The sequence below is a fragment of the Bombina bombina genome, chromosome 2 (assembly GCF_027579735.1).
Source record: "Bombina bombina isolate aBomBom1 chromosome 2, aBomBom1.pri, whole genome shotgun sequence".
Lineage (NCBI taxonomy): Eukaryota > Metazoa > Chordata > Amphibia > Anura > Bombinatoridae > Bombina > Bombina bombina.
In genome coordinates, this window is record NC_069500.1 from 984,094,301 (window position 1) to 984,166,389 (window position 72,089).

The following is a 72,089-nucleotide window of genomic DNA, read 5'->3' on the forward strand; positions in this document are numbered from 1 at the left end:
AATGTAGATCATGGGAACATTGTGAAAACACTGTGGATTGGTATTTAGATGTTATAGCTCTATCTCTACCTAAACATTTTTGTATGAGCTCTTCTGTAACTGAAGGATAATTGTTGGCTCAATAGTTTATATTCATGTCATAAAAGTTAACTTTTGTTAAAATCTTACTTTTTTCCTATGAATAAAGAATATTAACCCCGTCCCGTTTTTGACATCTCAATGTCCCGTTTTTGTCTCAAGGAAATATAGTCAGCCTACTTACAGGGTCCTTCTGATCTACAGTTAGAAATTGCAGCAGACAAAAAAATGACTTTTTCCAAAGATTATAACACTTAGTGGACTAGTAACTTTTTCCATCTGGGCTAGTAATGTTGAACCCCTGACTAGTGGCTATATATTGAATATAGTGTTATTTTAAAAAGTATAGAAGGAGATGGCACTCAGGATCTGGGTAAAACGTGTAATTTATTTAGGCCTTAAAAAAGCAACACTCAACAAAATAGCACGGACGGCGGGGAGGGTCCTGACGCGTTTTGTGTTGTGTGGCACTTAGTCATAGGATGACACTGCAAGCATCCTCTCTGCTCTTAAAGGTAAACCTGACTAATCACTGGTTACACAATTCATAACCATGGTAACAGCCACCCCCACGGCAAAGACAGATATAATTAAAAGACAAAGTAACAGTGTCAATTTAAAACACAATATAACAAAACTTACAATAGCTATATTCAGTGGCGTATTTAGGTAGTCTAAGCAGTGCACATACGTATCCAGTCTTTTATTTACTAAGACCTGCAATAAGCACTGCACTCACAGACCCATTGCAGCATATCGGCACAAGGTCTTCTCCTCCAGCCTCACCTTGTAAGCATATCCCCGGGCAAGTTTCTCACCAAGAATGCTTCCTCTGCAAAAATGCCAGCGGCTCTAAATGGAGCAACAGTTTAAAGGAACACTGCCTGTGAAGAGGGACCTTATTAAGCACATGTGCCTTGTCTTCTCTGTAAAAGCCTGCACTTTATCGCTCACTGTACTGTGTGCTGGCTTTTAGAGAGAGAGTAGGGCAGATGTGCTGCCCCTCCCAAATACATGTAAAGTAAATAACTCCATTGATTATCAATAGTTAGTTGTTAAATAGGAATAAATTAGGTTACAATTTTTCACTACCAGAGCTCATAAACACACAAGCTTAATACGAGCTAAAATGTAGGGACAAGATTATAAATTTACATATCGATACAAAGACACAAGACTCAAAAAATTAGAGGTTAATATATATATATATATATATATACACACGTAGGTACCATGGTACCAGTATAGGTATAAATATACATGTAAACAACCAAAAGCATTGCTCATACACATGCATACACATAGATCCCTAAAGACATATGCTCCAAATATGTATGGGCATGTATGTCCATATGCATGCATATCGGCGCAGGAAATAAAATAGCATATAACCCAGACTGAAAATATATTCATGCAGATATATTTCCAAAAGATTCTAATCTTTAGAATCTTATTCTACAAAGTAACTGATGTCCTATTCTTTATTGAGACCTAATGGTACCCTTGTTCCCAGTTTCCATATCAACTATAGGTCCTTTTTTTGTCAAAATTGTATATCTGTTACCACCCCTAATGGGGATCTTGCAATATCTATAACCTTGACCCTAAACTTTGACTCATTAATGAAATAAATACTATTAAAGTGTCTCGCCACACTCAAATCCTTATTATAGTTCTTAATATCCCTCTTATGCTAGATCTCAAACAACGGGACGTTTGACCTACATATTGGTCCTTACAGAAATCACACTCCAAAAGGTATATCACAAAGCTAGTTCCACAGTTGGCATAATAGTTAATCTCAAAACTAGCATTTGTGGAAGTGCTCGTAAAGCTAGTCCCCTTGGAGATCACCTCGCATGTACCACAATTTCTAGATAAACATTTGAAAGTGCCCTTTCTGTATAACCAATTCTTCTGTTTGGTGTCACAATTACTGGTAACCATACTAGGGGATAAGGTATTTGCTAATGTTGGAGCCTTCCTAGATACAAATTTGACATTGTCAATGATAGGTGACAATAACTCATCATCCTTAAGAAAATATAAATTTCTTCTTATATATAGCAAATGTCATTGTACTGTAATGATAACTCCATTGAAAAGACTACAGTATCATTATTAAAACCAATACCTTTTTTAGCTTGACAATTTAAACTCCTTATTTGCTGTAATGATTCTTCCTTCACTGCACTGAGTGTTTGTTTTAAAACCTGCAAGTCATACCACCCAACTGTCAATCTATCTATGAGTTTCTCCGCATGGATGTCAAATAACTCCTCTCAATTAATGTTCCTCCTTAATCTGAGGAACTGACTTTTTTTATATAGAATTAATCAGATGCCTAGGGTGGCATGACTTGGCATGAAGGATCGTATTTCCCAAAGTTGATTTTCTGTAAGTGTCAGTGATTATTTTATTGGTATCAGTAGAGCCAATTAAAGTTAAATCGAGAAACTGAGTTCTTATTTCTTGTATTTCTCCTGTAAACCTCAATCCAATATTATTGCCATTGACAAAGCCTAAGAATTTTTCAAAATCAAAGGAGCCTCTGACAACAAAAATCAAATTGTCTATAAATCTTCTGAATAGACAAATGTTATAAAACAAAGGACCAGTTTCAGAATAGAATGTTGAGTTCCCACCATCCCAGAAATAAATTGGCAAATGATTGGCAAATTGTGCCCCCATTGCCGTTCCACAAATCTGAAGGTAAAATTTTCCATCAAACATAAAGTAATTTTGGAATAGTAGGAACTCAACAACCTCACACAGAAATAGCTTGATTTCGCTCAAGTAATTGGTACTCCTATTTAGAAACAAATGCCAATGCCCTTATGCCTAACTGATGAGGGATACTTGAATATAATGAAACCGCATCGATCATCACCCACCTAGAATCACCATACCATCTCATATTTTGGAGAACAAAAATTAAATGTGCTGAATCTCTGAAATAGCTACTCAAGCTTTGTACCAAAGGCTGAAGGACTGAGTCAACCCACTCAGACAAAAGTTCAAATAATAAACCAATCCCAGAAATAATGGGACGTCCCGATGGGTTGACTGGTCCTTATGTGTCTTTGGTAGGTGGTGAAAGACTGGGGTCAGTGGGTGCTTTGGTACAAGCGCCACAACCTCCTCTCCATTCATAATTCCTAGAGCTATTGCCTCATCCAAGAGGTTTTCCAATTTCTTCTTAAATTCTTTTTCTGGATTACAACTTAATTTTCTGTAAGTGATACCATCATTAAGCTGCATGGAAGCTTCCATCAAATATTTAGACTTGTTCATTACTACATTGCCCCCTTTGTCTGATGTTCTAATCACAATATCCTTATTGTTCTTTAGTTGTTCAATAGCTAACCTTTGCTTAATGGACAAGTTATTGTTAAAATCTCTCAGATTGATCACTTCACCTAGTTCCATAATCTCTTTTTCCACTCTTTTTTGGAAGAGATTAAGATGTATACCCCTAGATTGAGTTGGTTAGAAATCTGATTTCCTTTTCCTGAGTTTTAGGTATATTACTATGAGCTGGTTTATCATCGCCCTGGTCAAGGTCCCTTAATTGCTCCAAGGTACAAATATCAATAAAATTTAAACTTGGATCTAAAAAGCCAAAACCTGTACCAGGTTGATGTATATTCAATTCATCCACTTCCAGCACTTCACCAATACCACCCAATTCCACAGCTATTTCAGGATAAGGAAAATGCCTCTTTAAGGCTAGTTTATGCACAAATTTATTAAGATCTAACAACGTTTTAAATGTTGAAAAGACATATGTTGGTGAGAATCCTAAACCTTTTGAGAGAACATTAATGTGTTCAGAATTAAGACAAAATTATGATAGGTTAATAACAGTAAGTTTCAGTCCTTCTTGAGACCTTTCTTTCCTCTTTTTCCCCTGGCTCTGCGTGTCCTTTTCCTTTTCCTAAAGGGACATCTTTACTTTTGACTTTTGGGCGTACCACTTGTTCACTTTCATCTGAGTTCACATTTAAGGGACCCTGAAATGAAAAAGAGGGGTGGGGGAGAGAGAAGAAGAGGAGGACGATGTCCCAGTATCACTGTCATCAGATTCCTGATCAGATGTATCTCTGTTGATGAGAAGGCCACTTTTCTTTCTTTTTTCTTAAAAATGGATTTAGGCTCCAAAGAAATTGCAGCAGACAAAAAAATTACTTTTTCCAAAGTTTATAACATTTAGTGGACTAGTAACTTTTTCCATCTGGGCTAGTAACGTTGAACCCCTGACTAGTGTCTATATATTGAATATAGTGTTATTTTACCATTTATATATGAATAACATTTGTAAGGGTCTAATTATGAGAGCACTGTCTTTAGTTACTCAGTAGACAAGATACAACTGGTTGATTCTAGTACCATGATCATTTATTCAAACAGAAATTATGTCAAGAACATATTAGGCACTTTTGTAATCATTTAGTTAAATCAGTTTGGTTTTGTATAACTGTGAAACACAAGCCTCGGGAGTAAACATGCCATGGCTTGTTTTCCTTTAAACCACAATGTTAACGGCACTGGAAAGTCTACAATATTGTGGCTTAAAAGTCACATGTACTGTAAAAAGCAGAAGCAGCCCTTTGTCAACTTACTTTTTTTTCCCTCTTGTTTGACCAGATCAACAGGAACATTATTTGCGGTCTCATCAAAATATTTGCCTAAGGAGACTCTCATATAGAATTGCAAAGTTAAATAAAAAGAGATGAGAGGCTGAGAGTGCAAATAAATATATACATATATACAGTACTGTGCAAAATGGCCATATATAATTATTTCTTAGTCTCTTTATTAGAATACAACCAGAAAATACAAGATATTTGTATGCAGTATTAAAAAACAGAAAACAATCAGAAAAAACAGCTTCTATAGGTAAGTATTTGGTATGACCTTCTCTTACACTTAAGCAATAGCAGGAACCTGGCTCTCATAAACCTAAATGGAATGGAACCCTAATTAATATAATTGCTAACACCTGTATTTGTCCTACTATTTCATGTCAAAATAACTGCTGTGAAAAAAGTATATTGTACCAGGTTTGTGGAAGACATGCTTGATCATAACATACACATGTTGAATGAGTTAAATTAATTGGAAGCTTGCTAATAAGACCAACTTTTAATCACATCATTCTATTCAAAATGCCAAAGATCACAGAATTTGACAGACAAAAAAAATCATACTTTTGCATCAGCAAGGCCACTCTCAAAGGGAAATAGGCAAAAAAGGACTGGAAGGTCAAGAAAACTTTCAAAATCTGATGAGAAGTTTTTATTATTATTATCGATTATTTGTAGAGCGCCAACAGATTCTGCAGCAGAGTTTCTTCTTTGAGAGACCGGAAGAAGTCCAGCAAGGACCTGGCTCAGCATTTGGTAGCTTCATTAGGATGCCAAGTTGTCTCTTCTACAGTCCGAAGAAGCTTGATCAGGAATGGTCTTTGTGGAAGGGTAGCAGCCAAGAAACCACTTTTTCAGAAGGGGAACAGGGTGAAAAGGTAAGATATGCTAAAGCTCACAAAGATTGGAATAAAGATCAATGGAAAAGAGTATTATGAAGTGACAAATCCAAGTTTTAAATGTTTGGGTCCAATTGTTGACAATATTTGAGAGTTGGAGAGAGATGGAAGAATAAGTGCTTGTGGCCTTCAATGTAACATGGTGGAGGGTATGTCCTGGTTTATGGATGCATTTTGCCAGTGGTGTTGGCAATATTGTCAAAATTGATGAGATCATTAAAGCTGAAAAGTACAGGCAGGTTTTAATTCATCATGCCATTCCCTCTGGAAAGCGCCAGATTGGGAATGGTTTAATTTTTCAGCATGATAACGATCTCAAGAACGCTGCTAATATAGTGAAATCATATTTGGAGAGAAAAACAGCTGATAAAACACTGACAGTCATGGACTGGGATTCACAGACTCCAGACCTGAATATTATAAAGGCAGTATGGGATCACCTGGACAGAGAAAGAACTAAAAGACAACCTAAATCTAAAGAAGAACTCTGGGAAGTGCTGAAAGAAGCCTGGTATAATATACCAGAAGATTACTTCAGAAAACTTCAGGACAGTCTCCCCAAAAGAGGTCAAGATGTACTTAGTGCCAAGGGAGGTCCCACTAAATACTGACTTTTTTTTGAAGAAGCCATTTTGGTCTGAAAATTGTGGGGGGGTTTTATATTTTGTGTATATATCTCCTGTATTTTCTGTTTGTATCTTAATAAAGAGACTGACAAATAAATATGTATGGTCATTAAAATTTTGCTAAAACAACAAATCTAATGGTGGCCTAAGACTTTTTCACAGAACTGTATAAATATAACACATAGGGCTAGATTACAAGTGGTGCGCTAACATTTGCAATCAAGTGATATAAGAAAATCGCAAGTATTTTAATTTAAAAGTAAACGTGTTTGCTTGAGCGCAATCAAATTTAATGCATATCGGGTTAGCACAACCAAAGACCTTGTGTAAAGGGTTAGGAATAAAATAAAATTTACACTTAACACATCATAAATACATATAAATATATTCAAGGCCCATATACAGGGATGGCGAAGCTCTGTTTATTGCAAGATAAATTGTTTGTGACAAGATTTAATTTCCAGCATCGTAAACGTATTTTCACTGTAAGGGCAATTAAATTATGGAACTCATTAACTAAGGAGGTAGTAAATGTCAATACCTTAGATACATTTAAAAAATGTTTAGATACATTTCTGGCTAGAAACAGAATTCAGGGATATGATTGCTGGTGTTAAATGGGTCTCCTTTTTAATGGGATTAATTAAAGATCAACTGGAGCTTTTATTGTAGATAAATTAAGATTTGTATAGGTTGAACTTGATGGACTTCTGTCTATTTTTAACCTCATCTGCTATATTACTATGTTACATTAAAATATACGGCTACACTCATATAAACACTATCTGATTCCGATAAGAATCATTCATATAAATATATGCTGTATATATAAAAAGTTATAATGTTCCAAGGTATATGGTATATGACCATGTATTTGACTCCAAAGGGCTATAATGTATGTGTGTGTGTGTGTGTCTATGGGTGTGTGTGTGCGAGTAATGGGTAGGATAGGTCACTGGAGAGGAAAAAAGCATAGGTGAGGGAGTGCCCTAAAAATGTAACCTAAGAACAAAATGTATATGAAAAAAAGTATCACTAGAGCACAGTCATGGACAGAGGTCAAACCCCAGAGTTAGGATTCAAGCACCTACACATCCTGATACACATGAGCAGGCCCAGACTGGCCATATGGCATACAGGGCATTTGTCCAGTGAGCCGGGGCCAGTTGTGGGCTGGGCCTGGTTACTTTAGCACTGCCCTGTCAGCAGCATTATTATTTGTGCATAATGCAGGGTTAGCCCTGCCTTGCCTCTCACTGCCTTGCTGTGTCTGTCAGCCAGTCAAAGTGAAGCAACTCCTTTTAATGATGTATTTTGATGCCTGTGGGTGCCTGATATTGTGTGATTGTGGATGTTTAGGGGGATTTGTCAAGTGGGTGCTGACTACCTGTGGATGTGAATGACATGTGTTCAGGTGGCTACTATTTTGAGAGATTGTGACTACACAGGATAATGAGCAATAAGCGCTTATTCTATGTTTTTTTATTACATTTCCCTTTTTTACTATTTAATGACAACCAATTTAAAACATACAGTGACAGAACGGTGTTACATACTTTTAAAGTTTTTGTAAATCAAACTAGTACCTTATACTTGTAAATTTTGGGATATGGTTAAATACCAAAATGGGGAGGGGAGTAGGCTGCTCTGCCTTAAAATGCCTGGGCCTATTTTTGGTAACAGTCTGTCCCTGCACATGGGAGTTCAATATTTAATAAGGATAAAATATTTAAGGGTGATATTAAAAGCTCATAAATTGTATTTGAGATGAGAGTGAGAACTACAGTAACACATGAATTGTGGGATTACAATTAGAAATATTGTTTCTAGTGTCAGCTCAATGAAAATGATCATTTAATGTGTCAGATTAATATTTTATTATTGAAAAGTTGATTTTAGGCTATGAAAATGAGTGGGGGTTATCTGGTTGACAATGCATGGGAAATAGATCTGAAAAACAGCATATAAGAAGAGTGGGGATGACAGATGTAGTAGCTATCAGGAAAGCCAGTTAGTTCAATAAAAATATTACCTTTTATTTTATGTTTGCTGTCGCATGTGCAAGCTGCAAATAATGACATATTAAACATACCTTATTTTTCATGATTTGCAGATAAAGTACTGTGCATCCTATACAAGCGTTCTGTGAGACAGAAACAAATAGTGCATCTAGATCAAATGCATCACAAAACTCATGCAAATTAATCAGAGAAAGAGGATGATGCTTCAATGTCATCCAAAAACACAGGACTAGATTGTGAGTGGAGCACTATTTGAGGCTTTTTGTGCGCGTCAGGTTGCACTCATCTGACAAGTTGAAAATAAAAAGTTTGTGCATGAGCAAAACCTGACGAGTGCAAAGAGTTTAACTTCGATTATTGCAACCGTGTTAACGTATTCTTTCATAGGCTTCAATGGAGCATGAAAACTGCAAAAAAAAAAATAACACCCATATGGGATATACATTCCTACCAGGAGGGGCAAAGTTTCCCAAACCTTAAAATGCCTATAAATACACCCCTCACCACACCCACAATTCAGTTTTACAAACTTTGCCTCCCATGGAGGTGGTGAAGTAAGTTTGTGCTAGATTCTACGTTGATATGCGCTTCGCAGCAGGCTGAAGCTCGGTTTTCCTCTCAGAGTGCAGTGAATGTCAGAGGGATGTGAAGAGAGTATTGCCTATTTGAATACAATGGTCTTCCTCTAGGGGATCTATTTCATAGGTTCTCTGTTATCGGTCGTAGAGATTTCTTCTCCTACCTCCCTTTTCAGATCGACGATATACTCTTATATACCATTACCTCTACTGATTCTCGTTTCAGTACTGGTTTGGCTATCTACTATATGTGAGTGTCCTGGGGTAAGTAAGTCTTATTATTTGTGACACTTTAAGCTATGGTTGGGCACTTTATATGTTCAGTTCTAAATATATTTGCCATGATTCAGGATAATCAGTATTCCTTCATTCAGACTGTCAGTTTCATTATTTGGGATAATGCATATGAATAAATATTTTTGTCTTACCTTGAAAATTTTCAATTGACTATTTTTCCCTGTGGGCTGAAAATGCTTCATTTTATTGCGTCATTCTTGGCGCAAACTTTTTTGGCGCAAAATTTAGTCATTTCCTGCGTCGTAGTTGATGCCGGAAGTTGTTTGTAGTTACTTCATTTTTTTTGACGCATGTGTATTCAGACGTTTTTTTGCGCCAAAAAAATGTGGGCGTCGGTTTCAGCATCAGAGGATGTGGCATCATACTTGGCGCCAAAAAATATGGGCATTGTACTTAGCGCCAATAATGTGGGCGTCATACTTGGCGCCAAAAAATGTGGGCGTCATACTTGTTCCACTTTTTTCTCACATTATTTAAGTCTCACTTTTTTGTTGCTTCTGGTTGCTAGAGGCTTGTTTATTTTGCATTTTTTCCCATTCCTGAAACTGTCATTTAAGGAATTTGATAATTTTGCTTTATATGTTGTTTTTTTTCTATTACATATTGCAAGATATTCAATACACTGTTCCTGTATCAAGAAATGCTGAAGGATTCCTGTTGACTGATATCAGTCCTACCAAAGCTAAGTTCATTTATTTTAATGTTATGAATGTTTATCTTTAGCTATGGTTTGTAAAAATTTATCATGATAAACTTTTACATGCAGAATCCATTAGTATTTATGCTTTATATATTGCTATTCTTTTTATATCTTATGTACAAGATATACTTAGAAATTTATAAGAATATTTTTCTGATTCTATTTTAAAGGCTTTGTCTGACATCCCGCCTTCTAATAAAATTTTTAGGTCTTTTTCAAACTTCTTTTTTTGGTTTCAAATGACCAACAACATAATGAATTATCCTTCTCTGATGGTGCTTTTTTTCTCATTCAGAATTTTTCTTCATCAGATATTGACACTAACAAATCTACTTTTTTATTTTTTAATAAAGTACATTTGTTCTTTGTGTTGATTATTTTGGATATTGAAATATCTAGTTCTTTTGATTTTAAGGACTAGCTAACATTTAAATTCTGCTTATTTATCTTCTGTGGTTTCTTCAGAGGTTTTTTTCCAGTTCCTGATACTAGGGAATGGAATAGGCTGAGAATTTTCTTTAAGGTTTTTAAATTGTATTCTTTGCCGGCAGTTAGTTTTCAGTTTTGAGGAAAGATTCCCCAAGTTAATGGGGCTATCTCTACTCCTGCTAAATATACTATTATTCTTATAGCAAATAGTATTTATTTTTTTCCTTCAGATGGTCGTATCTTATTTAAGGAAAATTATTTTCAGGTACTTTTCTTAGACCTGTAATTTATTTGGCTGATGTTGCAATTGCTGCATCTTTCTGGTTGGATACTTTAAGATCAAGTATCGGATTATGATTTGTTTAGCATTGTTAAAAGGACAAAATCTTCTACTTATTTGAAGTTCAGACTAAGTGCTATTGCATTGTCTTGTTATCTTGCATTTGTTGATTGTGCAAGTCCAGTGTGTTGTCTGATGCTTTAACTTGTTTAACATGCTAATAATTTCATTTGTGTTGTCATTTTATTAAATATTTTCGCAAATAAGGTTTAATCTATGTCTTTATCTATTTTAGCTAGAAGAATTTTGTGATTTCAATCTTGGAATGCTAATTTGATTTCTAAAATCCATATTTCTTTTTTTCCAAGATAATCAATTATTTGGTTCATAATTGGATTCAATGATTTAACTGTTACTCTGGGCTTCAAGGGGTCCATCCGATAAAAATCGTCGCCCGCAAAAGCCGGCGACGCCAATATTTGCGCGGGTTTGGTATCACATACACGGCGTAACCTAGAAGTTACGCGCGTATATTTCTGCCGTCGCCCGTAGTTTTTTGGGCTATAGGCAGGTATACCAAACCCGCGCAGTTTGGTATCCAATATGCAGCGTAAGGACTTCCGTGGCGAAAATGGAGAAAACTTACTCCATTTTCACCTCGCCACAAAAAGCAGCCGTAAGAAGCCTTACGCTGACTATTGGAGCCCCGTAACTCCCTAAACTGGCTGCTAAAATAAACCTAACACCTAACGCATGCGCAATGTCTATCTACCTGTCAACCGCGATCTGCTAAAATAAACCTAACACCTAACGCATGCGCAATGTCTATCTACCTGTCAACCGCGATCCCCCCCCCCCCGAAATCCCTAATAAAGTTATTAACCCCTAAACCGCCGCTCCCGGATCCCGCCGCCATCTACATAAACTAACCCCCTACTGTGAGCCCCTAAAACCGCCGCCATCTACCTTATCTATCCCCTAATTAGAACCCCTTACACCGCTGTCATCTACCTTATCTATCCCCTAATCTGACCCCTTACACCGCCGCCACCTATATAAAAATTATTAACCCCTAATCTAATCCCCCTATACCGCCGCCAGCTATATTAATATTATTAACCCCTAATGTAAGCCCCTTACACCGCCGCCATCTCTATTAAAATGATTAACCTCTTATTTAATCTACCTACCCCGCCGCCAGCTATATTATCTATATTAACCCTAAGTATATTATAGTTAATATAGGTATTACATTATATATATTAACTATATTAACCCTAATTATATTAGGGTTAATATAGTTAATATAGTTACTATAGTATTTATATTAACTCTATCTAACCCTAACACCCCTAACTAAATTTATATTAAATTAATCTAATTCATTTATAAACTAAAATGTTCCTATTTAAATCTAAATACTTACCTATAAAATAAACCCTAAGATAGCTACAATATAATTAATAATTACATTGTAGCTATGTTAGGGTTAATATTTATTTTACAGGTAAATTGTTAATTATTTTAACTAGGTATAATAGCTATTAAATAGTTATTAACTATTTAATATCTACCTAGTTAAAATAATTACCCAATTACCTGTAAAATAAATCCTAACCTAAGTTACAAATACACCTACACTATCAATAAATTAAATAAACTACAAACATCTATCTAAAAATACAATTAAATTAACTAAACTAAATTACAAAAAAAAAAAAAACACTAAATTACAAAAAATAAAAAAAGATTACATAAATTTTAAGCTAATTACACCTATTCTAAGCCCCCTAATAAAATAATAAACCCCCAAAATAAAAAAAATTCCCTGCCCTATTCTAAATTTAACAAATTTCAAAGCTCTTTACCTTACCAGCCCTTAAAAGGGCCTTTTGTGGGGCATGCCCCAAAGAATTCAGCTCTTTTGCATACAAATACAATACCCCCCCCCATTACAACCCACCACCCACATACCCCTATTCTAAAACCACCCAAACCCCCCTTAAAAAAGCCTAACACTACCCCCCTGAAGATCTCCCTACCTTGTCTTCACCACACCGGGCCGAACTCCTGATCCGATCCGGGCGATGTCTTCCTCCAAGCGGCAAAGAAGAATTGTTCCTCCGGCGATGTCTTCCTCCAAGCGGCAAAGAAGAATTCTTCCTCCGGCGACGTCTTCCTCCAAGCGGCAGCAAAGTCTTCATTCTTCCGGCGGCATCTTCAATCTTCTTTCTTCGCTCCGCCGCTGCGGAGCATCCATCCCGGCCGACTACTGAACTTGGAATGAGGTACCTTTAAATGACGTCATCCAAGATGGCGTCCGCCGAATTCCGATTGGCTGATAGGATTCTATCAGCCAATCGGAATTAAGTTAAAAAAATCTGATTGGCTGATTGAATCAGCCAATCAGATTCAAGTTCAATCCGATTGGCTGATCCAATCAGCCAATCAGATTGAGCTCGCATTCTATTGGCTGTTCTGATCCAGACGTGGACCCGTTGCTCAGTGTGCCTAGAGCGATATGGCTGCACCTCACTGACGAGGCCCACAATAGGCCGAAACGTACGTCTGGGGTTTTGCTGTTTGTCTTGTTCAGAGAAGGATTGCCTGGTATTTCGGGGCTGGACTGTACTGTGAAGTCAGGATCAGACTGATATGCTACAGGAAAGTTCTTCTCTGTGAAAGGCACATATTGAGCAAAAAGAGGCTGCTTCTAGGGTGGTAACTAGCCATAGAACAAGCTATTATGCTGTTGTTCGTTCCCAGGTTGAGCGCTTCTCTCTTTTTATTTATGCAAATTATGACACTTAGGGAAGTCTCCCTAAGTGTGATGCGGGAATCCAGACGTGGACCCGTTGCTCAGTGTGCCTAGAGCGATATGGCTGCACCTCACTGACGAGGCCCACAATAGGCCGAAACGTACGTCTGGGGTTTTGCTGTTTGTCTTGTTCAGAGAAGGATTGCCTGGTATTTCGGGGCTGGACTGTACTGTGAAGTCAGGATCAGACTGATATGCTACAGGAAAGTTCTTCTCTGTGAAAGGCACATATTGAGCAAAAAGAGGCTGCTTCTAGGGTGGTAACTAGCCATAGAACAAGCTATTATGCTGTTGTTCGTTCCCAGGTTGAGCGCTTCTCTCTTTTTATTTATGCAAATTATGACACTTAGGGAAGTCTCCCTAAGTGTGATGCGGGAATCCAGACGTGGACCCGTTGCTCAGTGTGCCTAGAGCGATATGGCTGCACCTCACTGACGAGGCCCACAATAGGCCGAAACGTACGTCTGGGGTTTTGCTGTTTGTCTTGTTCAGAGAAGGATTGCCTGGTATTTCGGGGCTGGACTGTACTGTGAAGTCAGGATCAGACTGACATGCTACAGGAAAGTTCTTCTCTGTGAAAGGCACATATTGAGCAAAAAGAGGCTGCTTCTAGGGTGGTAACTAGCCATAGAACAAGCTATTATGCTGTTGTTCGTTCCCAGGTTGAGCGCTTCTCTCTTTTTATTTATGCAAATTATGACACTTAGGGAAGTCTCCCTAAGTGTGATGCGGGAATCCAGACGTGGACCCGTTGCTCAGTGTGCCTAGAGCGATATGGCTGCACCTCACTGACGAGGCCCACAATAGGCCGAAACGTACGTCTGGGGTTTTGCTGTTTGTCTTGTTCAGAGAAGGATTGCCTGGTATTTCGGGGCTGGACTGTACTGTGAAGTCAGGATCAGACTGATATGCTACAGGAAAGTTCTTCTCTGTGAAAGGCACATATTGAGCAAAAAGAGGCTGCTTCTAGGGTGGTAACTAGCCATAGAACAAGCTATTATGCTGTTGTTCGTTCCCAGGTTGAGCGCTTCTCTCTTTTTATTTATGCAAATTATGACACTTAGGGAAGTCTCCCTAAGTGTGATGCGGGAATCCAGACGTGGACCCGTTGCTCAGTGTGCCTAGAGCGATATGGCTGCACCTCACTGACGAGGCCCACAATAGGCCGAAACGTACGTCTGGGGTTTTGCTGTTTGTCTTGTTCAGAGAAGGATTGCCTGGTATTTAGGGGCTGGACTGTACTGTGAAGTCAGGATCAGACTGATATGCTACAGGAAAGTTCTTCTCTGTGAAAGGCACATATTGAGCAAAAAGAGGCTGCTTCTAGGGTGGTAACTAGCCATAGAACAAGCTATTATGCTGTTGTTCGTTCCAAGGTTGAGCGCTTCTCTCTTTTTATTTATGCAAATTATGACACTTAGGGAAGTCTCCCTAAGTGTGATGCGGGAATCCAGACGTGGACCCGTTGCTCAGTGTGCCTAGAGCGATATGGCTGCACCTCACTGACGAGGCCCACAATAGGCCGAAACGTACGTCTGGGGTTTTGCTGTTTGTCTTGTTCAGAGAAGGATTGCCTGGTATTTCGGGGCTGGACTGTACTGTGAAGTCAGGATCAGACTGATATGCTACAGGAAAGTTCTTCTCTGTGAAAGGCACATATTGAGCAAAAAGAGGCTGCTTCTAGGGTGGTAACTAGCCATAGAACAAGCTATTATGCTGTTGTTCGTTCCCAGGTTGAGCGCTTCTCTCTTTTTATTTATGCAAATTATGACACTTAGGGAAGTCTCCCTAAGTGTGATGCGGGAATCCAGACGTGGACCCGTTGCTCAGTGTGCCTAGAGCGATATGGCTGCACCTCACTGACGAGGCCCACAATAGGCCGAAACGTACGTCTGGGGTTTTGCTGTTTGTCTTGTTCAGAGAAGGATTGCCTGGTATTTCGGGGCTGGACTGTACTGTGAAGTCAGGATCAGACTGATATGCTACAGGAAAGTTCTTCTCTGTGAAAGGCACATATTGAGCAAAAAGAGGCTGCTTCTAGGGTGGTAACTAGCCATAGAACAAGCTATTATGCTGTTGTTCGTTCCCAGGTTGAGCGCTTCTCTCTTTTTATTTATGCAAATTATGACACTTAGGGAAGTCTCCCTAAGTGTGATGCGGGAATCCAGACGTGGACCCGTTGCTCAGTGTGCCTAGAGCGATATGGCTGCACCTCACTGACGAGGCCCACAATAGGCCGAAACGTACGTCTGGGGTTTTGCTGTTTGTCTTGTTCAGAGAAGGATTGCCTGGTATTTCGGGGCTGGACTGTACTGTGAAGTCAGGATCAGACTGATATGCTACAGGAAAGTTCTTCTCTGTGAAAGGCACATATTGAGCAAAAAGAGGCTGCTTCTAGGGTGGTAACTAGCCATAGAACAAGCTATTATGCTGTTGTTCGTTCCCAGGTTGAGCGCTTCTCTCTTTTTATTTATGCAAATTATGACACTTAGGGAAGTCTCCCTAAGTGTGATGCGGGAATCCAGACGTGGACCCGTTGCTCAGTGTGCCTAGAGCGATATGGCTGCACCTCACTGACGAGGCCCACAATAGGCCGAAACGTACGTCTGGGGTTTTGCTGTTTGTCTTGTTCAGAGAAGGATTGCCTGGTATTTCGGGGCTGGACTGTACTGTGAAGTCAGGATCAGACTGATATGCTACAGGAAAGTTCTTCTCTGTGAAAGGCACATATTGAGCCAAAAGAGGCTGCTTCTAGGGTGGTAACTAGCCATAGAACAAGCTATTATGCTGTTGTTCGTTCCCAGGTTGAGCGCTTCTCTCTTTTTATTTATGCAAATAATGACACTTAGGGAAGTCTCCCTAAGTGTGATGCGGGAATCCAGACGTGGACCCGTTGCTCAGTGTGCCTAGAGCGATATGGCTGCACCTCACTGACGAGGCCCACAATAGGCCGAAACGTACGTCTGGGGTTTTGCTGTTTGTCTTGTTCAGAGAAGGATTGCCTGGTATTTCGGGGCTGGACTGTACTGTGAAGTCAGGATCAGACTGATATGCTACAGGAAAGTTCTTCTCTGTGAAAGGCACATATTGAGCAAAAAGAGGCTGCTTCTAGGGTGGTAACTAGCCATAGAACAAGCTATTATGCTGTTGTTCGTTCCCAGGTTGAGCGCTTCTCTCTTTTTATTTATGCAAATTATGACACTTAGGGAAGTCTCCCTAAGTGTGATGCGGGAATCCAGACGTGGACCCGTTGCTCAGTGTGCCTAGAGCGATATGGCTGCACCTCACTGACGAGGCCCACAATAGGCCGAAACGTACGTCTGGGGTTTTGCTGTTTGTCTTGTTCAGAGAAGGATTGCCTGGTATTTCGGGGCTGGACTGTACTGTGAAGTCAGGATCAGACTGATATGCTACAGGAAAGTTCTTCTCTGTGAAAGGCACATATTGAGCAAAAAGAGGCTGCTTCTAGGGTGGTAACTAGCCATAGAACAAGCTATTATGCTGTTGTTCGTTCCCAGGTTGAGCGCTTCTCTCTTTTTATTTATGCAAATTATGACACTTAGGGAAGTCTCCCTAAGTGTGATGCGGGAATCCAGACGTGGACCCGTTGCTCAGTGTGCCTAGAGCGATATGGCTGCACCTCACTGACGAGGCCCACAATAGGCCGAAACGTACGTCTGGGGTTTTGCTGTTTGTCTTGTTCAGAGAAGGATTGCCTGGTATTTCGGGGCTGGACTGTACTGTGAAGTCAGGATCAGACTGATATGCTACAGGAAAGTTCTTCTCTGTGAAAGGCACATATTGAGCAAAAAGAGGCTGCTTCTAGGGTGGTAACTAGCCATAGAACAAGCTATTATGCTGTTGTTCGGTCCCAGGTTGAGCGCTTCTCTCTTTTTATTTATGCAAATTATGACACTTAGGGAAGTCTCCCTAAGTGTGATGCGGGAATCCAGACGTGGACCCGTTGCTCAGTGTGCCTAGAGCGATATGGCTGCACCTCACTGACGAGGCCCACAATAGGCCGAAACGTACGTCTGGGGTTTTGCTGTTTGTCTTGTTCAGAGAAGGATTGCCTGGTATTTCGGGGCTGGACTGTACTGTGAAGTCAGGATCAGACTGATATGCTACAGGAAAGTTCTTCTCTGTGAAAGGCACATATTGAGCAAAAAGAGGCTGCTTCTAGGGTGGTAACTAGCCATAGAACAAGCTATTATGCTGTTGTTCGTTCCCAGGTTGAGCGCTTCTCTCTTTTTATTTATGCAAATTATGACACTTAGGGAAGTCTCCCTAAGTGTGATGCGGGAATCCAGACGTGGACCTGTTGCTCAGTGTGCCTAGAGCGATATGGCTGCACCTCACTGACGAGGCCCACAATAGGCCGAAACGTACGTCTGGGGTTTTGCTGTTTGTCTTGTTCAGAGAAGGATTGCCTGGTATTTCGGGGCTGGACTGTACTGTGAAGTCAGGATCAGACTGATATGCTACAGGAAAGTTCTTCTCTGTGAAAGGCACATATTGAGCAAAAAGAGGCTGCTTCTAGGGTGGTAACTAGCCATAGAACAAGCTATTATGCTGTTGTTCGTTCCCAGGTTGAGCGCTTCTCTCTTTTTATTTATGCAAATTATGACACTTAGGGAAGTCTCCCTAAGTGTGATGCGGGAATCCAGACGTGGACCCGTTGCTCAGTGTGCCTAGAGCGATATGGCTGCACCTCACTGACGAGGCCCACAATAGGCCGAAACGTACGTCTGGGGTTTTGCTGTTTGTCTTGTTCAGAGAAGGATTGCCTGGTATTTCGGGGCTGGACTGTACTGTGAAGTCAGGATCAGACTGATATGCTACAGGAAAGTTCTTCTCTGTGAAAGGCACATATTGAGCAAAAAGAGGCTGCTTCTAGGGTGGTAACTAGCCATAGAACAAGCTATTATGCTGTTGTTCGTTCCCAGGTTGAGCGCTTCTCTCTTTTTATTTATGCAAATTATGACACTTAGGGAAGTCTCCCTAAGTGTGATGCGGGAATCCAGACGTGGACCCGTTGCTCAGTGTGCCTAGAGCGATATGGCTGCACCTCACTGACGAGGCCCACAATAGGCCGAAACGTACGTCTGGGGTTTTGCTGTTTGTCTTGTTCAGAGAAGGATTGCCTGGTATTTCGGGGCTGGACTGTACTGTGAAATCAGGATCAGACTGATATGCTACAGGAAAGTTCTTCTCTGTGAAAGGCACATATTGAGCAAAAAGAGGCTGCTTCTAGGGTGGTAACTAGCCATAGAACAAGCTATTATGCTGTTGTTCGTTCCCAGGTTGAGCGCTTCTCTCTTTTTATTTATGCAAATTATGACACTTAGGGAAGTCTCCCTAAGTGTGATGCGGGAATCCAGACGTGGACCCGTTGCTCAGTGTGCCTAGAGCGATATGGCTGCACCTCACTGACGAGGCCCACAATAGGCCGAAACGTACGTCTGGGGTTTTGCTGTTTGTCTTGTTCAGAGAAGGATTGCCTGGTATTTCGGGGCTGGACTGTACTGTGAAGTCAGGATCAGACTGATATGCTACAGGAAAGTTCTTCTCTGTGAAAGGCACATATTGAGCAAAAAGAGGCTGCTTCTAGGGTGGTAACTAGCCATAGAACAAGCTATTATGCTGTTGTTCGTTCCCAGGTTGAGCGCTTCTCTCTTTTTATTTATGCAAATTATGACACTTAGGGAAGTCTCCCTAAGTGTGATGCGGGAATCCAGACGTGGACCCGTTGCTCAGTGTGCCTAGAGCGATATGGCTGCACCTCACTGACGAGGCCCACAATAGGCCGAAACGTACGTCTGGGGTTTTGCTGTTTGTCTTGTTCAGAGAAGGATTGCCTGGTATTTCGGGGCTGGACTGTACTGTGAAGTCAGGATCAGACTGATATGCTACAGGAAAGTTCTTCTCTGTGAAAGGCACATATTGAGCAAAAAGAGGCTGCTTCTAGGGTGGTAACTAGCCATAGAACAAGCTATTATGCTGTTGTTCGTTCCCAGGTTGAGCGCTTCTCTCTTTTTATTTATGCAAATTATGACACTTAGGGAAGTCTCCCTAAGTGTGATGCGGGAATCCAGACGTGGACCCGTTGCTCAGTGTGCCTAGAGCGATATGGCTGCACCTCACTGATGAGGCCCACAATAGGCCGAAACGTACGTCTGGGGTTTTGCTGTTTGTCTTGTTCAGAGAAGGATTGCCTGGTATTTCGGGGCTGGACTGTACTGTGAAGTCAGGATCAGACTGATATGCTACAGGAAAGTTCTTCTCTGTGAAAGGCACATATTGAGCAAAAAGAGGCTGCTTCTAGGGTGGTAACTAGCCATAGAACAAGCTATTATGCTGTTGTTCGTTCCCAGGTTGAGCGCTTCTCTCTTTTTATTTATGCAAATTATGACACTTAGGGAAGTCTCCCTAAGTGTGATGCGGGAATCCAGACGTGGACCCGTTGCTCAGTGTGCCTAGAGCGATATGGCTGCACCTCACTGACGAGGCCCACAATAGGCCAAAACGTACGTCTGGGGTTTTGCTGTTTGTCTTGTTCAGAGAAGGATTGCCTGGTATTTCGGGGCTGGACTGTACTGTGAAGTCAGGATCAGACTGATATGCTACAGGAAAGTTCTTCTCTGTGAAAGGCACATATTGAGCAAAAAGAGGCTGCTTCTAGGGTGGTAACTAGCCATAGAACAAGCTATTATGCTGTTGTTCGTTCCCAGGTTGAGCGCTTCTCTCTTTTTATTTATGCAAATTATGACACTTAGGGAAGTCTCCCTAAGTGTGATGCGGGAATCCAGACGTGGACCCGTTGCTCAGTGTGCCTAGAGCGATATGGCTGCACCTCACTGACGAGGCCCACAATAGGCCGAAACGTACGTCTGGGGTTTTGCTGTTTGTCTTGTTCAGAGAAGGATTGCCTGGTATTTCGGGGCTGGACTGTACTGTGAAGTCAGGATCAGACTGATATGCTACAGGAAAGTTCTTCTCTGTGAAAGGCACATATTGAGCAAAAAGAGGCTGCTTCTAGGGTGGTAACTAGCCATAGAACAAGCTATTATGCTGTTGTTCGTTCCCAGGTTGAGCGCTTCTCTCTTTTTATTTATGCAAATTATGACACTTAGGGAAGTCTCCCTAAGTGTGATGCGGGAATCCAGACGTGGACCCGTTGCTCAGTGTGCCTAGAGCGATATGGCTGCACCTCACTGACGAGGCCCACAATAGGCCGAAACGTACGTCTGGGGTTTTGCTGTTTGTCTTGTTCAGAGAAGGATTGCCTGGTATTTCGGGGCTGGACTGTACTGTGAAGTCAGGATCAGACTGATATGCTACAGGAAAGTTCTTCTCTGTGAAAGGCACATATTGAGCAAAAAGAGGCTGCTTCTAGGGTGGTAACTAGCCATAGAACAAGCTATTATGCTGTTGTTCGTTCCCAGGTTGAGCGCTTCTCTCTTTTTATTTATGCAAATTATGACACTTAGGGAAGTCTCCCTAAGTGTGATGCGGGAATCCAGACGTGGACCCGTTGCTCAGTGTGCCTAGAGCGATATGGCTGCACCTCACTGACGAGGCCCACAATAGGCCGAAACGTACGTCTGGGGTTTTGCTGTTTGTCTTGTTCAGAGAAGGATTGCCTGGTATTTCGGGGCTGGACTGTACTGTGAAGTCAGGATCAGACTGATATGCTACAGGAAAGTTCTTCTCTGTGAAAGGCACATATTGAGCAAAAAGAGGCTGCTTCTAGGGTGGTAACTAGCCATAGAACAAGCTATTATGCTGTTGTTCGTTCCCAGGTTGAGCGCTTCTCTCTTTTTATTTATGCAAATTATGACACTTAGGGAAGTCTCCCTAAGTGTGATGCGGGAATCCAGACGTGGACCCGTTGCTCAGTGTGCCTAGAGCGATATGGCTGCACCTCACTGACGAGGCCCACAATAGGCCGAAACGTACGTCTGGGGTTTTGCTGTTTGTCTTGTTCAGAGAAGGATTGCCTGGTATTTCGGGGCTGGACTGTACTGTGAAGTCAGGATCAGACTGATATGCTACAGGAAAGTTCTTCTCTGTGAAAGGCACATATTGAGCAAAAAGAGGCTGCTTCTAGGGTGGTAACTAGCCATAGAACAAGCTATTATGCTGTTGTTCGTTCCCAGGTTGAGCGCTTCTCTCTTTTTATTTATGCAAATTATGACACTTAGGGAAGTCTCCCTAAGTGTGATGCGGGAATCCAGACGTGGACCCGTTGCTCAGTGTGCCTAGAGCGATATGGCTGCACCTCACTGACGAGGCCCACAATAGGCCGAAACGTACGTCTGGGGTTTTGCTGTTTGTCTTGTTCAGAGAAGGATTGCCTGGTATTTCGGGGCTGGACTGTACTGTGAAGTCAGGATCAGACTGATATGCTACAGGAAAGTTCTTCTCTGTGAAAGGCACATATTGAGCAAAAAGAGGCTGCTTCTAGGGTGGTAACTAGCCATAGAACAAGCTATTATGCTGTTGTTCGTTCCCAGGTTGAGCGCTTCTCTCTTTTTATTTATGCAAATAATGACACTTAGGGAAGTCTCCCTAAGTGTGATGCGGGAATCCAGACGTGGACCCGTTGCTCAGTGTGCCTAGAGCGATATGGCTGCACCTCACTGACGAGGCCCACAATAGGCCGAAACGTACGTCTGGGGTTTTGCTGTTTGTCTTGTTCAGAGAAGGATTGCCTGGTATTTCGGGGCTGGACTGTACTGTGAAGTCAGGATCAGACTGATATGCTACAGGAAAGTTCTTCTCTGTGAAAGGCACATATTGAGCAAAAAGAGGCTGCTTCTAGGGTGGTAACTAGCCATAGAACAAGCTATTATGCTGTTGTTCGTTCCCAGGTTGAGCGCTTCTCTCTTTTTATTTATGCAAATTATGACACTTAGGGAAGTCTCCCTAAGTGTGATGCGGGAATCCAGACGTGGACCCGTTGCTCAGTGTGCCTAGAGCGATATGGCTGCACCTCACTGACGAGGCCCACAATAGGCCGAAACGTACGTCTGGGGTTTTGCTGTTTGTCTTGTTCAGAGAAGGATTGCCTGGTATTTCGGGGCTGGACTGTACTGTGAAGTCAGGATCAGACTGATATGCTACAGGAAAGTTCTTCTCTGTGAAAGGCACATATTGAGCAAAAAGAGGCTGCTTCTAGGGTGGTAACTAGCCATAGAACAAGCTATTATGCTGTTGTTCGTTCCCAGGTTGAGCGCTTCTCTCTTTTTATTTATGCAAATTATGACACTTAGGGAAGTCTCCCTAAGTGTGATGCGGGAATCCAGACGTGGACCCGTTGCTCAGTGTGCCTAGAGCGATATGGCTGCACCTCACTGACGAGGCCCACAATAGGCCGAAACGTACGTCTGGGGTTTTGCTGTTTGTCTTGTTCAGAGAAGGATTGCCTGGTATTTCGGGGCTGGACTGTACTGTGAAGTCAGGATCAGACTGATATGCTACAGGAAAGTTCTTCTCTGTGAAAGGCACATATTGAGCAAAAAGAGGCTGCTTCTAGGGTGGTAACTAGCCATAGAACAAGCTATTATGCTGTTGTTCGGTCCCAGGTTGAGCGCTTCTCTCTTTTTATTTATGCAAATTATGACACTTAGGGAAGTCTCCCTAAGTGTGATGCGGGAATCCAGACGTGGACCCGTTGCTCAGTGTGCCTAGAGCGATATGGCTGCACCTCACTGACGAGGCCCACAATAGGCCGAAACGTACGTCTGGGGTTTTGCTGTTTGTCTTGTTCAGAGAAGGATTGCCTGGTATTTCGGGGCTGGACTGTACTGTGAAGTCAGGATCAGACTGATATGCTACAGGAAAGTTCTTCTCTGTGAAAGGCACATATTGAGCAAAAAGAGGCTGCTTCTAGGGTGGTAACTAGCCATAGAACAAGCTATTATGCTGTTGTTCGTTCCCAGGTTGAGCGCTTCTCTCTTTTTATTTATGCAAATTATGACACTTAGGGAAGTCTCCCTAAGTGTGATGCGGGAATCCAGACGTGGACCTGTTGCTCAGTGTGCCTAGAGCGATATGGCTGCACCTCACTGACGAGGCCCACAATAGGCCGAAACGTACGTCTGGGGTTTTGCTGTTTGTCTTGTTCAGAGAAGGATTGCCTGGTATTTCGGGGCTGGACTGTACTGTGAAGTCAGGATCAGACTGATATGCTACAGGAAAGTTCTTCTCTGTGAAAGGCACATATTGAGCAAAAAGAGGCTGCTTCTAGGGTGGTAACTAGCCATAGAACAAGCTATTATGCTGTTGTTCGTTCCCAGGTTGAGCGCTTCTCTCTTTTTATTTATGCAAATTATGACACTTAGGGAAGTCTCCCTAAGTGTGATGCGGGAATCCAGACGTGGACCCGTTGCTCAGTGTGCCTAGAGCGATATGGCTGCACCTCACTGACGAGGCCCACAATAGGCCGAAACGTACGTCTGGGGTTTTGCTGTTTGTCTTGTTCAGAGAAGGATTGCCTGGTATTTCGGGGCTGGACTGTACTGTGAAGTCAGGATCAGACTGATATGCTACAGGAAAGTTCTTCTCTGTGAAAGGCACATATTGAGCAAAAAGAGGCTGCTTCTAGGGTGGTAACTAGCCATAGAACAAGCTATTATGCTGTTGTTCGTTCCCAGGTTGAGCGCTTCTCTCTTTTTATTTATGCAAATTATGACACTTAGGGAAGTCTCCCTAAGTGTGATGCGGGAATCCAGACGTGGACCCGTTGCTCAGTGTGCCTAGAGCGATATGGCTGCACCTCACTGACGAGGCCCACAATAGGCCGAAACGTACGTCTGGGGTTTTGCTGTTTGTCTTGTTCAGAGAAGGATTGCCTGGTATTTCGGGGCTGGACTGTACTGTGAAATCAGGATCAGACTGATATGCTACAGGAAAGTTCTTCTCTGTGAAAGGCACATATTGAGCAAAAAGAGGCTGCTTCTAGGGTGGTAACTAGCCATAGAACAAGCTATTATGCTGTTGTTCGTTCCCAGGTTGAGCGCTTCTCTCTTTTTATTTATGCAAATTATGACACTTAGGGAAGTCTCCCTAAGTGTGATGCGGGAATCCAGACGTGGACCCGTTGCTCAGTGTGCCTAGAGCGATATGGCTGCACCTCACTGACGAGGCCCACAATAGGCCGAAACGTACGTCTGGGGTTTTGCTGTTTGTCTTGTTCAGAGAAGGATTGCCTGGTATTTCGGGGCTGGACTGTACTGTGAAGTCAGGATCAGACTGATATGCTACAGGAAAGTTCTTCTCTGTGAAAGGCACATATTGAGCAAAAAGAGGCTGCTTCTAGGGTGGTAACTAGCCATAGAACAAGCTATTATGCTGTTGTTCGTTCCCAGGTTGAGCGCTTCTCTCTTTTTATTTATGCAAATTATGACACTTAGGGAAGTCTCCCTAAGTGTGATGCGGGAATCCAGACGTGGACCCGTTGCTCAGTGTGCCTAGAGCGATATGGCTGCACCTCACTGACGAGGCCCACAATAGGCCGAAACGTACGTCTGGGGTTTTGCTGTTTGTCTTGTTCAGAGAAGGATTGCCTGGTATTTCGGGGCTGGACTGTACTGTGAAGTCAGGATCAGACTGATATGCTACAGGAAAGTTCTTCTCTGTGAAAGGCACATATTGAGCAAAAAGAGGCTGCTTCTAGGGTGGTAACTAGCCATAGAACAAGCTATTATGCTGTTGTTCGTTCCCAGGTTGAGCGCTTCTCTCTTTTTATTTATGCAAATTATGACACTTAGGGAAGTCTCCCTAAGTGTGATGCGGGAATCCAGACGTGGACCCGTTGCTCAGTGTGCCTAGAGCGATATGGCTGCACCTCACTGATGAGGCCCACAATAGGCCGAAACGTACGTCTGGGGTTTTGCTGTTTGTCTTGTTCAGAGAAGGATTGCCTGGTATTTCGGGGCTGGACTGTACTGTGAAGTCAGGATCAGACTGATATGCTACAGGAAAGTTCTTCTCTGTGAAAGGCACATATTGAGCAAAAAGAGGCTGCTTCTAGGGTGGTAACTAGCCATAGAACAAGCTATTATGCTGTTGTTCGTTCCCAGGTTGAGCGCTTCTCTCTTTTTATTTATGCAAATTATGACACTTAGGGAAGTCTCCCTAAGTGTGATGCGGGAATCCAGACGTGGACCCGTTGCTCAGTGTGCCTAGAGCGATATGGCTGCACCTCACTGACGAGGCCCACAATAGGCCAAAACGTACGTCTGGGGTTTTGCTGTTTGTCTTGTTCAGAGAAGGATTGCCTGGTATTTCGGGGCTGGACTGTACTGTGAAGTCAGGATCAGACTGATATGCTACAGGAAAGTTCTTCTCTGTGAAAGGCACATATTGAGCAAAAAGAGGCTGCTTCTAGGGTGGTAACTAGCCATAGAACAAGCTATTATGCTGTTGTTCGTTCCCAGGTTGAGCGCTTCTCTCTTTTTATTTATGCAAATTATGACACTTAGGGAAGTCTCCCTAAGTGTGATGCGGGAATCCAGACGTGGACCCGTTGCTCAGTGTGCCTAGAGCGATATGGCTGCACCTCACTGACGAGGCCCACAATAGGCCGAAACGTACGTCTGGGGTTTTGCTGTTTGTCTTGTTCAGAGAAGGATTGCCTGGTATTTCGGGGCTGGACTGTACTGTGAAGTCAGGATCAGACTGATATGCTACAGGAAAGTTCTTCTCTGTGAAAGGCACATATTGAGCAAAAAGAGGCTGCTTCTAGGGTGGTAACTAGCCATAGAACAAGCTATTATGCTGTTGTTCGTTCCCAGGTTGAGCGCTTCTCTCTTTTTATTTATGCAAATTATGACACTTAGGGAAGTCTCCCTAAGTGTGATGCGGGAATCCAGACGTGGACCCGTTGCTCAGTGTGCCTAGAGCGATATGGCTGCACCTCACTGACGAGGCCCACAATAGGCCGAAACGTACGTCTGGGGTTTTGCTGTTTGTCTTGTTCAGAGAAGGATTGCCTGGTATTTCGGGGCTGGACTGTACTGTGAAGTCAGGATCAGACTGATATGCTACAGGAAAGTTCTTCTCTGTGAAAGGCACATATTGAGCAAAAAGAGGCTGCTTCTAGGGTGGTAACTAGCCATAGAACAAGCTATTATGCTGTTGTTCGTTCCCAGGTTGAGCGCTTCTCTCTTTTTATTTATGCAAATTATGACACTTAGGGAAGTCTCCCTAAGTGTGATGCGGGAATCCAGACGTGGACCCGTTGCTCAGTGTGCCTAGAGCGATATGGCTGCACCTCACTGACGAGGCCCACAATAGGCCGAAACGTACGTCTGGGGTTTTGCTGTTTGTCTTGTTCAGAGAAGGATTGCCTGGTATTTCGGGGCTGGACTGTACTGTGAAGTCAGGATCAGACTGATATGCTACAGGAAAGTTCTTCTCTGTGAAAGGCACATATTGAGCAAAAAGAGGCTGCTTCTAGGGTGGTAACTAGCCATAGAACAAGCTATTATGCTGTTGTTCGTTCCCAGGTTGAGCGCTTCTCTCTTTTTATTTATGCAAATTATGACACTTAGGGAAGTCTCCCTAAGTGTGATGCGGGAATCCAGACGTGGACCCGTTGCTCAGTGTGCCTAGAGCGATATGGCTGCACCTCACTGACGAGGCCCACAATAGGCCGAAACGTACGTCTGGGGTTTTGCTGTTTGTCTTGTTCAGAGAAGGATTGCCTGGTATTTCGGGGCTGGACTGTACTGTGAAGTCAGGATCAGACTGATATGCTACAGGAAAGTTCTTCTCTGTGAAAGGCACATATTGAGCAAAAAGAGGCTGCTTCTAGGGTGGTAACTAGCCATAGAACAAGCTATTATGCTGTTGTTCGTTCCCAGGTTGAGCGCTTCTCTCTTTTTATTTATGCAAATTATGACACTTAGGGAAGTCTCCCTAAGTGTGATGCGGGAATCCAGACGTGGACCCGTTGCTCAGTGTGCCTAGAGCGATATGGCTGCACCTCACTGACGAGGCCCACAATAGGCCGAAACGTACGTCTGGGGTTTTGCTGTTTGTCTTGTTCAGAGAAGGATTGCCTGGTATTTCGGGGCTGGACTGTACTGTGAAGTCAGGATCAGACTGATATGCTACAGTAAAGTTCTTCTCTGTGAAAGGCACATATTGAGCAAAAAGAGGCTGCTTCTAGGGTGGTAACTAGCCATAGAACAAGCTATTATGCTGTTGTTCGTTCCCAGGTTGAGCGCTTCTCTCTTTTTATTTATGCAAAATAAATATTAACCCTAACATAGCTACAATGTAATTATTAATTATATTGTAGCTATCTTAGGGTTTATTTTATAGGTAAGTATTTAGATTTAAATAGGAATATTTTAGTTTATAAATGAATTAGATTAATTTAATATAAATTTAGTTAGGGGTGTTAGGGTTAGATAGAGTTAATATAGTTAATATAAATACTATAGTAACTATATTAACTATATTAACCCTAATATAATTAGGGTTAATATAGTTAATATATATAATGTAATACCTATATTAACTATAATATACTTAGGGTTAACATAGATAATATAGCTGGCGGCGGGGTAGGTAGATTAAATTAGGGGTTAATCATTTTAATAGAGATGGCGGCGGTATAAGGGGCTTACATTAGGGGTTAATAATTTTAATATAGATGGCGGCGGTGTTAGGGGCTCACTTTAGGGGGTTATAGATATAATATAGCTGGCGGCGGGGTACGGGAGCGACGGTTTAGGGGTTAATAACTTTATTAGGTTGCGGCGGGGTACGGGAGCGGCGGTTTAGGGGTTAATAGCTTTTTTATTGTTAGGATAGTGAGGGGGGATAGCGGATAGAGGGTTATACGTGTCGAGCTATGTTAGGGAGGCGTGTTAGACAGTGCGGGTGTTTTAGACTTTAGTCAGGTTTTATAGGCGCAAGCAGTTTCTAACGTGCCGCAAGTCACTGGCGACGCCAGAAATTTGTACTTGCGCAGATTTCTGGACATCGCTGGTTTGTCAGACTTACGGCACGTTAGCATCGGACGGCGACTTATATGGGATAGCTCGAGTTGCGAGCTGAAACTGCGGGCGACGCCGGTTCCCTCGCTTGTGCCGCAAACTGCGATCTATATCGGATCGCGCCCCAAGATTGAATTCTAAGACTAAAACTTTAAGCTTATATAGTTTTCTGTTCTTACTAAGGAACGGAATCCTGAATTCTTCCCCAAGTAACATGTTTATAATTGGAAGTTTTTTTCTTCATTCAATTAAGCCTTTTTAACCCCTTAAGGACCACAGCACTTTTCCATTTTCTGTCCGTTTGGGACAAGGCTATTTTTACATTTCTGCAGCGTTTGTGTTTAGCTGTAATTTTCCTCTTACTCATTTACTGTACCCACACATATTATATACCGTTTTTCTCGCCACTAAATGGACTTTCTAAAGATACCATTATTTTCATCATATCTTATAATTTACTATAAAAAAAATTATAAAATATGAGGAAAAAATGGAAAAAAACACACTTTTTCTAACTTTGACCCCCAAAATCTGTTACACATCTACAACCACCAAAAAACACCCATGCTAAATAGTTTCTAAATTTTGTCCTGAGTTTAGAAATACCCAATGTTTACATGTGCTTTTAGGGTTAATTTTAGCTTTAGTATAATGTAGTAGACAACCCAAAGTATTGATCTAGGCCCATTTTGGTATATTTCATGCCACCATTTCACCGCCAAATGCTAACAAATAAAAATAAAGCGTTAAATTTTTCACAATTTTAGGTTTCTCACTGAAATTATTTACAAACAGCTTGTGCAATTATGGCATAAATGGTTGTAAAAGCTTCTCTGGGATCCCCTTTGTTCAGAAATAGCAGACATATATGGCTTTGGCTTTGCTTTTTGGTAATTAGAAGGCAGCTAAATGCCGTTGCGCACCACACGTGTATAATGCCCAGCATTGAAGGGGTTAATTAGGGAGCTTGTAGGGAGCTTGCAGGGTTAATTTTAGCTTTAGTGTAGGTATCAACCTCCCACATGACACATCACACCCCCTGATCCCTCCCAAACAGCTCTCTTCCCTCCACCACCCCACAATTGTCCCTGCCATCTTAAGTACTGGCAGTAAGTCTGCCAGTACTAAAATAAGAGTTTTTTTGGGATTTAAAAAAAAAAAAAAATGATAATTCTGCTCTGTAGGATCCCCCCTTAGCCCCCAACCTCCCTGATCCCCCCCAAACAGCTCTCTAACCCCCCTCTCTGCCTTATTATGCGCCATATTGGGTACTGGCAGCTGTCTGCCAGTACCCAGTTTGAAATCAAATATGTTTTTTATTATATTTTATTATTTTAAAAATTCTATTTTTTGTAGTGTAGCTGCCCCCCCTCAACCCCCAACCTCCCACCCTCCCAGATCGCTAAATTACAAGTTAATTTGTAATGTTCCCACCCTCTCTCCCACCATGTACCACTTAACATTTGTTCCATTGTGTAGGGTTCCCACCCGCCCGCGCGCGCACCCGCTCCCGTGCACGCGCGCGCACCCGCTCCCGTGCACGCGCGCGCACCCGCTCACGTGCACGCGTGCGCACCCGCGCACCCGCTCACGTGCACGCGTGCGCACCCGCGCACCCGCTCACGTGCACGCGCGTACACCCGCGCACCCGCGCGCACTCGATCTCGCCCCCTTCCCCACGGATCAGCTCCCACCCACCAACGAACATGGCCATTGATGGCCGATGCAGAGAGGGCCACAGGGTGGCTCTCTCTTCATCGGTGGGCTAAAAAATGTTATAGCAGGATGCCTCAATATCGAGGCATCACTGCTATAACATGAAAGCAGTTGGAAGTGATCAGGATCGCTTCCACTGCTTTCAAAGACCAACGACGTATGGGGTACGTCCTTGGTCATTAACTGCATTTTTTTGCAGGACGTACCCCATAAGTCGTTGGTCGTTAAGGGGTTAAAGTTCAAAGTCAGCTCCCCAAATTTGCATGTAGGTGAGATTCTTATTCCAGCTTGGCTGGTAAGGGGCAGGTTAAGACTTTTTTTGAAATTTGTTTGGTTCTATTCAGTCCAAACTTCTTAGACTTTGGGTACAGAATAGGTTTCAGAGTAAAACTGTCTGTGAGAAGTCTTTTTTCTCTATCATATTCCAGCTATTCCAGTAAGACTAACACTTTCCTGAAGTGTGTCTCAGACCTGGAGTTTTCTGGGGTATTTATTCCAGTTTCTTTTTAGGAACTGGGTTGTGGCGTTTTTTTCAAGACTATTCATTGTTCCAAAGATAGAAAATCTTTTTGATCTGTCATATAAGTGTACCATCTTTTAGAATGGTATTTATATGATCTATTCTGCCTTTTTGGTCAGTGATGGCATTATTTGTTTACAATAGATACAATAGATGCATATCTTCATTTTCTGTTTTCATTCAGATTATTTTTATTTTCTGAGATTCTCTTTTTTTGACAAGCATTACCAATTTGTTGTTTTTCCTTCTGGTCTAGCGACAGCTCTAAGAATCTTTTCAAGGTTCTCAGTGTTCCTTATTTGGACGGTATTGTGGTACTGGCTCAGTCTTTTCGTTCTGCGGAATCTCATACGATTCAACTTTGTTGTTTATTCAAGACATGGTTAGAGGATCTTTTTATCAAAAGCTCCTTGATTCCTCACACAAGGATCACCTTTTTTAGGTTTCCAGATAGATTGTGTCAATGTTTTTGTCTCTAACAGACAAGTGACAAGTTTATTGGGTTCCGTTTGTTGGAACCTTCAGTCTCTATTATTCTCATTCTACTAGGTCAGTTTCTACTTCCTGGGCTTTTAAGAATGAAGCTTCTGTTGATAAGATTTGCAAAGCAATGACTTGGTCTTCTTTGCATATTTTTACTAAATTCTACCATTTTGATGTTTTCTCTTCTTCAGAAGCAGTTTTTTGGTGGAATAGTACTTCAGGCAGCTGTTTCAGTTTGATTCTTCTGCTTATATTTCAGTTTTTTTTCATTATAAAAATTTAAACTTTTGTTTGGGTAGTGGATTAATTTTTTCAGCGTGATTGGCTGTCTTTATTTTATCCCTCCCTCTCTAGTGACTCTTGCGTGGAAGTTCCACATCTTGGGTATCTGCTATCCCATACGTCACTAGCTCATGGACTCTTGCTAATTACATGAAAGAAAACATAATTTATGTAAGAACTTACCTGATAAATTCATTTCTTTCATATTAGAATTTAGCAAGAGTCCATGAGGCCCACCCTTTTTGTGGTGGTTATGATTTTTTTGTATAAAGCACAATTATTCCAATTCCTTATTTTTGATGCTTTCGCTCCTTTCTTATCACCCCACTTCTTGGTTATTCGTTAAACTGAATTGTGGGTGTGGTGAGGGGTGTATTTATAGGCATTTTAAGGTTTGGGAAACTTTGCCCCTCCTGGTAGGAATGTATATCCCATACGTCACTAGCTCATGGACTCTTGCTAATATGAAAGAAATGAATTTATCAGGTAAGTTCTTACATAAATTATGTTTTTTTCAAGTGCGCTAACCCCGACATGAATTATGAATATTTCGCATTCCAATGTTCTTCACACAGAGTAATATGTTCTATTTCATTTAAAAAAATGTTTCTAATTATATATCTGTTGCTTTTTTGGTAAAATATATCTATACCTATTATTATTATTATTATTTATTTATAAAGCGCCAACAGATTTCCAGCTCTGGAATATATATATAGATATATATATAGCGCTGGAATATATATATAGATATAGATATATAGATATATACAGATATATATATAGGAATATCTATTTAAAAATACTTAGAACATATTCCCCCTATATGAAGAACATTGAAGTGTGAAATATTTACAATACATACACAGTTAAACACTTTATTAAATATGAATATTGCATAAATATGATTTTTCATGTTTTCAGCTACTTGACTGCAAAGGGTACCAATGCACTTTTATATATGCCTATACCGTTGTAATCAAAAGTATTCAACCCCCATTGCAAATCCAGTTTATTGTCAAAATGTACAGACTTTCAGCTGTTTGCAATGAACAAATCAAACAAAAGCAATTGAAATAGCTCAACACAACGACTGCTTCAAGTGGTTTCCCCAAATTAAACTGAAAATGCAACTTTTAATGAATACTGCAGACTCCAAAATATTTAACCATTCATGACAAGCATCTTTAGTACTTAAGGCTACATTTATCATTCATTCTTGAAATATGACTTTCAGTTCTCCTACCAGTTCTCCGCAGCCGCCTTTGGAGAGGCGCCCATATTTATCATAAAAACGGTAGTATTTTAACGCTAATTTCCAAAGGCGAGATGCGGCAGGTTAATGATAAATCTCTTCATTAGTATTATATATGCGCCTTATTTATCATTAGAAATACTCCCAAATAGACTTGATTTTTTTAATAGAACCTGTCTAACTTTTTTTTTAATTGAAATCTAACTTCTTTAAACCACCCTTAACTGTGTATATATCGTTATTTTCTTTTTAAATTATGACAAAACATGTAACTGAATACATGTAATTTAATCAATAACAGAACAGAATCCCAAAACTTCAGTGGCTTATGTATATGATTTTGAGCATATTGGAGCTGACTTTTCCTGTGCTTTTGGGACAGTAGTGGTGTACGTCTTGGAGTTCTGGCACATAAACCTTCTTTGTTTAGTATGTGCCCTACTGTGCAAACTGAAACTTCAATGCCTGTTGCCACCAAGTATTGCTGCAGGTCTTTTGCAGTCACCCGAGGGTTTTTCTCAACCTGCCTTCTCAGAAATCTGGATCCCCATTACATATGCAGCGTCGCCCGCAAAAGCCGGCGACGCCAGTTTTCACGCGATTTTGGTATTACATATACGGTGTAGCATACAAGTTACGTGCGTATATTTCACCCGTCGCTCGCAATTATTACTCCCATAGGCTAACATGGGACCGCGTCGTAAATCGGTATCCAATATCCAGTGCAAGGCCTTAAGTGGCAAAAATGGAGAAATCTTACTCCATTTTTACCTCGCCATAAAAGGCAGCCGTAGCAGGCCTTGCACTGAGTATGGGAGCACCGTAACTCCCGAAAATGCCTGCAAAAATAAACTAATACCTAACGCATGCGCAATGTCTATATACCTGTCAACCGCAATCCCCCACCACAATAACTAATAAAGTCTATTATACCCTAAACCGCCATCAAACCCACACCGCAAGTAATAACTAAATTATTAACCCCTAAATCTGCCAACCCCAACATCGCAAACTACCTCTTAAAACTATTAACCCTTAATCTGCCATTAACCGACAACGCAATAAACCTATTCAAGTATTAACCCCTAAACCGCCATAGCCGCCAACATCGCCACCACTATAATAAAGTTATTAACCCCTAAACCTAAGTCTAACCCTAACAACCCCCTAACTTAAATATTATTTAAATAAATGTACTATTATTAACTTAATTATTCCTATTTAAAAATAAATACTTACCTATAAAATAAACCCTAAGATAGCTGCAATATAATTAATAATTAAATTGTAGCTATTTTAGGATTTATTTTTATTTTACAGGCAACTTTGTATTTATTTTAACTAGGTACAATAGTTATTAAATAGTTATTAACTATTTAATAGCTACCTAGTTAAAATAAAGACAAATTTACCTGTAAAATAAATCCTAACCTAAGTTACAATTACACCTAACACTACACTATCATTAAATAAATTATATTAATTATCTACAATTACCTAAAATTAAATACAATAAAAAAAACTAAATTAAAGTACAAAAAAACCCCCCCACTAAATTACAGAAAATAAAAAGAAAATTACAAGGTTTAAACTAATTACACCTAATCTAAGCCCCCTAATAAAATAATAACATTCCCTACCCTATACTAAATTACAAATAGCCCTTAAAAGGGCCTTTTGCAGGGCATTGCCCCAAAGTAATCAGCTCTATTACCTGTAAAAAAAAATACAATACCCCCCAACATTAAAACCCACCACCCACACACCCAACCCTACTCTAAAACCCACCCAATTCCCCCTTAAAAAAAACTAACACTACCCCCTTGAAGATCTCCCTACCTTGAGTCGTCTTCACCCTGCCAGGCACAAGTGGACCTCCGAGGGGCACAAGTCTTCATCCGATCCAGCCAGAAGAGGACATCCAGACCGGCAGAAGTCTTCAACCAGGCGGCATCTTCTATAGTCTTCCATCTGGAGCGGAGCGGGTCCATCTTGAAGACATCCGACGTGGAGCATCCTCTTCCATCCGATGTCGACTGAAGAATGAAGGTTCCTTTAAATGACGTCATCCAAGATGGCGTCCCTTTAATTCTGATTGGCTGATAGAATTCTCTCAGCCAATCGGAATTAAGGTAGGAAAAATCCAATTGGCTGATGAAATCAGCCAATAGGATTGAAGTTCAATCCGATTGGCTGATCCAATCAGCCAATAGGATTGACCTTGCATTCTATTGGCTGTTCCAATCAGCCAATAGAATGCGAGCTCAATCCTACTGGCTGATATATTTTCCATTTCTATGTTCTTCACATAGGAAAAATTAATTTTTTTATCACATATATATATATATATATATATATATGTCCTGACTGACTCACTCATCAACGCCTAGCTCAAACCGTTTAACCTTGGAATGTGAAATTTGGAAGGTACGTTGTTTTTATGATGTAGGTACCACTAAGGAAGGATTTTTGAAAATGATGTCCCTAAGGGGGTGAAAAAGGGGGGCAAACTTTTTTATGAGGATACCTATATCTCAAAAACTGACGATGTTACAGATGTGAACATTGGTATTTAAATTATCCTTGAAAAATAAAGAAACACGTGCTTTACCATTTCCCCAAAATTCACTTAAGGGGGTCAAAAGGGGGGGGGCTGAATTATGAGGATACATATAATCCCCAAAACAGACGATGTTACAGACAGTAAAATTGGTATTTAGATTCTTCTTCAAAAATAAATAAACATGTGTTTTACCATTTCCCCAAAATTTACTTAAAGGGACAGTCTACACCAGAATTTTTATTGTTTTAAAAGATAGATAATCCCTTTATTACCCATTATCCAGTTTTGCATAACCAACACAGTTATAATAATATACTTTTAACCTCTGTGATTATCTTGTATCTAAGCCTCTGCAAACTGCCCCTTTTTTCAGTTCTTTTGACAGACTTGCAGTCTAGCCAATCAGTGCCTGCTCCCAGATAACTTCTTGTGCACGAGCACAGTGTTATCTATATGAAATACGTGAACTAACACCCTCTAGTGGTGAAAAACTGTTAAAATGCAATCTGAAAGAGGTGGGCTTCAAGGTCTAAGGAATTAGCATATGAACCTCCTAGGTTAAGCTTTCAACTAAGAATACCAAGAGAACAAAGCAAAATTGGTGATAAAAGTAAATTGGAAAATTGTTTAAAATTGCATGCTCTATCTGAATCATGAAAGTTTATTCTGGCCTAGAATGTCCCTTTAAGGGGGTTCAAAAGAGGGAGGGCTGATTTATGAGGATACCTATATCTCAAAAACCAAAGATGTTACAGACGTGAAAATTGGTATTTAGATTCTCCTTTAAAAATAAAGAAACACGTGTTTTAACATTTCCCAAACATCCACTTAAGGTGGGTCAAAAGGGGGGGGCTGATTTATGAGGATACCTATATCTCAAAAACGAAGATGTTACAGACATGAAAATTGGTATTTTGATTACGAGAAACACAGAGAATTAACGAAAACTCAAGAAGTTCATGTCAGCGAGTGTAGAACCCGAACGGGCACACACTTGAGGGCACGTCATTTTGAGTGGTCGGGTTTTTCGCTATTTTTTACAAATTACAAAAAAGAAGCCGTGGGCCACAACTAGTTAAATATATTATATATATATATATATATATATATATATATATATATATATATATATATATATATATATATATGTTAATGTAAAATAGATATCTAAACTTATATATTTATAGGAATAGCTATATAGGTCCTGTCTGGGGTTAACTGCCTATGACTCTTGGGACAGCACAGCTTCCTGTGAGTGCCAGTGAGCACCCAGGGCTGAGCATGTTGCAGGGTCATCGGATATGTACCCAGTCCAGTCTGAGAGTGCAGACCCCTTCCATGTTTTGTATAAGTCTGGGGTGATTGCATAAGCCTGTGCACCCTTCACTTGTTCCCAGTTTGTTGGATTGAGAGTTTGCATTGTGTGGCTGTTTTAGGGTCCCAGGTTTTTGGAAAGGACCTTGACGTGGTACCTGGGCTTGTCCCATTTGGCCAAACGCTGTAACTAACCCTTCCATGTTTGCTTTTAATTTTAGCTGAGAGCTTGTAAGTGAGTGCTGGACTTTCTCTGCATGTTGTATTAATTTGTTTTGTAATTTTCCCTATGGTTCTTGCACCCAGATCTGTCTGAGGTTAACTGCCTGTGACTCTGGGGACAGTACAGCTTCCTGTGAGTGCCAGTGAGCACCCAGGGATGAGCATGTTGCAGGGTCATGGGATGTGTACTCGGTCTGTTCTGAGAGTGCAGGACCCTTCTGTGTTTTGTATATGTCATGGGTGATTATATAAGCCTGTGCACCCTTCACTTGTTCCCAGTTTGTTGGATTGAGAGCTTGCATTGTGTGGCTGTTTTAGGGTCCCAGGTTTTTGGAAGGGACCTTGATGTGGTACCTGGGCTTGTCCCATTCTGCCAAATGTGGTAACTAACCGTTCCATTTTTGCTTTTAATTTTAGCTGAGAGCTTGTAAGTTAGTGCTGGACTTTCTCTGAGTGTTGTATTAATTTGTTTTGTAATCTTTTCCTAGGGTATTTGCACCCAGACCTGTCTGGGGTTAACTGCCTGTGACTCTGGGGACAGCACAGCTTCCTGTGAGTGCCAGTGAGCACCCAGGGCTGAGCATGTTGCATGGTCATGGGATTTGTAACCGGTCCGGTCTGAGAGTGCAGTCCCCTTCCGTGTTTTGTATATGTCTGGGGTGATTAAATAAGCCTGTGCACCCTTCACTTGTTCCCAGTTTGTTGGATTGAGAGCATGCATTGTCTGACTGTTTTAGGGTCCCAGGTTTTTGGAAGGGCCCTTGACGTGGTACCTGGGCTTGTCCCATTTGGCCAAATGCGGTAACTAACCCTTCTATTTTAATCTTAGCTGAGAGCTTGTGAGTGCTGGACTTTCTCTGTGTGTTATAAATATTTTTGTATATATATATATATATATATATATATATATATATATATATATATATATATATATAGATAGATAGATAGATATACACATATTTAGACATGTATGTGTATGTATATATACAATATAGCCCTTTGCAGTCAAACACCTTGTCATATACCATATACCTTTGAGTTCTCATAACTTTTTTATAATATTTCTATGAATTATTTTTATCGGTAGCGTTTATGAGTGTAACTGCAATATTTAATGTATTTATGTTGTGTTTAGTGTAACTTTTATTAACGCACTACCCCTTACGCAAAGGTTGCCAGTTGCGCAAACCTGATGAGCGTAAAATGCGACTGCGCTCTTGCAATCGCATTTACTTCCAACTTGTAATCTGAGCACTATTTTCGGAAAAAAACAAAGATATCGCTCTTGCACCACTTATAATCTAGCCAGAATACATTAAAACAGACCTCTTAGTCCAATTAACATCATAACACCAATTCATAAAAATATCATTATTTTTTTAACAGTATGCAATATATTCCTTTTATGTAATAAGGAATAGCAGATATTTAGGAAAATGTAGACATATTATTCTATCCATATGTTAATCAATCCATAAAGATATCAAGTCAATCAACTTAAAGACAGTTTCATTTATAAATATCCAATATGTCTCCCTCTGTCTTAAAAGTTCTAATGTATTACCCCTAGGAGAAATTTTAGGACATGGCCTTTAGCTTGCACTTCTAAAGCACTAGATATGAACACATTCAATTTTCTAAAAAGTCCAGAAACATTGTTTTCCATAAAACCCTTCTTAATATTAACCATACAATTAGATCTACATTTCAACTGGTGTGCATACTTACCATTAATCCTTTTACTAATAAACAATCATTCAGAATCATTGAACTGATAGAAGAATTATTTCATTCTTATTAAGGTACAAATGTGTACATAGAACAATGTGCCCTCCCATATTTGTACACACCTTCCATTATCTGTAACCAATTAGTCATGATTTGATTATCTCTCCTTTCTACTGATTTTGATTTAGAAATGACTAAACAATTTTGATGTCCTTATACTTCTTCAAAATTACCCTTGGATCATTATAATAGTTAAGTCAAGGGTCACATAACAGGATACCTCTCTGTTTCTATAGCTTGATTTTTATTTATGAGAAGCTCTTTTCTATTCACAAATTTGGCTTCTGGGACAGTCTACTCTAGAATTAATTTTAATTGTTTAAAAAGATAGCTAATCCCTTTATTACCCATTCTCCAGTTTTGCATAACCAACACGGTTAAATTAATATCATTTTTACCTCTGTGATAACCTTATATCTAAGCCTCTGTGGATTGGCCCCTTATTTCAGTTCTTTTGACAGGCTTGCATTTTAGCGAATTGATGCCGACTCATTAATAACTCCACAGGAGTGAGCAAAATGTTATCTATATGGCACAGATGAACTAGCACTCTCTAGCTGTGAAAACTGTCAAAATAAGAGGTGGCCTTCAAGGCTTAGAAATTAGCATATGAGCCTACCTAGGTTTAGCTTGCAACAGAGAATACCAAGAGAACAAAGCAAATGTAACGATAAAAGTAAATTGGAAAGTTGTTTAAAATTGCATGTCCTATCTGAATCATGAAAGTTTAATTTTGACTAGACTGTCCCTTTAAAGCTATTCATAGATTTATATATTGAAGATTATATAGCAGGGTGGAATAGTGATTCCCAGAATAGGTGTTAACAATCACCTAGGTTTAGAGTTTTGCGTTAGCCGTCAAAAGATTTTGGTCGCCCGCTGGTATTTAGAGTCAGGCAGAAAAGGGTCTACCGCTCACTTCCCTACCGCGATTCCAGGCTACCGCAGATCCCCTTACGCCAATTGCGTATCCTATCTTTTCAATGGGATCTGCCTAACGCTGGTATTTGGAGTCTTGGGAGAAGTGAGCGGTAGACCCTCTAACGACAAGACTCCTAACGCCAAAAAAAGTCAGTAGTTAAGAGCTTTATGGGCTAACGCCGGAATATAAAGCTCTTAACTACTGTGCTCTAAAGTACACTAACACCCATAAACTACCTATGTACCCCTAAACCGAGGCCCCCCCAAATCGCCGCCACTCTAATAAAAAAATGTAACCCCTAATCTGCCGACCGGACACCGCCGCCACCTACATTATCCCTATGAACCCCTAATCTGCTGCCCCTAACATCGCTGACCCCTATATTATATTTATTAACCCCTAATCTGCCCCCCCCAACGTCGCCGCTACCTAACTACACTTATTAACCCCTAATCTGACGACCGGACCTCGCCGCCACTATAATAAATGTATTCACCCCTAAATCGACGCACTTCCGCCTCGCTAACACTATAATAAATAGTATTAACCTCTAATCTGCCCTCCCTAACATTGCCGCCACCTACCTACAATTATTAACCCCTAATCCTCCTGCCCGCACCGTTGCCGCTACTATAATAAATTTATTAACCCCTAAACCTAACTCTAACACTAACACCCCCCTAACATAAATATAATTTAAATTAAACTAAATAATATTCCTAAAATTAACTAAATTAATCCTATTTAAAACTAAATACTTACCTATCAAATAAACCCTAATATAGCTACAATATAACTAATAATTACATTGTAGCTATTTTAGGATTTATATTTATTTTACAGGCCACTTTGTATTTATTTTAACTAGATACAATAGCTAATAAATAGTTAATAACTATTTAAGCTACCTAGTTAAAATAAATACAAAATTACCTGTAACATAAATCCTAACCTAAGTTACAAATACACCTAACACTACACTATCATTAAATTAATTAAATAAATTACATACAATTAGCTAAAATAAAATGCAATTAAATAAACTATACTATAATACAAAAAAAACACTAAATTACAAGAAATAAAAAGAATTACAAGCAGTTTAAACTAATTACACCTAATCTAGGCCCCCTAATAAAATAAAAAAGCCCCCCAAAATAAAAAATCAGCTCTTTTACCAGCCCTTAAAAGGGCTTTTTGCGGGGCCTTGCCCCAAAGTAATCAGCTCTTTTACCTGAAAAGAAAAATACAATACCCCCCCAACATTACAACTCACCACCCACCTACCCCTACTCTAATCCACCCAAACCCCTTAAATAAACCTATCGCTAACCCCCTGAATTTAACATTGTCTTCACCCAGCCGTGCCGAATTCTTCATCCAAGGTGCGCAGAGGAGGTCCTTGATCCGGTAGAAGTCTTCATCCAAGTGGCAAAGAAGAGGTCCTCCATCCGGTAGAAGTGTTCATCCAGGCGGCGTCTTCAATCTTCATCCATCTAGAGCGGAGCGGAGCCATCTTCAACAGAGCCGACGTGGAGCCATCCTCTTCAACCGACGGACTAATAATGAATTAAGGTTCCTTTAAGGGACGTCATCCAAGATGGCGTCCCTTCAGTTCAGATTGGCTGATAGAATCAGCCAATCGGAATTAAGGTAGAAAAAATCTGATTGGCTGATGCAATCAGCCAATCAGATTGAAGTTCAATCCAATTGGCTAATCCAATCAGCCAATCGTATTGAACTCACATTCTATTGGCTGTTCCGATCAGTAGCGGCGACGGTGCGGGCAGGAGATTAGGGGTTAATAATTGTAGGTAGTTGGCGGCGATGTTAGGGAGGGCAGATTAGGGGTTAATCAAATTTATTATAGTGTTTCCGAGGCGGGAGTGCGGCGGTTTAGGGGTTAATACATTTATTATAGTGGCGGCGAGGTCCGGTCGGCAGATTAGGGGTTAATAAGTGTAGGTAAGGTAGCAGCGACATTGGGGGGGCAGATTAGGGGGTAATAAATATAATATAGGTGTCAGCGATGTTAGGGGGAGCAGATTAGGGGTTCATAAGTATAATGTAGGTTGTGGCGGTGTACGGAGCGGCAGATTAGGGGTTAATAGTATAATGCAGGTGTCAGCGATAGCGGGGGCGGCAGATTAAAGGTTAATAAGTGTAAGGTTAGGGGTGTTTAGACTCGGGGTACATGTTAGGGTGTTAGGTGCAGACTTAGAAAGTGTTTCCCCATAGGAAACAATGGGGCTGCGTTAGGAGCTGAACACTACTTTTTTGCAGGTGTTAGGTTTTTTTTCAGCCCAAAATGCCCCATTGTTTCCTATGGGGATATCGTGCAAGAGCACGTTTTGCCAGCTTACCGCTATCGTAAGCAACGCTGGTATTGAGGGTTGAAGTGGAGCTACATTAGGCTCAACGCTCCCTTTTTTGAGCCTAACGCAGCCCCACAGACAACTCTAAATACCAGCGTTGTTGGAAGGGTGCGTTGGCAAAAAAAGCAGCTTTATCTACGCGGCTTTTTACCGACAAAACTCTAAATCTAGGCGATAATTTAATTTTTGTATGCTTCTTTTTTAAATTTTATTTATTAAAGGGAAACTAAACCCAATTTTTTTTTCTTTTGTGATTCAGATAGAGCTTGCAATTTTAAGCAACTTTCTAATTTATTCCTATTCTCAAATTTTCTTCGTTCTCTTGTTATCTTTATTTGAAAATGCAGAAATGTAAGGATAAGAGCCGGCCCATTTTTTGTTCAGCACCTGTGTAGCGCTTGCTTATTGGTGGCTAAATATAGCTACCAATCAGCAAGCGCTACCCAAGGTGCTGAACCAAAAATGAGCCGGCTCCCAAGCTTTCAAATAAAGATAGCAAGAGAACGATAAAAAGGATAATAGGAGTAAATTAGAAAATTGCATGCTCTAACTGAAGCATGAAAGAAAAATTTGGGTTTTGTGCCCCTTTAAGGTTTATTAACAATAAAACTAATAGTACGGCATCAAAGTAGTTCAAACATTTTACATCTACAAATACATAATTATACACCTACTTAAAATTCATGGATCATAGCATGTTTGCTATCAACTTTACCATCTATCAAGTGAATTATTATTTTTTTTATGACTTACACATCCACAATAATTCTGTTAGGTCACGTATAGACCATTCCTCCTCAGTAGCTGTGCTGAGGATGGTAGAACTGAATTTATCTTGACAACCTATCAGAATGATTTCAGAAAAACTGCATAGTAATCTTTTATGTGCAATCAGTTTCCTGGTAAACAAGGAAAACTTATTTGTAACCCTCCTATGTTGTACAGGGTGTGAATGCAAGTAAGAAGTGTATATCAGCTTGTAAAATGCCCTCAGGGTACCTACATCATTGTCCCCTGAATCCCTCATCCTTTGTCATTATATCTCTATTGTACATTGTCAACTATGTCTGCCTCTGTCCAAGATTCTCAGATTCTCCAGTACACATGGGGCCCCATTTAACAAGCTGCGAAGGCAGCTCTGTGGCTCCAGTGTTTCAGGCTTTGCCTGAAATGATAATTAAGTAGCAGCAGTCCATCCCCTTCCAATCGGGATGATTAACAGCCCCTGCTTGTGGCCAATAGAGCAGGGGACGGTATTGCACAAGCAAAGGCTTGTGCAACAATAAAGGCAGCAAGGTCCAGCAGACATGTTCACAGTAGTGAATTCCGTCTGCCCAACAATTTAATAAATTGAGCCCCATATGTCTATCTTTGGGAATATAACCATGTGGAAGAATGTGGGAAGATCTTGCTTCCACAAAGCTCTTGCTATTCCCAAATTAGTGGCAACAAAAATATGGGCAAACAGTGTTTTTTGTGCTTTAGATATATTTTCTACCCTCAAATTGAAGAGACTTACTGTACCACAGGTGTTCATGGCACATTCATTCCCAATAAGAAACAATGATAGAATACTTGATCCAACAAAGAGATTAGTCTTTCTCTGATTCTTGTATGCGGTCATTACTGATTTGTATGACTACACCTTCTCTTTTATCAGCCGGTTTCAAAGAAAATCTGCAGATATCAAATACATAACTGAGAACATAATGATACATTTTCTATGGTGTCATTTATTTCTACAAAATGCTCCTCAGATTCCATATACATACAGTATATACACACACACACATATATATATATATACAGTATAGTTGTATGTGCACTTTTGATACCTTCTCAGTGAAATACCTTGAAACATGCAATATTATGTTTATTCATTTTAATGTGTTTGAATGTGTTCTAATGTGTTTTAAATAGAAATACTTGAAATTCCTATGTTCTTCACCTAGAAAAAAAAAAAAATATATATATTTATATATACTGTAAAGAAAATTCACAGACCAACTTACTTCAGCTGACACACAGCCCTCTGCAACAGCTGAATTTTAAAGTATATTTGCCACAGTCTTTAAAGAAAATTCACAGATCAACTTACTTCAGCTGACACACAGCCCTCTGCAACAGGTAGCCTCTGGAAGATATTTTCCATCCCATCCCACCCCAAGCTCATTCCCTCACCTCCCATCCCACCCCAAGCTCATTCCCTCACCTCCCATTCCACCCCAAGCTCATTCCCTCACTTCCCATCCCACCCCAAGCTCATTCCCTCACTTCCCATCCCACCCCAAGCTCATTCCCTCACTTCCCATCCCACCCCAAGCTCATTCCCTCACTTCCCATCCCACCCCAAGCTCATTCCCTCACTTCCCATCCCACCCCAAGCTCATTCCCTCACTTATAGATAGTCTCCCACACAACTTTCATTCTCCTAAACTGACAGCTGCAAACACTGATCAGCACATCCTTCCATTCACTTAACCCTTTAGAATACATATCCTCTCTCCCTACAAATAGCTATATATCCCACATCGATAGAGTATATATATATATATATATTTCTTTATTTTTTATATAGTACTATTTTTGTTTTATTTTCATCTACACACCTCATAGCACTAACATGAATCCAAATATGACCATACTAATATTCATGACAGCCCTTTTCTCACTCCAATTTTGTTCCTATCATTACCGCCATAAGCACACACCTCAAACTGGAAAACTAATTATCATACACCATGGCCTGCTCTGTTGCTGTAACTTATCTGCTGAGTGCTGGTGGAGAGTTATAAAAAATAACCCTCCTACCCCCACCTCTCAAAATTATAAAGTATCCCATTCACTATATGGCCAAACAAAAACTATGTCCAAATTCCTATTCCTTATGTTACTTGCCCTTGCAAATGATGTAGAGTCTAACCCTGGTCCCCCCAGCAAATTCCATTCCTAGCCTTCAAGCTAAAAAAGGCCTCTCCTTTGTGCACTGTAATATCCACAGCTTACTACCAAAAATCGATGCACTGCAAGCTTGGTGTTTACAATACAAGCCAAAAATCATTGTGATTTCTGAATCGTGGCTAACTGCAAAAATACCTGACTCTGCCATTGCAATACATGGGTATTCATGCCATAGATATAGAAAAGAAAGAAGGCGCCACAATAGTGCAGGGTCAATGATGTCAGAAATTCCCCACTCAGATATACCGTACTTACAGGGTCCAAAGCACTGAACAAGTGCTATATGTGCCTTCTGGGCTCTTACAGTCGCCCAGTAAACTGCTCAACGGTATGCTGCAAGCTCCTCCTCGATGCCTCAATGCAGTACCGGCCAATGTATATACCAAAGATGCACAAAATAACTCTCACCTCTGTGTATGTATCGTGGCTATTACTAACCACCAGTGCGGAGTTAAAAAAGTTGTGCGTGGAAAATATATAGAAGAACCGTGGCAAAGTCTAAGGTTAAAAAGACTTTATTAAGGGGGATGCTTCCGGGTGGCGGCCATGATGGTCGCTTATTTTAGAGGCTGAGGAGTTGGGCTTATATTTCTGCTGCATATAACTCAACTATGGCATCATGTATGATCGTGAGTGATATAATCTACAAATACAAACTCTGCTGAACACTTAGACCTATTTTGATACGCCAACCTTAGTCCTAAGGTACCGGAACGAGGAGGTACGCAGTAGCAGCCTAGAAAGAGCCAGACCTTCATCTAACCCCCCCGGTTGATCCCGGGTTTAACAGCTTATACAGCTGTCTTTTCTCATCCTACCGCAGGAACCATCTACTATTCCAAAGTAACTACACATAGGAAAATCTGTCCCTACAGCGGCACAATATATATGCACTATGGCTATGGAAGCACTTGACAGATGGGAGAGCTCCATAACTCAGGCGATAAGAGACCACTTCCAGAGTCTGGAGATAGAGCTATGCAAACTATTGCTAATAGGAGAAGACATGGAGGGCGATCAACTCAAAACCCCGGATTCGCCAACAAGGGGCCACGAAGAAGAGCTTTTGAGTGGCCCGATTATTGCTACCACCACCCGCCCCTCTAATCAAACAGCCTACGGCGGAGTCCCTGAGAAAGACCAGCTGTTCGTACCGGAGCCCGTTCAGGAGGTCTCTGCAGTAATGAGGGCCCTAACCGGTGTTGAGCAGGCGCCTTTTCCACAACTGAAGAACACATCCGAATGGGTGCTGCAAACCCCCTTTGTTTTCTTAGAAGAGATGACTTACCTCGGCTGTGTAGTGCCGACTCACCGGGACTGCCAGATGACACAGGCGGACTCATTCACCAACACCGCACTCTCTGATCCGGCGCCACGGCAAGGGGTGATAGAATATACCCGTTCCCTCATGGCCACACGTCAGACTGGAGGAACTATTACCTGGAACAAATGGCCTTTGATGGCTTGTATGCAAGCCATGTACCGTGTAGCCGTGCACTCACCTTTTCTAGGGTTCCGGCATGGTGTGGGATAAAACAAGGGATACTTTGACTTGTCATGCAGGGCTAAGAGCGGCAAGCATTATAGTTATAAGCCGCCGCAGATCAGTAGTATCCCTGTCAATATCTGAACGGCTAAGAGATTGCTTAACTTACCACCGTGAAGTCTGCCCTTTGCCTTCCCTGCGTTACAATTTACCCCATGCAAGTCTTTTGGTCTAAGTTTAAGTTTGGTTAAGGGGCCCTATGATATCTTACCGGATCAGCGCTGGTTTGATGTGTCTCTCAAACTATAATTACTCCATACCACAAGGACTTATTGCATTAACGTTTATTGTCCCCTGGTTGTGACTGAATTTTATATGTTTGGGTGATAAAAACAATATACAGAGAACCAAGTTTAATCAGGCCCCAAGTTTGGTAACAACCTTTAAGGAGGAGGTAGGGGGGGAGGAAGAGAGACAGCGAGAGAAGTAGTGAAGAAAGAAAAAGCCTCTATCTTTCTGATTGCCTTTTTATCTGAGATATAAATATTGGCTTCTGATCCTCCATACCTATCTACTTGAAAGTTATCCTCTCAGGTTTTATGTTCTATTTATCCCCCCTAGATTTAGATATTGATGTTAAGGTATTATGTATGGCCCTGACTACTGACTCTAACTATACCTGTGGTCAAGCATTTGAGGTGGTCAACACAATTTTAACTCATTCTTGTCCCCTAACAGATTACTTAACACTTACACATGAGCGAGATTATAAATAGATGGACAATGATTGGTTGCTCTATAATAGGCAGGGTGTATATTACTTTAAAGTTAGTCAAGTGTGGCCATAGTAAGCTTATTATTTACTCCCACTACATCCATTACAATACATAGGTAGGTGGCGATACATCTCACTAGTTTTTATTTTCTGCCTGGAGTCTAAAAAATGTAGCACCTGTCAGTCTCATATCTTTGGATTGTACTCATTTGATCTATACTCATTCTGGCAGGGGGATGATAGGCATCCTAATACATAACTATTGATGCCCCTACGGGCTTTTGATGACAATATACAACTGCCTACTACCCGTTCTCATCCTGTAGTAATATTTTTCCATTTTATACTGTACTTGGAAATGTTAGTGAGATGGTTCCTATATTATTTTGTGTGTCAATCCTATAAATTGGGTCCAAGAGTGGCCCTGCAACTCTTTTCCTTCACACTCCCCGCCCCAATCTAGTTTTTTTACCTAGTTATAAGTGGTCCAAGAGTGGCTGATATGTCTCATTTAGGGGGAATTGTTCTTTCACACTGGTATTAATACCAAAAAAGAAAAGAAAAAGAGGAATTGCATTGTACGACTATCCCTTATTATATAAATTCAAATACTGTGAGTCTTAGTACAATTATTATGTCATGCCTGTTTACGTTTAGATTCATATATACTTTCTATTGCATGATGCATGTTCTTGTACATTTTATTCCTCAATAAAAATCTTTAAAACAAAAAAAAAGACTTTATTAAAAACAATATTCAGCACACGACGTCACAGACCATTTTATCACGGTCACAGACCATTTTATCAAGTGTAATATAGTTCCTAAAAGTACCACGGTTTATAAATGTTTTGTCGGCGTCCTAAGGGTCATACTGCATCTGCGTTCACATTCATCACTTGGTTGGTTACCAGGGGGGGGGGTGAGGATTACGTGAGTAGATTCATTCATAAATATAATTTCTGTCTCTCTGATTGGATCCATACTTTGACCAATAAGAGAGTCAGAAATACACACTCCCCCATTACTCTCAGGATATACATAATGTGATGAAGAGTCGTCATCTGCATCACTTTGCTCGCTAACTTATACTTTTGGATGTGTGGGTGGGAGCGCAGACTGTCACTGTCGTCAAATGATTAATTATCATAGAAGATGTAGTGGTTTTGTAAGCAAGTTCCTTAAGAGAACTCATTTCAAACTCTCTGATTGGATCCAAATGCACATTTCACTGTTTATCATGGGATATAGATAGTAGCGAAAGCGGAGCGCCACCGGTATGGCTCTGTGTGTGAGCAAGAGTGCTGGCCCTACACGCTCGTCACTTTATGGTTACCATGAAAGGTGTGGTATTTACGTACGCCAATTCACTCAAAAGAGTCATTTCAATCTCTCTGACCGGTTCCGTATTGTGACCAATAGGAGAGTTAGAAATACACATACCTTATTAATGCCAAGATGTAAATACTAGCGAAAGTAAATCACCAAAGACATATCTTTGCTCGCTAGATTGTGGCTTTGAATGTGTGAATAGGAGCGCAGACGCCAGATGTTTCACCCCTTACAATCTGACAATACAATCATAATCACATATTAAAAACATCTAAGAATATCTCTTAATTCACAGAGTTTCAAATAATGATAACATAAAAAGTCCTATATACAGGACTAGTACACCCCTGTTCTTTTCTTTTCTATATCTTTGAACCTACAGGATTGTACTCCAACTACACTCAGAAGAAGCAGCTTGCCACAGATCATCGCTACCCATTGCTGGGACACTAAAGTTTATCAATTCTGAATGTGGGAACACCTCTTTTTCTTGAAATCAGGACACTTCACCAGAACTGATAAGTGTTTATTCTATTACCCTCATTGAGGGGTTCTTTAATACCTGTGTATTTATAATACTTGTGTTTTTTTATTTTTCATTTGTCATTTTAGCACTGTTTGGACACATTTATTGTGACATATTGGTGTTACGAGCACTGTTTTGACTCATGCTACATTTGTGTTTTAGCAAGGATTATGTGGTATAAAACCTTAACACATTTCGTATAGTACATTTAGGCGCATCCAATTTAGCATATTTATATGTGATACATTTCTATTTGATACTTGTTGGTTAATGTTGGATAGCGACTGTCTAATTGGATTATATTTAAAAGAGCACTAATTATCACATAATATAAGTGATAATCACGTGATATAAAATTCAATTGGATTATATTTATAAGAACACTAGTTATCACATAATATAGGTGATAATCACGTGATTCAAAATTACAAGTTTTTATTTTTAGACCAAGGATCTCACAGTGTGATTGTAAGAATACTTAGCACTTTTGGGCACACACAATAATCAAATAAGTTTCACAAAATTATATTTTTTTTTAATTACAAAGATGCAGAGTAAAGAACAAAGGACAAACAAACGATTAGCTTTGAGAACTAGTGATGACTGTATGGAAACACCTAGTGACGATAATGGTACATTAACTATGACTCAATTACTACATAAGATAAAAGAGGGAACATAGACATTGGTGGGATATTGACACCCTTAAGAAGTATAAAGAAAAGGGACATATCCCCAGAGGTCTAAGATTGCTCAAACTGTGTTCCTTCAAAAATGATGATACTCTTACCAGTAAATGGCAGAGCATTCTGACAGAATGTTCTTTTAAACTAATAGATCTACTAATAGAATTTAGAGAATCATTGTTGAAGGAAACTGAAACCGAGATAGAGCAATTTCAATTTCTATTGTCTAAATTTGAGTCTAACCCTGACTTTTCTAGAAAGATGACAGAAATACAGGAAAAAGTAGATGTATTTCAAAGGAAACTTATTCAAACTAAACTGAAAAAACTGTTGAGAGATGAGAGAGACTATATACAAGGTACAATCTATAACTATAATTCTAAAGAACATACTGATAACACAATAGAAGAGTCTGCAGGAAGTAATCCTGGAAAGGGTAAAAATACTCCTATAGAGACATGGACAAAAGTTCAATATAGCAAACCGAAAGATAAAAAGAAGAATATCATGTTCAAACCAGGTAGTAACAACTCCCAGTCTCCAAAGATACAGAGAGAACAGACATATAGGCCATCAGATTCTCCCCTAACCCCTTATAGGGACAGGAATGATATAAGAGCATATGAACATGAACCCAATAGATCGTTCAGAGAAGGAGAAGAGAGAGGAAACCATTCGTATAATTATAATAATTACACGAGGAACTTAGAAGGTCACTCTAACCAGAGACCTAACTACCACCATAGGAACACACATAACCACTATACAGAAAGAAATGTAAGTTATCCAAGAGATAAAGAACAATCATACCACCAGGGTTTTCATATACCCCAAGAACCGAAACCCAGATTACACTACCAGAGACAAGCCCCAGTACGTCTAAAACAAATAGAGAGAGAACATCTAGGAAACGAGGTCACACCTCAGATACAGAATACAAACAATTTCAGAAAACGGTCATACGCAAACGTGGCAGCCGAGGTAGAGCCAAATCTTCCAAAAGGACGAAACTTGAACGAATGAATAAAAGCATTTTATATCTTTCAAGCGCTGATCTAATGAATGAAGAAATTTGTGTCTTAAACAGAGGGCTAGCATTTTGTCCCTCGAATGACCATCAACTTTTTGAATTGTTTGTAGACTTAAATAGGTATGTACGCAAGCTATCTATACAGAGATATTTCTGTGAAAAGAAACTAACACATCCAGACCAGACACCTATAATAACTGACAATATGGTTAATAGACCAACATCAGACATCATATACTATGACACTGATACACTATGTGAGGAACTTTTTGAAGGTTATATACACACTGGATTAGCCAATCAGTCTAACTTTAACCCTCCGGTGACCAGCCAAAGCATACAATTATTCCAAAACCTGGTTCTGGAAGAATTTGGCAAATTGACACCAGGAAAATCAAATAAAGCCAATATGAACATATATGAGCTGAAGGCTTTATCTAGACTAGCAAACAAGAAGGATGTTGTAATTCGGCAAGCAGACAAGGGGGGTGGTATAGTTATACAGAACGTTGATGACTACTTGAGGGAAGCGAAGAGAATATTAATGGACACTGAATATTACAAAAAATTTACTTTTAACCCTACACAGAAATTTTTAGGAGATCTTATTAAACTAATAGACAGTGGATGGCTAGAAGGCATTAAGAAGTAGAGGGACTTTATAATACCATATAATCCCAACCTATCATATTATTATCACCTTCCCAAGATCCACAAGTCTAAAAAAAAAACCCCGGGTCGTCCCATTATTTCTGGGATTGAAAATTTGACCTGTAATCTGTCTGAGGACGTTGACAATTTCCTAAAAAAAACAGTATTCATGCTTCGCTCGTATATAAAAGATACACCTGATTTGATTTATAAAATATCCAATATAAAAAAGGATAATAGAGAACTGATCTGGATGACGTGCAATGTTTCATCTCTGTATTCGAACATTTCGCACAAAATAGGCATTGAAACAGCTGAATTGTTTCTCAAATGAGATATATATTTACCAGATAGGCAGCGACAGTTTCTATTAGATGCTATAGCGTTCGTCCTGGAACACAATTATTTTGTGTCCCAGGAGGAATTTTTCATCCAGATTAAGGGAACGGCCATGGGGACCAGATTCATGGGGATCTTTGAGGAGAAATACATCTACTCCTCTCCCCATTAGGCGAATCTGGTCTTCTATGGCCGCTTTATAGATGATCTCCTATTTATATGGGAGGGAAACAGGAGTGAAGCTGAATGCCTTGCTGAGTCCCTAAATCATAACGATATGGGTATATCTTTTACATATAAAATAGAAGAAGACTCAATAGAATTTTTGGATCTTATACTCAAATGGGATAAACATGGAAATATAATCACTAGTACACATTTTAAGGATGTAGACACTAATAGTTACCTGAACTACAGAAGCAACCACTACAAACCGTGGAAAATTAACATTCCATATAATCAATTCTGTAGAATTAGGAGAAATTGTACAGATATGGTGATATTTAACGAACAGGCACAAATCCTTAAAGAAAGGTTTATTGAGAAGGAATATCCTTTAGAGCTCATAGAGAACAGCCTAATAAGAGCGCGTAATATCGACAGAAATGATTTATTAAGGAAAAATTTAGAGGGTACCACCTCTAAGGTGAGAAAGGGTAACAAGAAAGACCTGAGATTTATTAAACAATATAATAATAGCCATAGAAAAATCAGAAATATTTAAAAAAAAATACTGGCATATTCTGAAGGGAGATCAAATCCTCAAAGAGTTGTTAGATGAACAGCCTTTATGTACTTTCAGAAGAGCTCCAACCATTAAAAATAGATTAGCACCCAGTAAAATATTAATGAGAAAACATCAGAATACCAATATAAACAAAAATAAGAACAAGATCAGTGAGGGAGTTTTGCATAATTCTGGATTTTATAAATGCAATAGAGCCCTGTGTGGACTGTGTAAATATACAGTAGGCAACAAAGTGATTGTAACTTCACATGCCACTGGAGAAGTTTTTAAGATTGATACACACTTCACCTGTGACTCTGCGTTTGTTGTGTATTTATTGGAGTGCAAGTGTGGACTCCAATTTGAGGGGAGGACCTCTAGACCATTGAAAAAGATATACCAAGACATGGCAATAAATGCCATGCAGACAACTTGAATATCTTTAGAATGTTTCCTTTGGAATGTGTGAAACCGAAATGGGGTAGAAATAGGTACCTCCACCATAGGCAACGTGAAACATACTGGATATGGAAGATCAAGACACTGAGCCCTTTTGGACTGAATGAGAATATTGATATGGCAGCATTTAACAACTAGTGATCACCAACTACATATCAGATTAGTCCACACATAATAGCACTTCTATTCCCCTGACATATTTATTACTAACGGCAAATCTTAGTATATCTATACATTGTACCCTAGATAAGTCCCATCATTCCTTATATGTTTTTTCCCCCTTCATTTTGTGTCTACTCGTGATAGTTCTGTTATGGGGCCGTTATGAGCAGACTTAGAGAGTTACAATTTGGATTATATTAAAAAGAAGAAACAGGATAGTCCATCTTTTAACATTGAGTTGTATCTAGCAGTACATTTAGGATTGAATGTGAATTTTGTGGGTATATCTCTTTACATACAGTATACCATGTAACACATTTGTAACATCTATAAGGATTAAATTGGATCTATATAAGACAATTATCCACCATTCGATATAAATGAATTACAGTAACTTCATGTGGTTGAGAGGTCTATGGACTACATTATCCTACAGCTAGTTGTAGGTGCATTATGAAAATAAGTGTGTGACTTTTTAATTGTCTACAACAGCTAGATGGGGGATGATATTATATTATTACATTTAATAATTTTTGTTTTTTGTAATGTTATTGTAATATATTTCTCCATCTACACATCTAGATTTCTAGACATATTGTATATAATGTTTGGCCATCATTAAAAGAACAGGGGTGTACTAGTCCTGTATATAGGACATGTTATGTTATCATTATTTGAAACTCTGTGAATTAAGAGATATTCTTAGATGTTTTTAATATGTGATTATGATTGTATTGTCAGATTGTAAGGGGTGAAACATCTGGCGTCTGCGCTCCTATTCACACATTCAAAGCCACAATCTAGCGAGCAAAGATATGTCTTTGGTGATTTACTTTCGCTAGTATTTACATCTTGGCATTAATAAGGTATGTGTATTTCTAACTCTCATATTGGTCACAATACGGAACCGGTCAGAGAGATTGAAATGACTCTTTTGAGTGAATTGGCGTACATAAATACCACACCTTTCATGGTAACCAAAAAGGTGACGAGCGTGTAGCGCCAGCGCTCTTGCTCTCACACACAGAGCCATACCGGTGGCGCTCCGCTTTCGCTACTATCTATATCCCGTGATAAACAGTGAAATGTGTATTTCTTTTTTTTTTTTTTTTAATATTTATTTATGTCTCCAACAAAAAGTACAAGCCAAAACAATTCACCTTAATGTACCACGCAGGGTCCGGTGAGATACTATGTAATAAAAAAATAAGAAAAAAGACGTTGTACAATATGCTGGAATTTATATATTTTTTTGTCTTAAGAAAGAGAAGGAAAAAAAAAAAAAAGAACCAACGAGAAAAAAAAAAAAAAAAAAAAAAAGGAGAAAGGAAAAAAGGATAAGAACATCTTATGTTGTACAATCACATAACACGGGAAAGAAAACTCCACAGTATCATTCATAATTTTTTCCAAAACATATAAAATATTAGCTTTTAATTTCCTTTTCCCTTTTCTCTATCTTTACCATTCCCTTTATTCTATTCCTTTAGCAAAAAATAAACACAATAACAAACAAACAAAACAAAAGAACAAAGCAGGATAAAAAAAAAAAAAAAAAAAAAAAAAAGAAAAAAAAAAAAAAAAAAAAAAAGGGGGAAGAGGGTCACAAACTTCTCCCTCCCATTCTCCCCCACACAATCCATCAACCTCAAGCCATCAAAGATCCTCAATCCATGACTGTGGAAAGACATTTAATAGAGTCAGTTCGGCAAAACTAATCGAGAGTAAAAACGAATAAAGAATCCGTTTCTGAAGTAGCCTTGGATAAGTTAAGATGGGTGGGGTCCATTTCCATAAAAAGTTCTTAATCCTATTTTCTGCGGCATCTTTAAGATGATATGACTCAAATACTATTTGCTCCTGCACAGATTTAAATATCAAGGATAATGCTGGTACTTTCTTAGCCTTCCAATTTTTAAGTAAAGAAGCTCTGACAATAAGTATGATAGTATTAAGGCTATTTATAGTACTATTACTGGCAGCCTCTTGAGGAGGGATTAAAAACAGAACATCTTCTAATGATAGCCCTATCGACACTTTGTAAAGTTTATTAAACCAGAAAATTATTTTAAGCCAAAGCTGTCTTACCTTAGGACATGTCCAGAACATATGGCATGTGTCTGCTTTATTATTAGAACATCGAGGACACACACTAGCTATATTTACATAAAACCTAGATAATCTATACGGTGATAGGTAGAAATTATTAATCAGTTTCATGTGAGATTCCTTCATACTCATTGATACTTTACATTTATAAAGAGAGACAAAACTCTGTTTAACTTTTTTATGATCTATTGTAGGAATTACTGAAAGCCACGACTTGCAGATATTATCTAAATATAGCAGGCTCTGTTTATTCAACATGATATCATAAAGCAACGAGATCGAGGAATCCCCTGCTAGAAACTTTTTTATGCAGAGTCTAATATCAAACCATGCGATTGATAGAGGGAAGAGCCAATTTTGAGAAGTAATAAAATGCCGGATTTGAAAATATGCGAATAAGTTCGCGTTAGGAAGCTCATATTTATTAAACAAGGATTGACAGGTCAATATTTGGTAGTTTCCGTCTAATACCTGATTCAAAAAGACTAAGCCTTTTTGAGACCAATCTTTAAATACTTTCTGGTATATTCCTGGTATAAAGCTAGGATTCCCTATAATAGGCAAAAATTCAGAGAATGTAAAATCTATATCTAGACATAGACAAAACTTTTGCCAGGCAACAATTATATTCTTAATTGAAAAAAGTCCCCGGACATTCTGCGGAAGCTTCTGTATTGGGGAATGTAGAATAGCCTTTAAAGAGAATGGAGTAACTAAATAATTTTCTAAATCTTCTGAGGAGACAATATTAGTTCCCGCAAGCCAGTCTACCGCAGTCTTCACCATTGCCACCACATTATATAATTTAAGATTGGGAAGAGCTAATCCAGCTGATTCACATTTTTGCATTAGCCTAGAAAGCGATATACGAGGTTTTTTATTATTCCAAATAAATCTAGAAAAGTGCATATATATCCTCTTTAAGTCTTTATTTGAGATAAACAGAGGAAGATTCTGAAGGGGATAGAGAAGACGAGGAAACACAATAGATTTAATTAGGTTAATCTTGGCCGTAATTGAGAGTGGAAATACAGCCCAAAGCTGGAGATCTCTTTCGATTTTTTGGAACAAGGATTCAAAATTGGCTTTATACCATTGACTAGGGTTTTTATGGAGAACTAAGCCTAGATACTTAATAGTATCTACTACTTTAAACGGTACATTAGGTGATACTACAGAAGGGTTACCTATACACATTAATTCGCTTTTTTCTAAATTAATCCTATACCCTGAAAAAGAGCTAAATTCATCAAGAGCCTGTAAAATGAGCGGTATAGATTGTTGAAAGTTGGCCATAAAAATTAATACATCATCTGCGTATAATAATGTTTTAAGTTTTTGAGAGCCAAGTTGCACCCCCAACAAGATATCTCTGAGCCGAATCGCTAACGGCTCAAGCGCAATGTTAAATAGTAATGGGGACAGGGGGCACCCCTGTCTGGTACCTCTTTGCAACACTATCTTAGGAGATAAACATCCATTAACAAGTAAAAAAGATACTGGTTTTGAATATAGTCTAAATATAAATTGTGTAAACTTGCCATTAAACCCAAAATTGTCTAAAGCCCTAAATAGGTACTGCCACACGATTGAGTCAAACGCTTTGACTGCATCCAATGATAAGATAGCCACATCTTTCAACTCAGGTTTCTTACTATTTTGATCTATATTCCAGGCGTAATCCAAGAAATTTATAAGTTTACGCATATTTTTTGCAGAATTTCTAGCGACCATAAAACCTGTCTGGTCAGGATGGATAATTTTGTGAAGACATGTGGAAAGCCTAGAGGAAATAATAGCCATTAAAATCTTATAATCTGAATTGAGAACAGAAATCGGCCTATAAGAAGCAGGGTCTTCCGCAATTTTACCTTTCTTTAATATAAGTGAAATATTCGCGGCTGAGAAGAGACTCGATATAGCATTATCTGAAGAGAAATAGTAATTAAACAGCTTTTCCAGGATAGGGATTAATTCATCGCCGAGACATTTATAAAGCTCTGCAGGCAGCCCATCTGGACCTGCCGCTTTATTCAGCTTAAGATTGTCAATAGCTTTTCTGACTTCTTCCGCGGAAATAGGTGCATTGATTGATGTTAAATCATCAGTAGACATTTGCGGCATCTTTATTTTTGCCCAAAACATGTCTTGATTATGAACGCTTGATTCAATTCTAGAATAGAGATGTTGATAATAAGCAAAAAAAACCCTAGAAATTTCACTGGATTCCGTAAAGCGACCATTAACCGTCTGAATAGCAAGAATCATATTTTTTTTCTTCCTAGATTTGGTTAACCTAGCAAGATGTTTAGCAGAACATCCATGAAAACCTTTAAAACGCAAATTAATTTTAACTTCCTCTTCTAAAGCTCTTTGCTTTAAAAGGAGATCTCTCTCTTTCCTATTTTCCAGATATTTCCTCCAGTTAGTTACTGACCGATCTGAGCAAAATTTTCTAAAAGAGTTCTTAACTTTATTAGTAACCTGAATTTCCCATATTCTATTCTTTTTCTTGGCTATACTCATATAGGCCTGAATTTCTCCTCTAATCACCGTTTTAAAGGCCTCCCAAAATATTTCAGGTTTTTCAAAATAATTCATATTGAAGTAACAATATTCCTGCCATATAGCTTTCAATTTATTAACAAATTTAGGATTAGGATACAAGTATCTGGGAAAAGAAAATCCGGGAGTATATGTCCTATTTTCATTTATAAAAAGAAATAAGGAAATAATCGCATGATCTGATATTATGATTTCTCCGATCCCCGCTTCTAACTTTTGCACAGAAAGAGTTTCAGAGATTAAAAACAAGTCTATTCGCGAAAATGTTCTATGGACTTTTGACTCACATGAAAAGGCTTGTATATCAGGGTTTTGTATCCGCCATACATCTACCAATTTTAACATTTGACAGAATTGCTTCAGAAATTTTGCATTTCTATTATATTGTGTTCTATTTTTATTTGAAAGTCTATCTAGCAAGGGACATAACGTTACATTAAAATCTCCACCTAAAATAATAATCTCCGATAAAAAAGGAATTAGCTTCCATCTTATTTCATCCCAGAATACCTTAGTAAATATATTAGGAGCGTAGATATTACATAGCACCAACTTCATATTTTTTATTTGGATTTGCAAGAGGATAAATCTAGCGGCCGGATCTAATTCAGCTTTAATAATCTTATATTCCAGGTCTTTATGTAGGAGGATCGCTACCCCACATTTTCTAGCATTCCCCGATGAGGAAATAACTTCCCCCACCCACTTAACTCTTAATTTGGCAGCTTCTTGTTCATTAATATGCGTCTCTTGAAGAAAAACAACATCTGGTTTATTCTTAGCTAAAGTTTTAATAATCAGCTTACGCTTAATAGGGGAAGAGATCCCCCCTACATTCCATGACAAAAATCTAATTCCCTCAATCATACACTATCTTTAAAAGATATAGTATAAAAAAGTAACACATAACCCTGTATATGGCAAAATAAGACGCGCAAGGAAGAGGAGGGGGGGGGGGGAGAGAGAGGGAGAAGAGAAAAAAAAAAAAAAGGGGTAAAGGAAAATACAGTAATTTCAACCTAACGAAGACATTTATAGGAAATGACATTTCTCTTCTATAAAAAATTCTTAGAGATATTATATATTTTCCGAAAACACTTTAAACTATTATTCAGTATCTAAATACTTTCTAATTTCAGAAACATCATTAAAAAATAGTTTAGAGTCACCATCTTCAACTAAGATTCTTGCCGGGTAGAGCAAATGCGCTTTAATGCCTTTGTTAATCAATTGTGTACAATATGGGGCCATCAATCTCCTTTTAGAGGAGGTCTCACTTGAGAAGTCTTGAAATAACAAGACTTTATTATTCCCAAAAACAGGGGGATCGTTTTTTTTATATAGTTTCAGAAGTTCTGTTTTGTCTTGAAATTTTAAGAACTTAACTATGCACATTCTATTTTTAAAGGTTCCATCTGGACCTGATCTCTTAGGACCTAGCCTATGCGCTCTCTCAATTATAAGTGGTAACAAGTGAGTTGACATCCCTAATGCTTGTGGCAAGGTATATGAGGTAAACTTTACTAAATCCTCATATTCGGATAGTTCAGGAAGGCCCACTATCCTAATATTATTACGCCTGGAGCGATCCTCCATATCCTCCAGGCGCGACTGCATATTCTTAATTTTAGCCTCTTGTTTATGAATTATAGTTTCCTGTGTATTTACTTGATCTTCTAAATCAGATATTCTACCTTCAGCTTCGAGAAGTCTGGTCGAGAACTGTCTAACTTCATTAGATAATGTATTTATTTCAGTTGAGATAGTACCCAGTTCTCTTTTAATAGACTCGAATTGGGGGGAAAAAAATTCTGTTAGCTTAGATAACAGGACTTGATGGTCTACAGGGACCCCAGCAGATTCATTTAAACTATCTGAGCTAGAATCAGTTATTCTATTCTTCTTATCCTTAGCTTTTACTGGCATTTTGAGTGAATTCGTTTTCCCCTGGGTGATAAATTTTTCCATTAATATCCAAAAAACAAAAACTGTGAAAGAAAATCAAACCAGTGAATAGTGCAACTATACACTCTGTTTATATTAAAGCGTGTAAAGGCATTTAACGCTTCAGTAAGAGAAAAAACAACAAAAGAAAAAGGCTCGTGCCCATCTATAGTGAAGGTGTATTTTTTTTTTTTTTTTTTTTTTTATTATATATAACTAGTGAGGAGAAGCCAGTAATATTTATTGTCTGAGTCTGGCTAGATAGTTAGACCAATGCCGTGCTATGTCTAACCTATCTAACTGAATACTTTACCAAAATAATGACTGTAGTCAAAATAGCCAACAATTAAGAATAAGGTCTGCTAAGCAAATACAAACAGAGAAAGCAGTTCAATTTTCAGGTATAATACATAAAAGTTTAAAAAAAAAATTGTATCAAAAAATAACAGATCTGCAGATATTACCCTGTGTTAACAAAATTTACACAGCCTAAAACATATCCCCCTGTAATCCAGATTAAACAGATAAAGAGTCAGTGTCTGAATTTGCCCCACTAAGCCCTTATATGAGGCCGGGTAGATCCAAGGACTGATTCACAGCTGAGGATACTGTGTAAGATAGTATCTACAGTTAGAATAGCGATATTCACAGCACCATAAGCAGTTGATCCACAGCAAGAGGGACTTATCAATAGTAGTGGTCTCAAATCATCAACTGATACATCAGCAGCTTTTGACCACCCGGCTGAACACTGTCACACTACCGCACCCTAGGAGGAAAAATTACCCCTCAACGGGTGCAGTGTAGTAGCCTTGCTATTTAAATAGAGAGGGATATCTCACCATGAAGCATCTCAGTCCGTGCACCGCTCCTACTTTGCAGACTGCAAATCCAGCTATCTGTGATGTGAGACACAGCGGCAGCGGGAGAGGCGGGTATAATGCATACTGGCCGGGCGTTGTACCGGTATTCGTTCCTCTCCACCGGGCTTTAACAGGGTAGAAAGTTATAGCTGATACTGTAGATCATCGGCTCTAAAAACAAGTATAAGCAGCAAACAGCTCGCCCGCGTATATCATCAAGGGGGAGCACTCCTGAACACTTGCGCTATCCCGGATATCAGTTGCAATCCAGCTGATGCAAACACTTAGCACTTAGCACTTTATAAATTTCAGCTCCGTTAGGTTGCGGCTCTGGCAAATGAGCCTATAGAATAGCCTCCGCAGACTTCCACCTGCCCAGGCAGGGTAACTTGGCCCAGCTCCCTAGGGTGTAAGAACACCAGCAGCGGGAGAAACGGCAAGGGGTTTTAGGCAGAACAGGTAGCTGCTACTCCATACTCCACGCCATTCTCAGCGTGCTCTGGTTTCCACAGCTCCACCCTTCCGGAAGTCAGCCTCTCCGTGTATTTCTAACTCTCTTATTGGACAGAGTTTGGATCCAATCAGAGAGTTTGAAATGAGTTCTCTTAAGGAACTTGCTTACGAAACTACTACATCTTCTATGATAATTAATCATTTGACGACAGTGACAGTCTGCGCTCCCACCCACACATCCAAAAGTATAGGTTAGCGAGCAAAGTGATGCCGATGACGACTCTTCATCGCATTATGTATATCCTGAGAGTAATGGGGGAGTGTGTATTTCTGACTCTCTTATTGGTCAAAGTATGGATCCAATCAGAGAGACAGAAAAGATATTTATGAATGAATCTACTCACGTAATCCTCACCCCCCCCCCTGGTAACCAACCAAGTGATGAATGTGAGCGCAGGCGCAGTATAGCCCTTAGGACGCCGACAAAGCATTTATAAACCGTGGTACTTTTAGGAACTATATTACACTTGATACTTGATTGACGTCGTGTGCTGAATATTGTTTTTAATAAAGTCTTTTTAACCTTAGACTTTGCCATGGTTCTTCTATATATTTTCCACGCACAACTTTTTTAACTCCGCACTGGTGGTTAGTAATAGCCACAATACATACACAGAGGTGAGAGTTATTTTGTGCATCTTTGGTATATACATTGGCCGGTACTGCGTTGCGGCATCGAGGAGGAGCTTGCAGCATACCGTTGAGCAGTTTACTGGGCGACTGTAAGAGCCCAGAAGGCACATATAGCACTTGTTCAGTGCTTTGGACCCTGTAAGTACGGGATATCTGAGTGGGGAATTTCTGACATCATTGACCCTGCACTATTGTGGCACCTTCTTTCTTTTCTATATCTTTGAACCTACAGGATTGTACTCCAACTACACTCAGAAGAAGCAGCTTGCCACAGATCATCGCTACCCTTTGCTGGGACACTAAAGTTTATCAATTCTGAATGTGGAACACCTCTTTTTCCTGAAATCAGGACACTTCACCAGAACTGATAAGTGTTTATTCTATTACCCTCATTGAGGGGTTCTTTAATACCTGTGTATTTATAATACTTGTGTTTTTTATTTTTCATTTGTCATTTTAGCACTGTTTGGACACATTTATTGTGACATATTGGTGTTACGAGCACTGTTTTGACTCATGCTACATTTGTGTTTTAGCAAGGATTATGTGGTATAAAACCTTAACATATTTCATATAGCACATTTAGGCGCATCCAATTTAGCATATTTATATGTGATACATTCATGCCATAGAATTGACAGAGCAAAGAGAGGAGGCAGCATTGTAATTTATGTTGACAATTCCACAAAATTCACACCCTTACAAAAATCTAGCTCTCCTGCCACCTTTGATTTCCTTTCTGGCACAATTGAGATCCTGTGCAGTAAATCAATCATTGTTGCAGGAATCTACCACCCACCTAGCTCCCCTGTGCATTCCATTTCTGACATAGCACATCTCCTTAGTGAATCCATAGCTCAAAACCCAAAAAGGGAAATTTGGGCATTTGGAGATTTTAATATTGATTGGCTGAATCCAAAAAATAACAGTTGTCACTCTCTGTTTAAATCTTTGCAGCTAACGCAATTAATCTCCTCCCCAACTCGCATAAACATCAAAAGCCATAATCATACCCTGCTCGACTGGATTCTCTCCACTTCTCCCGACCGAATCCAGGAGGCAGGTGTTCTCCCTAACAATTTCAGTGATCACTGCTTAGTGTAAATAAAGGCAACTAAATCCTCTCCCAAGGTTAAAATCACCAGGTCCTTCAAAAAATGTAATATTCAATCATTTCTAAAGGACATCAAGAACCTCCCTGGCACAGATTAAACCTAATCCCAGATCTAGACTCTGCAGTTGAATTCTTTCAGTCTCAACTCCTACAAGTTTGGAATTTACATGCCCCGCTGCGTAAGGTGAGAGTAAAAGGAGCACACTTGAATTGGATCACAGCTGACCTCATTCAAATGTACCAGTTTCGGGATTCATTGTGGTCAAAGTTCAAGCATACTGGCTCTATAAACGATCACTGTGTATATAGACAATGGCGAAATATATGCACTAAACAAACAAAATTGGCCAAGGCCCAATATTTCTCTGAAAATCTGAATAACATATCTAACCATAGAAAGTTTTGGAAACTCATAAATACTGTAACTTACAAAATCCACCAATCCACTCCCAACCCTCCACTGTCAATGTGGATAACCAAACCCTGCAACTCCCCTTAGAAGTAGCAAATGCCTTTAACAATTATTTTGTCGGATGCTCCACCACCCTGACAAACTAATAAATGGCACGCATCCTGAAACTACATATGTGGATCAGGCCCCACTAAAACAGTAAAGACCCAATATAAAGAAGTTCAATTTTAGACCTGTACCCATCAATGTCATTAAGAAACACCTTAATAATCTAAAAATGAAAAACCAGTCTCGACCTGATCAAATCACAGCAATTGTCAGGGTTTTTCCCTGTTCTGTTTGCCATGTGCTGCTGGCCGCCATTTTACTCACCTCTCTTCCTGACTTGGTGCATTGTGGGGGATGCTGCTCACTTCCCGCACTTCCTTTTATGGCCAGACTGGTGTTTATCATCCATGTGAGACAGGATGCAGTCTCAGAATTGTTATGTCATCACTTATTATTTAAAGGGACTCTGTTCAGTATGCTTTGCCTTTGCGTTGTCTCAGACCTGTTTGTGAGAGTTCCTGTGTATTACCTGGCTGCCTGACGTCCTTCCTGGTTCCTGATCCCTGGCTTGTTCCTGACTCTGCTGTCTTCCTTGTTCCTGATTCCGGCTCATCTGACTATTCATCTGGTTTTGACTCCTGGCTTGTTATTTGACTTGTGGACTTTTTATTATTTTTTGCTATTAATAAAGGTGTGATTATTTTTGCACTTCTCATCTCAGTCTGATTCCTGGCACCCTGACATTACGCAAAGGCCATGAATCCTGATGGTGCTAATAATCCACCTTTACCTGCCATCATTTCCAGGATCGATGTACAGGATCACCGCTTGGATCAATTTGCATTAGCCCTGCAAACCCTGCTGACTCGCACTGCACATTTGGACCAAAGTGTCCCGCAAGTTATGGGTGCTCCTGTTTCCGCTGCTGCACCTATGCTACCAGGAGCATGTCTGGTTCTGCACCTCTACCTCAGCGATATGGAGGTGATCCTATTCAGTGCAGAGGGTTTTTGAACCAGGTGGGCATTTACTTTGAGATGTTACCTCAGGCGTTTCCCTCTGACAGAGCTAAGGTGGGATTTCTCATCTCGTTACTCTCTGACACAGCCCTTGCCTGGGCTAATCCCTTGTGGGAGACAAATAAACCTGTGATTTCAAATTACCCTGAATTTGTGGCCTCCTTTCGAGGGGTATTTGATGTTCCGGCTCGCTCCTCCTCTGCTGCTAAACGACTCAAGTCCATTAAGCAAGGTACAAGATCTGTTGCTCAGTATGAGTTCCATACGCTTGCCGCAGAGGTAGGTTGGAACAATGAAGCCCTTGTTGCCGCTTTCTTTCATGGGCTCTCTTATGCGATTAAAGACGAAGTTGCTGCCAGAGATTTACCAGAGTATCTCGAGGCATTGGTGTCTTTTTTGATCCTAATTGACATCAGACTCAGAGAGAGGCCCTCTTTCAAGGAGCGCTTGCAGAAGCCTCCTGTTCTGTTGTCTCCTACGTGTTCATTCCCACCCATGCCTCCCTCTCTTCCCATGCCTCCTGGTCCCGAGTCACCAGGTACTGCTGAGCAGATGCAGTTGGGATTCACGTGTCTCTCCGCGGCGGAGAGGGCCTTTAAGATGTGGGAGGGGCTCTGCCTCTATTGTGGGTTACAGGGCCACCTTTTGAAATCTTGTCCTACACGGCCGGGAAACGCTCACACCTAAGGTCCTGTCGGGGGCAGACCTTGGGTGGTTTATCCTCGCCCACGGAACCGCTTAAGGAGAAACCTTTGGTCAAGGTTGTCCTTTCCTGGGTGGACTCCTCCATAGTCACTAAGGCTCTTTTGACTTCGGTGCCGCGGGCTATTTCATTGACAGTGCTTTTGTATCAAAGCTCTCCATTCCTGTTTTGCCTCGGTCCGTTCCGCTTGCTATTGAGGCCATTGATGGCAGGCCCCTTCAGCCCACACTCGTTACTCACGAAACTGCTCCGTTGTCCATGGCTGTTGGGGCTCTCCATTTTGAAACCCTCCAGTTCCAGGTGATAAACTCTCCTCATTTTCCGGTTGTTCTGGGTTATCCCTGGCTCCAAAAGCACAATCCCAGTCTCAACTGGCGCAGGTCCGAAATTTTGTCGAGGTCCCCGCAATGTATTTCCACTTGTCTTCGGAAACCAGTTAAAGTCTTGTGCACTTCTTCGGTATCTCAATTGCCAGAGGAGTACCGAGAGTTCCTAGACGTGTTTGACAAGGTGCGTACCGGTACGTTGCCTCCTCTTACAATTGTGCCATAGACCTGCAACCCGGAGCCATTCTTCCTCGGGGCCGGGTGTACCCTCTGTCTGTTGCAGAGAATTGTGCTATGGAGGAGTATGTTGCCGATGCTCTGTCACAGGGAATCATCTACAAATCCTGCTCTCCTGCAGGGGCTGGCTTCTTCTTTGTGAAGAAAAAGGGTGGTGAGTTAAGACCATGTATCGATTATAGGAGTCTTAATCGTCTTACCATTAAGAATGCTTACCCTATTCCGCTCATTACGGAACTCTTTGACCGCCTCAAGGGAGCTACAGTCTTTATTAAACTTGATTTGAGAGGAGCGTACAATCTTGTTAGGATTAAGGAGGGCCACGAATGGAAAACAGCATTTAACACCAGGAGCGGGCATTATGAGTATCTTGTAATGCCCTTTGGCCTATGTAATGCTCCTGCAGTTTTTCAGGAATTTATTAATGATCTCCTATGAGATATGTTGCAACAGTGTGTTGTAGTGTACTTAGACGACATCCTCATACACTCACTCATACTTGAGGCTCATCGTTCTGATGTTACACGGGTTCTTCAGAGACTACGTGAGAACGGTCTGTTTTGTAAACTCGAGAAATGTGAGTTCCATCAGACTCAAGTAACCTTCCTAGGTTATGTTATCTCCGTTGCAGGGTTCTCCATGGATCCTGACAAGCTATCTGCAGTTCTGCAGTGGCCTCGCCCAGTTGGTCTTCGGTCTATTCAACGTTTTTTGGGGTTCGCCAATTACTATAGAAAGTTTATTAAAAACTTTTCTTCCTTGGTCAAACCTATCACAGACATGACCCTTAAAGAGAATGATCCACTCCATTGGTCACCTACTGCCATTAAGGCCTTTGATAGTCTTAAGACTGCCTTTGCTGCCGCTCCAGTTCTGGCTCATCCGAACCCTGTCCTGCCTTTCGTTCTTGAGGTCGATGCGTCTGAGACTGGAGTAGATGCCCTCTTGTCTCAACGTCCTACGCCTGACGGTTCATTGCATCCGTGTGGTTTCTTCTCTAAGAAATTGTCTCCAGCGGAGTGCAATTATGAAATTGGCGACAGGAAATTACTGGCCATAATTATGGCACTCAAGGAATGGAGGCATCTTCTCGAGGGTACTAGTGTGCCAGTGCTCATTCTTACTGACCACTAGAATTTAACTTATCTATCTGAAGCAAAACGTTTGTCGCCCGACAGGCCAGATGGGCGCTATTTTTGTCTCGGTTTAATTATGTGGTCTCCTACCTGCCTGGTAGTAAGAATGTTAGGGCTGAGGCCCTCTCTTGACAATTTTTGCCTCTGTCCAAGGAGGAGTCTGTACCTACTCCTGTTATACCTCCAGACCATATTTTGGCTACCATACGTACTAATTTGACTTCTCCCTTGGGGGAGGAGATCCTGGCTGCACAAACCAATGCGCCTCCTGAGAAACCTAGTGGTAAGTGTTTTGTTCCTGAGAATCTTCGAACTAAACTTTTGCACACTTACCACTATCCTAAAGCCATAGGTCACCCAGGCAAGAACCAAATGATTTGGTCTGTCACTCGACAATTCTGGTGGCCAGGTCTTCGTTCTGATGTTGCTGCGTATGTTGCCTCCTGCTCAGTTTGTGCACAGAATAAGACTCCTCAACGTCTTCCTGTGGGTCTTCTTCAACCTATTGCTAATGGTGAGCGTCCTTGGACACATCTTTCCATGGACTTCATTGTCGAGCTCCCTGTTTCCAATGGCAATACTGTTATCCTTATGTTGGTTGACCGTTTTTCTAAAATGTCATATTGCATTCCCTTGATGAAGCTGCCTACCGCTCAGGAGCTTGCTTCAATTTTTGCCCGGGAGGTCTTCCATTTACATGGGTTACCCAAGGAGATAGTGTCGGACCGGGGTAGCCAGTTTGTCTCTAGATTTTGACGTTCCTTTTGTGCTCAAATGGGGATCCAGCTTTCCTTCTCCTCGGCGTATCACCCTCAATCCAATGGGGCTGCGGAACGGTCTAATCAAGCTCTGGAACAGTTCCTCCATTGCTATGTCTCAGATCACCACAATAATTGGTCTGAACTGTTACCTTGGGCAGAGTTTGCTCGTAAAAGTGCTATTAATGCTTCCTCCAAGTTATCCCCGTTCATGGCGAATTATGGGTTTCAACCATCCTTGTTGCCCGATTCATTCATGTCTCAGAGTATTCCGGCTTTGGAGGAGCATCTTCGGCAACTCCGTTCCACGTGGGTGCAGATTCAGGATTGCCTTCATCGTTCTATGCAGCGCCAAAAGTTCCAGGCTGATCATAGGTGTCTGCCCGCACCTTCCTACCAGGTTGGTGAGAGAGTTTGGCTGTCCTCCCGCAACTTGAACCTTCTTGTGCCTTCCAATAAATTGGCTCACCGATATGTTGGTCCTTTTCGAATACTCCAACAGGTTAATCCTGTGGCCTACGCTCTTGACCTTCCTCCTGCTCTGCGCATCTCCAATGTTTTTCATGTCTCCCTCTTGAAACCATAGGTTTGTAATCGGTTTACCACTGTGTTGCCTCGTCCCCATCCTATCTTTGTTGACAACCATTAGGAGTATGAGGTCAGCAGCATTATTGACTCTCATATGTCCAGGGGCCGTGTACAGTATTTGGTTCACTGGAGGGGCTACGGTCTGGAGGAGCGTTCTTGGGTTCCCTCCTCTGATGTTCATGCTTCCGCCCTCCTCCGTGCCTTCCATGCCCGTTTCCCCAATAAGCCTTTTGTCCTCCCGTGGGGGAGGGGTCGTTGAGGGGAGGGTGCTGTCAGGGTTTTTCCCTGTTGTGTTTGCCATGTGCTGCTGGCCGCCATTTTACTCACCTCTCTTCCTGACTTGGTGCATTGTGGGGGATGCTGCTCACTTCCTGCACTTCCTTTTATGGCCAGACTGGTGTGCATCATCCATGTGAAACAGGATGCAGTCTCAAAATTGTGATGTCATCACTTATTATTTAAAGGGCCTCTGTTCAGTATGCTTTGCCTTTGCGTTGTCTCAGACCTATTTGTGAGAGTTCCTGTGTATTACCTGGCTGCCTGACGTCCTTCCTGGTTCCTGATCCCTGGCTTGTTCCTGACTATGCTGTTTTCCTTGTTCCTGATTCCGGCTCGTCTGACTATTCGCTTTAGCTCCTTACTCGGCTCGTCTGACTACCAGCTCTGGTTTTGACTCCTGGCTTGTTATTTGACTTGTGGACTTTTTAATATTTTTTGCTATTAATAAAGGTGTGATTATTGTTGCACTTCTCGTCTCAGTCTGATTCCTGGCACCCTGACAGCCACAGATGCATAAAGATTAACAGAATAGTCTGAGGTTTGTGACAAGGGCTCAAACGCTCTTTTTGACATCTGTGATTCTATTAGTGAAGCCATTTGCGTTGGCAAAAATATATCTTAAGTGATAAACTTAGATACATAGTGGCATAATTTTGCCAGAGCAGCCAAAAATAAGCACTAAATCCATTACTCTCTGAGTTTTGGACAGATGTTAAGTGCATTTGCTTTTCCCTGTACAATTGTGCAATAAATGAGGTTTATAATTTTTTTAATCATTTCTCGAGAGCCCCATCTAGACACACAAGGATCAATTACAAAAGTTTTTGCAGTGCAAGTATCAGATGCCTGCTCTAACCATGTTATTTTGAGTTTTATATCTTACTGTGTGAAATAATCACACAAATTGGTTAAACACATGCTCTGCAAAGGTATTAAACACATAGTTAAAGTAAGTCCCAGAGCAGAAATGCACTACTGGGAGCCATCTGAACACAAATGTATGCAGCCATCAATTACCAGCTAGCTCACAGCAATACTTTGCTACTGCTGAGCATATGTACATATGAATTTCAGCAAAGGGTATCAAGAGAGCGAAGTAAATTTGATAATAGAAGTTTGGGCCACTTTACAAAGAAAAGCCCACTGTACTGACCCCTTTAATCAAGGTGCTGAATAAAACAGCTAAACCTGGGAAAGAGTAAAAGTATGGTGGCTGCTGGTAATTGAAACCTCATAATGATGAAACAGAACTTCCACAAAAGCCCCATGGACAAAACATAGCAGATAAATAAATAACAGTACTAGGTACCAGAGTGTAAGCTCTAAAGCTAATGCACCTGAATTATACTCTCGTCATGCTATCCTTACGAGAAGCTGTAGCTTAAGACTAGAGACAAGAGACACGAAGGTTAAAGGAACATGAAACATAATTTTGTTTTCATGATTCAGATAGAACATACATTTTTAAGCAACTTTCCAATTGACTTTTATTGTAAATTGTGCTTTATTCTTTTTGTATCCTTTATTGAAGAAGCAGCAATGCATTACTAGGAGCTAGCTGTACACATCGCATGAACCAATAACATGAAACATATATGTGCAGCTAACAATTGGCAGCTAGGTCCTAGGTCTTTACCTAGGTATGCTTTTCAGAAAAGAATGCCAAAACAACAAAGAAAATTAGATAATAGAATAAATTGGAAAGTATATTAAAATTGTAAGCTCTTTCCAAATCACGAAATAAAACTTTTGGGTTTCATGTCCCTTTAATTAGGTAACATAAGCAAGCTGAAGTATATAGAGGATGCAATCTGAGAGTAGCTACGTTTATGACAGTAGAGGATTCACTTTGAGACACAGATATTTTAACAAAAGAGCCTGTAATGTAGTCAATCCAAGCAGCAGCATACACAGGGTTAAACAGAATTCAGAGTAGATGAAACAAGTCATAGTTACTATTTTTTAAGTCAGCCCTAGTTGTTGTACAAGAAGTGTTCATGAAGAAATGGGAAGCCAGGAAAGAAGCAAAGTCAGAAGCCAGGAAGTAACAAGACAGGAATAGTCAGGCATGAGTAACTAACAAAATACCCAAACACTCACTGAAGTCGAGATTAGGAATTTTATATTCTGCAAATTTCTAATAGAAAGCAGCTGGCAAGAAAGGTGAAACTTCAGGGACAAAGATAAAAATAAAAAAAAAAAAAACATTTCAGAACTCAAACTCTCCAAGCTATAACTAAAGCCTTCTCATGGCTGAACAAGATCAAACTAGGGACAGAAAACTTCAGGTTTAGTCCCCAACATAGGGCTCTATTTACTATCTTACGGATGGACAAGGTTCCCAGCCAGCCAACCTGTCCCCCTTTTTTTGCAGCGAGCGGTCAGCAGAAGCTGGTCTTTCATTGCCCACAGATAACATTGCACAAGGATATCCTTGTGCAGAGCTATCCCCTGCTCTCGCATAGGGCCTGCAAATCTCCCCAAACAAACAAGGTGAAGAAGCAAAAGTCAAATGAGCAAGTCTGCCCCATAAGGACTCTAAAGCAGCCTTGACTTTTTAGTAAATGGAACCTATAGTTATGCAATGTTGCACATTTATTTAATATTAAGGACTCAGTAAACAATTTTTGGAATGAAATTAGAAAGGTGACAATATTAACATATTAACATATCTACAATAACTAAACACCATGCAAATAAGGGGTTTCATTTAAATAAAATATCTGAAAATTATGAGCATCACAATGAGTATGAACATCACAATGCATTTATTATTTTCTGTAATTTAGTGGGGGTTTTTGTACTTTAGCTAATTTAATTTAATTTATTTAATTGTTGTTAATTTAGTAAATGTATTTAATTGTAGTGTAGTGTTAGGTGTTATTGTAACTTAGGTAAGGTTTTATTTTACAGGTACTTTTGTATTTATTTTAGCTAGGTAGTTATTAAATAGTTAATAACTATTTAAAGGGATACTAACCCCACATTTTTGCTTTCACGATTCAGATAGAGCATGCAATTTTAAGCAACTTTCTAATTTACTCCTATTATCAATTTTTCTTTTTGTTCTCATGTTATCTTGATTTCAAAAGCAGTAATAAAAGGTAAGGAGCCAGACCATTTTTAGTTCAGCACCTTGGTAGAGCTTGCTGATTTGTTTGCTACATTTAGCCACAAATCAGCAAGTGCTACCCATGTGCTGAACAAAAAATGGTCCGGCTCTAAAGCTTACAGTACTGCTTTTTCAAATCAAGATAGAATGAGAACAAAGAAAAATTGATAATAGGAGTAAATTAGAAAGTTGCTTAAAATCTTATGCTCTATCTGAATCATGAAAGAAAAAAATTGGGTTTAGTTTCCCTTTAATAACTATTCTACCTAGTTAAAATAAATACAAACTTGTCTGTAAAATAAAAATAAACCCTAAGCTAGATACAATGTAACTATTAGTTATATTGCAGCTAGCTTAGGGTTTATTTTATAGGTAAGTATTTAGTGTTAAATAGGAATTATTTAGGTAATAATATTAATTTTTATTTAGATTTATTGTAATTATATTTGTTAGGGGGTGTTAGGGTTAGACTTAGGTTTAGGGGTTAATACATTTAGTATAGTGGCGGCGACGTTGGGGGCGACAGATTAGGGGTTAATAAATGTAGGTAGGTGGTGGCGATGTTAGGGACGGCAGATTAGGGGTTAATAATATTTAACTAGTGTTTGCAAGGCAGGAGTGCGACGGTTTAGGGGTTAATATGTTTATTATAGTTGCAGCGATGTCCGGAGTGGCAGATTAGGGGTTAAAAAATGTATTTTAGTGTTTGCGATGTGGGAGGGCCTCGGTTTAGGGGTTAATAGGTAGTTTATGGGTGTTAGTGTATTTTT